Source organism: Aplidium turbinatum, chromosome 6, assembly GCF_918807975.1.
Source record: "Aplidium turbinatum chromosome 6, kaAplTurb1.1, whole genome shotgun sequence".
In the NCBI taxonomy this organism is placed as follows: Eukaryota; Metazoa; Chordata; class Ascidiacea; order Aplousobranchia; family Polyclinidae; genus Aplidium; species Aplidium turbinatum.
The window spans coordinates 25878208-25939787 of record NC_137477.1 but is presented as its reverse complement, the minus strand read 5'-3'; the positions used below and the strand labels follow the sequence as shown (position 1 = coordinate 25939787).

General features: G+C 37.5%; 3 protein-coding genes and 1 non-coding gene across 5 annotated transcripts; all 4 read right to left on the bottom strand.

Annotated features, from left to right (window-relative positions):
* Positions 1-3448: 3448 nt before the first annotated feature.
* On the bottom strand, positions 3449-14772 carry LOC145771948 (basigin-like). Of its 2 annotated transcripts, XM_082583721.1 has the most exons (7): positions 12294-12407; positions 11936-12116; positions 11423-11575; positions 7610-7791; positions 6163-6253; positions 5637-5750; positions 3449-4594 (listed from the first exon to the last, which is right to left on the bottom strand). In XM_082583721.1, the coding sequence occupies exons 3-7, from the start codon at positions 11531-11533 to the stop codon at positions 4487-4489; spliced, it is 606 nt and encodes a 201-aa protein (XP_082439847.1). In that variant the 5' UTR covers positions 11534-11575; positions 11936-12116; positions 12294-12407; the 3' UTR covers positions 3449-4486. The 2 variants fall into 2 exon arrangements, with proteins under 2 accessions (XP_082439847.1, XP_082439846.1); XM_082583720.1 differs by lacking the exons at positions 11423-11575; positions 11936-12116; positions 12294-12407 and adding an exon at positions 14434-14772.
* A 15979-nt stretch (positions 14773-30751) lies between these two features.
* On the bottom strand, positions 30752-30853 carry LOC145773081 (U6 spliceosomal RNA). Its single transcript, XR_014289492.1, has one exon. It is a non-coding gene; the product is annotated as a U6 spliceosomal RNA (small nuclear RNA).
* A 5605-nt stretch (positions 30854-36458) lies between these two features.
* On the bottom strand, positions 36459-41638 carry LOC145772670 (uncharacterized). The gene is made up of 5 exons (XM_082584540.1): positions 40796-41638; positions 40486-40618; positions 39979-40143; positions 38434-38646; positions 36459-37693 (listed from the first exon to the last, which is right to left on the bottom strand). The coding sequence occupies exons 1-5, from the start codon at positions 41595-41597 to the stop codon at positions 37477-37479; spliced, it is 1530 nt and encodes a 509-aa protein (XP_082440666.1). The 5' UTR covers positions 41598-41638; the 3' UTR covers positions 36459-37476.
* Positions 41639-53616: 11978 nt separating this feature from the next.
* Positions 53617-54297, bottom strand: LOC145772551 (uncharacterized). Its single transcript, XM_082584413.1, has one exon. It carries the CDS (start codon positions 54295-54297, stop codon positions 53617-53619), a length of 681 nt encoding a protein of 226 aa, XP_082440539.1.
* Positions 54298-61580: the final 7283 nt, after the last annotated feature.

Below are 61580 nucleotides of genomic sequence, written 5' to 3'. Positions count from 1 at the left end.
TTACAAGTAAATTAAACTTTTCTTTGCCATACATCACCAATAGATACGGTAACACCAAACATTCACTTATTACACTTACAGAACTTTAACAAACTAAATGCATTGTATGCAAGAAATACAATAAAGCTTCAATTGTTTTTGCTAGTTATTACAGTTAAAAAAAAGTGAGAGGATGCAATACATATTGAAGTTTATAAATGTTGGTTGCATTGCCGAGTGGTGAGAGCCCTGAAACAACGTTTGAAAGGGCGCCGGTTCGACAACGCTCAAGAGCATGCGACTGTGTCTTTGGCAAGATACTTAAGGGCATGCCTGAAGGTGGTCACGAAGATTGGCTTCCTTGCCTTCCCGTCCACTTAATCTAAATCTTATTTAGAGTGAAGTAACAAACCAAAATTATTATTATTCAAAGCGTTAAACAGAGATTGTAAGGTATGATATATATATTTAATTTATCTTACTATTCTCATTAAAAGATTTACGGCAATGGGTTTATTGTGTGGTCCATGGGCTATAAATTAGATATATAAGAGAGATAGCATTCTACTGCTATTTAATAACTATTTTAGTCTTGGGGAACGTTCAAATATTACGTAACGCCTTCGAGGGGGAGGGGGGGTTATGCAAAGCGTTACATTAGCGTCACATCGGGGGGGAGAGGGTTCAAGCAAAACGTTACGTAATGCTTTCGAGTATGGAATGGTAGTTTTTTGTGCTGAATTCGTAGTGAAAAAGCGTTACATGGGGGAGGGGGGGATTGAAAAAACCGTAACGTTGGCGTTACATGGGGGAGGGGGGGTCAAAAATTCGGAAAAAAAGCGTTACGTAATATTTGAACGTTCCCTTGAAGTAAAAAGTTATGCGGAATCAGTGTTAGTTTCATTATTTGTATAGATACCGTACATATCCTGCAAAGTGGTTGATTTTTTATTTTCACTGAACTTGAAATATATAAGTCAGCTTGTGTTGTATCCTACGTTAATCCTTTTCTCGTTTCCTGGGCCAGTCGATAGCAGTTAGTATCCAGGTTATGCACAACCTCTCTTTTTCTTATAATGACAGACATCTCTGTTTTAAATTGATTGAGAACACCACGAGGTAAAAAGATATCTTCTTATTCAGTCTCAGTTAATACATGTTAATTAGAACTACACAGGTAGTACAACAGATATTTAAACAGCTAATCTGTGCTCTGGTTATAAAAAAACACAAACTATCCACATTTTAGTCGATCCTGTAAACCTAAAGTTAGAAAATAATAAAAATGAGGCTCAACCATTAAACTGAAGTTTTATCTATATGATAGCTTTAAGATCATGATATATTATTTCATGGCAGTTGAAAACTAGAGTATCCTACCTCAGGTAGGATGCTTAAACTGCACCAATCCAGCCTGTGATATACAAAAAAAAAACAGTAAAAAAATGAAGTAAAGCTATGGCAAAATAGCTATAAAATAATTTAGGTTGTGATCCGGCTCTTTAATATTTGAAAATGTAGATCAAAAGTGGACGAGTAGTTGAAATAGCTTCTTAAATAAAACACAATGCATCAAAATTACAATATTTATCTATCCAACTGCAACTAATACCAGGTTAACATTTCCCTGGAAACCCGCGTTGTGTTTACTCGAAATAAAACTAAATGTAGCGGCGAAGAACTCAATGCTTTTATTTTTTACACACTTGTTTTTTTGTTTTTAAAGAGGAATCAGTTAAGTAGTTACTTATTTATTATTCTTTCTTTCATACTTTATTAATGCCATAGAAAGGAATAAAATATCCCCAAAACAGTAGGCCTATAGTATGCAACAGGTTTGAAATTATAAAAACATTAGAATGGTATTTTAAAACCGATTGTTTAAAGGTTTATCAGGTTTGGTGGCCATGCTATACTCAATACGCTGGCAGATTTCATTGATTTTAGGTGGTGGCTGACAAGATGACTGCTTATGTTTATTCGCTACCATCCTGATTGCGCCATAATCTAACCAACAGTTATACAATGCATTGTTTTGACCATTACATTTACTCTGCTTGTTTGTTTTCCAATTGTAACTTACGGGTGCGAAACATGGACAATGAACAAAACAAACAGAAGAAAGATTGACGCATTTGAATTGTGGTGTTGGAGAAGATTACTCCGTGTTCCTTGGACAGCCAAAGTAACAAATGAGAAAATTCTCGAACTAATTAAACCGGACATATCCCTAGAAGCTAGAACCGTCAGGCAGAAACTTTCATATTTTGGCCACATAATGAGAAGCAAATCAATGGAAAAAGACATTGTGGCACGAAGCAGCTAAATCCGTTTTCGGGATTTTGCTTTACTTCGTTACGTACCACAAACCTAAGTTGTTTCTGATAGAACACAAGGGTCGACTTGCCTTCGCTGAGCACCCCAACATCGGGAGCTCCCACTCTCGCATGTAAGGCAACGTCGACCAACGGGTGTGAGGAGTAGCGACCCTCCCCCGCAACATCATGCTTGGCTTGTTGGTCAGCGGAGGAAGAGGAAGAGGGCGCCCAAAAACAAGATGGCTTGACAAAATTGTAAATGACAGTGGTATGGGAGTGCATGAATTGAAGGAGGCTGCGTGGGATCGAGAGATGTGGAGAAAGATGACGCATAGAGTGACCGAGAGTCGTAAACGACTGAACGGATGAAGAAGCTTGTTTGTTACTATATGGCGCTGTTGAAACAAAATAAATTGACTTGACTATAAAATAAATTGACTTGACATGCTTAACTATATTATCGAGGCATATACCGTAGAATTAGATCTTTTCATGCACGTCTTAAACCATTAAGGTTTTGCCACCTTTTCCTTTTGTTACTGTATTTTTTTTTTCACAATATCATTTCTTCTGCATTCTGCAAAGAAAAATGAATTGAAAGATTCTGATGAAGTTGATGGTTGGAAAAAAACGTGATGATGACATTGATTTGTGAGAATCCAACCTTGAAGTCGGTGGCCAATAAGACATTGCTTACTTTTTCTAACAATGAAAGTTGCCTATGGTTTAACATCGCAAAAAGACGATGTTGCGACGTCAAACTTGTTTGTTTTAGAAAAGCTATACCTACTGATCGTCTGTAGGTTTAGAAGTTTTTTCACCCATTATTATTCATGTAAAGCCACACAGACCGCACGCACCCGGTGGTTGAACCACTGACTTGGTTCACAAAGAAACCGTAAGATCAAGCAGCGCTAGTTCGGCTCTAGGGGTGTGTGCTTGAGTAACGCACTTTAAGGACAGCTCTCCATTCAGCGGCATTTGATAAATGAAATAATTCATACACAACACCACCTTCAACAATCGGAAACTTCATTCAGCCAATCGCGGTAACCGCGCCTGCGTCGGTGGTTCAAAGCCTCTTCAACTAGAAGTCACGAATAACCTTTCAAAGGCTTTCTCAATCCGACGACAAAGATTAAAAACCAAAATAACCAGAGGCTGCTGATTTATTTCAAATAACAACAAAAACACATGTCATGGCGTACTGCAAGTTTCCACACAGGCTACTCAACATTAAAACAAAACACTGGTCATCGAACATGTTCACGTCACAGAATTACCATTAAATTGCCCATTTGCCCTGGACAGCAAGCACAGGCACATTCCAAAAATCACATCATTCATGCGACAGATTGACTGTACGGTAGGCCAATGTAGTTAGTAAAATCGAGAAAAAACTAAAATCAGCCGGCCACATTGAAACTTTGCATAAAATTTTTAAACTTTGAAAGGAATGTGCAGGCCATTGCTGTAGCCTACTTTTGGTTGAACGTTATAGATATAGGAGATCGAACAAAGCACGAGTTGGATGTGTACACAACAATAAAGGATACATAAAATCTTGAAGAATATGAACAAACGAGGGTACCAGTAACTGCTTCTTTCAAAATTCCTTTTATGCATGGTAGAGGTTTTAACGCCACACAGAACCCAATACGGAAGATTGCGGAATACTGAGATTGGAACGATAAACACTGCAATAACATTGTCGCATACAATTTCCAAACGTTCTACCCAGACAGCATATTGCTTCAACGTCCGCAGACGATAAATTAATGTAGAAAACAGGGTTGAAAAAAAAAGCCAGCACATATGTCAAATCATGCGACACTAATTGAAGATACAGAAAGATTGCACAGTTTCAGCTGAGATACTTGTCGAGTTGTTTCAGTTTTTGAATATTTGTTTATGATTTTCAACTACATTCTTTATTATGTTTAGTCTACATTTACACAACACTGGTTCTCATTTCTAAACTCACGAGAGAAAAACAGTAAGAACAGTCACCATGTGAAACTAAAACATCAACACATTTCTCAAAATCTAGAAAACATCTACCCACCTCTTAAAATACACATTACACAGTGGGTCTTGCAGCGGGGTTATTTAATTCTGTTTTTAAACTTACCCAACCTAGACGCTAGTAATGCAAATGCAGCACACAAAACACAAATTGAGCAAATATCTTATTTGTTATTGCTAGTCGAGCTTCTGTTGCGCAGTTCGCTTCCGGTGTCGCTTTTCAGCGGAGATTGGATGCCATCGTTGTTCTCGGTTGCTTTCACTTGGGCGGACTGCAACCAAAAAGGTTAAATGTTATTTTAAAATAAAATTTCATTAATGCTTACTGCTGTGTAGTCGAAACTAAATATGCAAAGCTGTAGTCAATATAATGTCTTGTGTCACAAAGCTAAGCTACGGTGAGTCGTTTCAATGTGCGCATTTTAAAAATTTCTTGACTTTTTAGTGTCGTAATGTCGCGTGAGCCTCTCACCACCCAAAATGCTTCCCAGAATAACACGGGGAAGCTAGTGGAAGGCAACTAGTCTTTGGTCCCGTTGTCCAAGGACGTAGACCTTGTGCTTCATTTGCTTGTTCCTTGTGGTGTGCTTTTGGGCTAATAGCCAAATGGGCTATGCTTCGCATACTCAGAGGCAGTCAAAAAAGTAAAATCAACGCTTGAAAGAAGTTTAAAAAATAAGTTGCATTCAGTCACAGCACACGACATTTAAACAGAAATAATAATGAGTCATTGCTAAAAATAGAATCGGTAACAAGCAAATTAACACGCGTGGTTAGATTTCTGCTGACAAGTGGAAGGCTCAATAGTCAATATGCTTCAATTGCAAAGCTTGCAATCTTTTTTGGTTCAACGAACCTTGCTCTATTGGTCCACACCCAATGTCTTTTCAAATGTCTATAGACGCTAAATCAATGTAAAAAATACATTTTGCTAAATGATGTTTCGTTTAGTTTACAGACGTTGTGCATGTTTAAATTAAAGTTGTTAAAGCAATAAATACTATTAATACTACAAAAAGTGTTCAATGCCAAACAAAACAGCCAAGTAGAGCAAATTACATCAAATATAGTTATTACTTTCTGCATTAATTTAAAACCTCTACAGCCAGTTTCACCTTAAAAGGGAGATGATCAGCACAAGGTCCTTACAGACTCTATTTAAATAAGGACCTTCGGATGATCCCCCTTTTAGGATGAAACAGGCTGCAGTAGAGGTTTGAGAAAGTAATAACTATATTTGATGTAAATTAAAGTTGTTATACGTTGATGCAACGTCAACAAACGAATGTAAATGGGACGGATTTTGTTGGTTACCTTTTTGCTGTGCTTTTCGAAGGCAAAGATTATTATGATCAAAACAATCACTTCCGCAACAATGCCAATGAAGGGCCACAGAGCTGCAAGCCTGTCTTTCACACGCACCAATACCTGTATTGAAAATAAAACATTTCCTTTGGCTTTAAAGCTGCAGCAAACCTGTAGTAAACGCAAAAAATAGAAAACTCATGTCCTAAGAAGAAACTTTTATTATATTGAACTCTGTAAAATTTTATTTCTGTTGTAAACATGCTTCAAGCCGTTAAGCCCAAAACAAACAAAATAAATTTGTCCAAGTTGCAACTGAGTGCTCCCACACCACATGTCGCTTGATCGAGAGTGAGAAAATATCCCTGGCTAGATTACCATTTTAACATGTTTTAACGTGGCCAGGCGCAACGATGCAAACATAGCAATTTCTGCCGAGTGCAACAACTACCTCAATCTAAATGCAAATCCCACAGCTGAAAACTTAGCACATTCAACCAATTCTACCCTATGCTCATAGAGTGCGCTTACTTACTTCCACCGTTTTGTTGCCAGCAGAATTGTTGACATGACATTGGTAGGTCCCAGCGATATTGAAAGTTAAATTGTGGAAGAGGAGTGAAGAGCTGTGTTGCAAAACATTAATCAAAGTTAGAGAGTTTCGAGAGAACAGAGTTAAGTGGCTTAACACATTTGGTTATCCTCCATTGGCTTGCAAGTAAGCCTTGAATGCATAGTAAGCTATAGTGGATACACGACTTTATGCTGCGGTGCGAATGGCGCAAACACGAATGATGCCATCCCTAGGTCGCAAAGCACGAATGCCGTAAGAACTACAGACAATATCGAAAACCCACAATGGCACGGTCCGTCTATTTAGATAATTATAATCTATGGATATTTAGGCGAGTGCAGTGGCGTAGCGTGACTCATTGAGGGGCACTCCAAAAGCACAAATATTTAACTTGAGATTAATATTTAAGTTATAGGCAATTTTTGGTCTATAACATTTGAAATTTTACCCATTTCCTAATAAACACATTTGTAACATATGATAATATAGCCATTTTCACTTTGTGTGCAACACGAAAAAAAAGTCATAACAGACAAAAGTAGAGACATAAGCGTAATTTGGCCAGAGACTCTTGATTTTCCTAAACTCAGTAAACAGGTTTTTAAAATATGCTACAGTGGCAAACAGTAAATTCGTATCAGAATGAAGCCTGTTTCTAGAAACTGGTAAGTTGAAGTCTAGGATAGTTGTATATCTAAACTCTGTCATGTGATTGAGTCAAAGTTGGTTGGTGCAAACCTCACTCATCCAACATAAACTAAACAAAGTCTAGATTTACTTCTTCCTGCACAAAACCAAGCTGTGTAAATGGTTTACTCAGTTTGTATTAATAGTCTCAATGCAGTCATTACAAAACAATTCAAAAATAACAATTAGTTTTAGTAAGAAATAACCAAGTCTGGCGTCATTCATGTATTGCAACATTCAGGCCTTGTGTCATTCAAGTCTTGCGGCCTGGGGATTGTGTCATTCGTGTTCACGTCATTCAGACCGCAGCATTAAGTCGTAGACCGGCCATAGTAGGCCTACGCCCTTGCAAGTAAGATACATAACTGCATTTGCAAAAATTAAAGTGGTTGTAATGAGATTCCTTATCCAGACACATTGCCATCGTTTGTTCCAATAATAACAAGACAGCATCAATGTCTTATCAATTCACTTTGGGAAGAAAAAAAATATCTGTTTCACTTTTATGCAAAAACCTATTCAAAAAGATCTAACAGGTTATTGTATTTGTTAACTTTACTGAGATACAATAAAACATTATATTTTTTATAGGTTAACAAGATATAGATATAGTCATTGGTCAAACTGGAAACTTCATTTTGTAGCACAAATGAGTTTTCACAAACAAAAGTCAACCAACATCATTAATAATTCACTTTTTCATTTAAATCGGGATGGTCACCTTTCTGTTGTTGTTGTTATGTTGATATTTTGATTGACATCAGGATCCAGAACAAGGAAAGTAAGCTCTTCATTCCTCATGAACCTCCATTCAAAATCAGCAGGGGGATATGAACCTTCTGATATGCACTTCAGCGTACGCTCTTGATCTCCATCATTGAATGTAACTGACTGCTTGGTGTTCTGCCACAATATATAAAATGAAGTAATGAACCATTGTGGCTACACTGCTATTAGGTTCTATTATATATAAGGATGTGCCGATTAATCGGAATCGGCAATTTTTGGAGAATCGGCATCGGAATCGGCATCGAAAAAAATTGCTGATTCTTTCCGATTCTTTATTAAAGTTTTCTAATCAAGAGTAGCGCTTAATGCGTTCAACAAACAATCGTGTGATTGCGCAAACGTAATCAAACCAGCTACCCGGTAATCTTTTTTCACGTGTTTGCTAAGCAACAAGATTGGCTGCAACTCTGCGTTTGAAAACAATACTAATTTCTTCACAAGATGTTTTTCTTTTTTCGCCTATTGATGCACTTTGAATGCAAGGCTGGTGTGTTACTTTGTTAAAGGTTTTTGTATATTCAATACCGCTGCGTTCATTTTCTTTTACACTCTAGTCTTTTTCTCTTCTTGTTTCTGGCACCTTCTTGAATTCTGCGAGAAAAATACTGCAAACCGCACAAGATAATATTTTGCACACTGCATTAAGCTACGTTGATTTTGCACTCTGGGAGCGATGGCGATTTTTCTCTTTTAACTGATTTCTGCGACAAATAAAACGCGTGTCTATCAACACTTTGTAGCGCGCAAGAAGTGAAGAACTACCTTAAAAAATCACGCTGTCTAAAGCAGGCGACAAAGTGAACGCTTTTAGACATTTCAAAGGCAGCAACTTGTAACAAAATTGCAACCACTTGCAGAGCGCCAACTAAAAGCAGCTTTAATCATTTAATCAAAGAATCGGCATTGGAATCAGTATTGGCATATATTTTAGAATCGGCATCGGAATCCGCATCGGCAAAAATTTTGTAATCGGCACATCCCTGCGCTTATATATAGTTTTTTTTTTGGTATCAAGGCTTTTATCGAAGATTTAGACAAAGTGGACGAGAGGGCAAGGAAGCCAAACAAAATAACTATGTTCAAAATTACTTGTATCATACAGCTGCATATATACAGTAGGCAATGGTATACAGCCTAAATAAAACTTTACAACAAATGCAATTACTATTCACTAATAACCTTCATAGGCTGTTTTAACAAGAAAATAAACATGAAAAAGACGAAAAACGATAATTATTGCGAAGAGATAATGTATATACCAAGTTTAAATGTATACTTCTATTGACCAATTGCTGGTCAAGCAAGTCAAGAGCTTTGCTTATCTGGAACACACAATAAATGAAAATAACAGATGTGATACGACAATATTGAGATGAATAGAAATAGCAACTAAACAACTTTGTAAAAATTATTACGACATTAACAACATGCAAAATTAACATCAACACTTGAAAGCGAATTATGAAATGCTATATCTGGACTACATTACTTCACAATGCAGAAACATGGACATTGTCACAGGGTTGGACCTTAACTTTTTTTCACACTGGCCAACTAGACCAGTGGCTCACCATTTTCACTGGTCCGCACGAGATCGCACTGGTCCGTCTCATTTACTGATAAAAACAAGATTGTTGTGGGAAGCACGAGGCCAACCCAGGGAAAACCACCTTAAAACGACAATAATGAATGGTGGCAATAACATGGAAATATACAACGGCAATAACAACAGTTTATCTAGGCAAGACATTCAATCTACGTTGAGTATTCAATCTAGTTGGGGCTCTTCTTCAATTTCTGAATCCGATGATGGGTCATAATCAGAATTTGATGACGGGGTCATAATCGGAATCCGATGTGTGTTTGTCTGGCCTTGTAAACACACAGCCAGTGTCGGGCCTTCTTGACCTCACAGATGAATCGTTTTCCATGGCAGGTTTGGGGTCGAAATCTTTTATTTCTGCTGACTGTAGCTGGATGGTGAGAAGATCTGTTACGTGGTCAGCCCGGATCCTTGACCTCAACTTCGTTTTTCTTACAATTTAACACCGTCACGTGATGTTGCGATTGCTTTTTTCTTACAATTTAACACGTGATGTTGCGATTGCCTTTTTCTTACGGTTTAACACGCACGGATCACGTGTTTTGTTGCTTGAAGAGAAGCGCAAACGAGAACCACTCACTCTTAACAATCAAACGACATAATACGATGATATTTTCGTACTGGACAGTCAGACCAGTGCTAAACGATTCGTACTGGTCCGCGGGGAACTCACACTAGACATTGGCCAGAGGACCAATGCTAAGATCGAACCCTGTTGTCATCATAAATGATAAAACAACTTAAAGGGGCAGTAAACCCCAAACCATATGCATACTTTTCGATTTTTTGTTTGTAAGTGCTCTAGACATGTATAATAAGTAGTTGTCGTTGAAATTTTCCCTTAATTTTATTGCGTTTCCTTTGTAGGGCCGTTTTAGTTAGCCCTTAGTTTCAGAGCGACGCGTGCTCACTGAACCGTGCGATAATCACGTGTGACGTCATGAGAGTACTAGCCGATCTTATGTTCGCGCAAGATGCATTGTAAGCAAGTGTTCGTAGCGTCGTTTCCAACAAATACAATGAACTACATGTATTTATGTCGATTGTAAGCGGCTTAGTAGTTGATAAAATGAACACTGAAAGTAACTACCTTTCGACAAGTACCATATTAGTTTGTAAAGAACTAGGTCAAGAAGATTCTTAAGACCTCTAGTATAGCTTACTGTACTGTCTGTACATGTACAAAATTCACTCTCTCTGTGCACACAAAAAAGCTTTTTTCAAAGCAGACTTTGAATTCTGACTTTTTATTTCAAATCAGGATATTTAAATCCAACATATTCGCCGCTATCTTGATTTGAAAATTTCGACCTAATTGCCGAAACGACGCATGACGGCAGAGGCACACGGATTGAACGTCCAAGGTAACCCCAGATCCAGCGAACAAACTGTCTATAGGCAATGTGCCTATAACGTCTGTAAAAACAACTTTTGGTTACATTTACTCTTGTTACGGTAACTCCTTCAAATTCAAAACAACTTTTTAAATGGCCGCGAGTGTTGTATGTGCCGATTCGATGGGAGACGGCCATGGCCGCAAATTTTTCTTGACTTGGCAATGGAAGCATGTACATTGTACACTGTACAGCCAAATACAACTTGTATTGTTTCAGTGAAATAGCTTAGCATCAATAAATCATCATCACGTTGTTGCTTTCTGGGCGAAGTTGGCCCGTTTACGAGCAGTTTTGAGAAAAGTACACATAATAGCAAATCAGTCGCTTTTTTACATTGATTCAACGTCTGCAGACGTTGAATCAATGTAAAAAGCGACTGATTTGTTATCTGGGTATGTTCACACTGAAACGACCATTTATTAGGTTTAAATGAAGTAAGAGACGAAGTACATCTGCAAAACACAAGCCAACAATATAAAACGAACCAATTAAATCAGTCTCACACGATCAGAACTTAAAGTAACAAAAGTCCCTTTTACTGAACACAGCAAGAAAAGCTCTTATGAAAATGGGCTTGCAGAGAAAACAATCAATGGAAAGCGCGCCGAGCAGAGAAACTATAACGTACAAACATACGTAAAATAAACGTAAATTTGTTACAAGACACACTGGCTTTTCAATGAGTCATGTAAAAGAAGCTGGATTTGCTAGATAAAGTATAAAATGTACTGGCTGAAGTCCATACCTGAAGAAGTTGCAAATCCACTATTTTATTCAATCTTGTGTCCATGATCGTGTATGTGCCGTGCTTCCCACAATGTCCAGGAGAATCTACCCTTCCATCTCCTGCTAACATGAGGTCAATACCATCACCTTCCAATTGTTGAAGTACAGTGTTCTGCTCAATGACATATTAAAAATTCTTATCAATGACACTATTTTAAAGAAAAGATTGAGCACTTCCGTTTACAGTATGTGTGTGTTTCCATACATCAGGAAGCATTCATAAAATATCTATAACAAATATATCATTGTTTACAAACTTCTATTTGAATAAGTTTGTACTGATGAAGCCACACTTGTGTGGCGAAAGCTCTGTATTTAAATAAACCGATTCTTCTGATTTGGTGTGATATTGTTTACTTTATTTAAAATGTTTTGTCACACCGTGCATCCCAGTGGATCATCAGTTAAATTATAGGAAAATTTGATGAAAAGTTTAGGAACGAAGTTTTGTTTTGGAATTTTACAAACTTACCCCGGCTTTTCACTACGTTCATTGGTAGACACCTCCGAAAATGTATTTATTGAGAAATTTGGATAGTGCATTTCATTATCTTCAAAAGATATGTCTTGCAAAGCCATTCTTGCTTTTTTGGAAGTGAAAGTAAGGTAATCTGGTGGAATTCATTTTCTTTCTTGCAAGTTGCAGGTCACACCTACAGATTGTGTTAATATCAGGGCATTAGCCTGAGTTGCTGCAATAAACATATTCCAAATCAAGCAAAGCAACTTTTACAGTATTATTTGGCATCACTTCTCTTTCCAAAGCTATTAAAATGTACACTAAACTGTTATTTCATAATATGTCATATTATAGAGTCAAAGTTTCTTACCTTTCGCCGTACTCATTGGCTTCAAGGCAGCTTGGCATCCTTTTGATGAACAAGCACGGAAATCTAACACGTTATATTGTGTTACAGCATCACAAGTAACCATTTCTGTTTGGCATGACTTCGGCTTTTTTAAAAAATTTTCTCTCGATCTTTTCAGGGTACGAATTGAGGGTAGAAATTGTTCAGGGTACGAATTTGGGTGCATCCCTAGCCAGTAACTGAAAAAGAAAACAACAATGTATATATGAAGGAACATTTTTTGTTAATGCACTTGGTGAATTATACATGGGATGTTCTAAAAGCGCATGTAGCTGGGAATCCCTATACCAGCAGGCAGCATACATATTGTAAACTTATAGAAAACAATTTCTCAAGGATGCTACTTCACTACTTATGTACGGTACTTTATAACAAACATGTAGTAATATAATTGTTAGCTTAAAATTACCTCAAGAACTTGCCGCTTCCTAGCAGCCGGTCGCATGGATAAAGTGGAATTTTGTTGTTGAGTTATCTCTCCACTGGACTTTGAATCCAATGGTTGCAAAGTTGTTGAAATGTTTTTGTTGGGAAAAATTGAAGGGTATGCATTAAGGTTTAAATTGAGACGTGTGGCATGACCCATGTCAAATTGAAAAAGATTTTGAAAATCTGTTTCCTTGAAATGGAGTCGCCATATTGTGCTGAACTCTGTTGATCCTGGCCACACTCTTGTGGTGTTTACAGACTTGTTCCATTTCTTTTTTATGGTACGATTTTTTGGAAAATGGAACAAAGAAATTTTATCAGTAGCCTAGAAGAACTGCCAGATGAACAGTTATAAACGGCACAACACACCGATTTGGCATGATGAGTACCAAATTGTAACAGGTTTAGCTTAGTTTACTCACACAGCACTGGGAAAGAATGCATATTGAGATATAGGCCTACTTGTCTAGACAATACACAATCACAAATTGAAATACATGAGTAAATACTGAGACTGGTAGGTAGGCCTATCGTGCACACAGCACAGGAAACAGCACTGACTAATCATGAAGTAAAAAATAAATGCAAATCTCTGCAAACCTTGACTGTCTAAATCTCCTGCTGTTAAATACCATCAAAACTATGCAAACACTGCAAGGTCTAGCCCAAAATGTTTAGGTTAAACGTCCAATAAAACGTTTAGTGTAGTCTGTAAAATGATGTAAGCTAGCACCAAGGCTACAATAAACTAAATCTGAACTTCAATTGTAACTTGGAATAATCTTATCCACTGCTGCAAACGCATGCCACACCTAAAGCAAGCAAAATATTTCTCCAGTAGTACTCGCATGACGTCACCCGAGAAAAATTTTTATTTCGACAACAGTTCGCGCGGTGTGTGTTTGAATTACAAAACCAAAACTTTGTTTTAAGATTGCGTGAGAACAAATTATGAGTATTTTTTCATAAAAACAAGTGCAACGTGTTTTTGAATATCCCCTTTATGTATTTCAACTCTCAATTTGCATTTGAAAATGGGGTTGTCTGCCCCTTTAAGCATTTGAAATGTAGATTTACAAAAGAATGCTTAGTAGTTCATGGAAGACTAAAAGCACAAACATAGATGTACTAGGCCTATTTAGAATGCAAACCAACACGGAAATTCTATAAACAATCAAAATGAGAAAATTGAAATATTTTGGCCATTTTATTCGCAATAATTCTATTCAAAGACAAATACTAAAAAAAATGAATGAAAAATGAAATAGGGCAGACCACCAAAATTTAGACATGATATTAAAGACTGGTCAGGACTTGATTACAAAAAAGGAATAGAAACATCTCATAACAGAGAAACTTGGCGCTTCATTTTTTGCAACCCTCAACAGACGAAAGAATTTAATGATAATTATGAACTGTATTTAATGTAATTCTATCTGCTTGCCTTTTTTGCTTGGCATTGAGCCTTTTTATGAAGTATTAAAAGTACAATAGTTATTGTTTAAATAACAATTTAAATATAATACATAAACCCATAGTATTTTTTAACTTTAAACTTTTACACTTTAAATTTAAGTGAAAAAGCGTATAAAAATAAAAAAGGTCTTGTAATGAAAAAAGATACTGAAAAGGATGATCCCTTTTCATTTATTTAAACAAGAAATATACAAACCTGAATAATGGGGACAGCTAAATATGCCGCAATAGTGGTGGATGCAGTTGTACCATTTACACTGCATATATAAATACCAGCTTCTGTGATACTGGTTAAATTGAGAGCCATTGTATTGGCAGCCAAGTTTGATGTTGAGCCACCAGCATTGACATATTGCCAAGATATAACATCACCAGCATTGAGCCCATTTAAACCACATATAATGACAGAGGGTAGAGAAGCACTTGTTTTTGATGTCAAAGATACTGTGAGTTGAGAAGTTGTATGAGAAGCTGCAGACACAACTAAACCTATTATTACTATGTTCTTTGCTAAATTCATTTTATTCTATCAGTAATTCCTGGGAAATAATTGTAGAAATATATTATATCCATTCCTATCTTTTTCATTTTTAAATCAAAAATAAAAACAGGGAAAAACTAAAGATGACTGTGCATATACCGGTAAACCAGTGGTTCTTAACCTTTTTCGACACTTTAACACTAAAAGCATTTTTGTTTTGCGTATTTATTGATTATGTCCTGGCTCCATTTCTTTTTAACATCTACATTTTACACCCATGACCTGCCAACCACAGTCTCTGCAAAATACACTTATGCGGACAACCTGGCAATTCTCCACTCCACAAAGTCATGGGAAAGCCTAGAAGACATCTTGAACCAAGACATGAAAACCCTCTTATTAACTTATCTCCAGAACTGGCGACTGAAACTCAGCGAAACCAAAACTGTGGCAGCAGCTTTCCATCTACATGACCGGAAAGCTGATTGTGAGCTATATGATCAGAATCATTGATCGAAATCACCTTGCTCTTTTCTAAGCCTAATTTAGAATTAAACAGTAAAATTGATTGAGTACTGTATTGAGTAAGGTGATCAGTATATGGTGTAACTTTTGTGGCCTTGTGCATGACTAGCGTTGCGTTTTTTTGCATGACGTCACTGACCAAGGCGGCCGATGCTAAACCAGCACCAAAAATTCATCATGTAGAAGAAAATTTTGCCTGTAACGCCGTAAAATGTACGATAAATTCACCACTTTCAATTAAAGACCATGAAGCCATACGTAATTTAAAAAGTAGACCAAAACCCCCAACCTGCGACTGCTGAATTTTTTTTCTCGCAACTCCGAAGCAAAATTAGCCCAATTCCATTGGAAAATCGCGGACCTGACAACTCTCTGAACTCTGTCTCTGTAAGCCATTAGCCATTCAACCTGAACATTCATAACAAGAATAATAGTGTTGCCTGGTGAAAAAAGAGTAGGCTACCATACAAGAATAGACAGACAATCGATAACAACTTAATAACATTGAATTGCATAATTCAAAATTAATACAGAAATGAGATAGATACATAATTTCGAACGTTTTCGGCAAAACTTTCTGCCCTCTTCAGGAAAATATCTTAATTCATCTAAACAAAACAATTATTCGTGAAATGTTAATAATAAATGACTGAAATTCAATAAAACTGCACTGACCTGCGTACAAGCAACAACTGACGAACAAACGCAAAAGGTGGTAGCAATCTGTCATAATTATGCGGGAGTGTGGTCATGAGACGAGATAGTGAGCGGACAACATAACATAAAATAAACGTAAGCTAATACAAATTCAACAAAAAAGATGCCCCTCCAGCGAATAATTGTTTGTTGAGCCTGGGGTTGTGCTGCTTTATTTGGAGTGCCTCATGAATTTTAGTTTCAAACTTCGATTGACAGTTGCGAATTATTTTGAATGAATCTAATGTAAATTTGATGTTGGAACAAATACTGCAGTCATAAATGTGGTCTTTGATTGCACTGTGCTTATTGATGTCTGTTAAATTTAGGTGTTCCGTTGCTCTTGTTACCAAGTGTCTTGTGGACATACCTATGTATGTCATGTTCGTGTCGCACGAACAAGTGAATTTGTAGACAATGTTGGAACGAAGAGACTGCGGAACGGGAGATTTCAGCGAAAAATATCTACTGATTTTAAAGGTTTTGTACAGAGGAACAATGTCGATATCAAATTTACACTTAAAGAGTTTAGATAGTTTTTTAGCATATACCGGTACGAGAGATTCCTTTCCTAGGAAAGGTATGGATATAGAGTTTTGGAAATTTATGACGTCAGTATTCGGTGAAGATACTGAATTGAAACGTTGTAGAACCTTATCAAAAAACTGCCCGGGATATCCATTCGCACATAACATAGATTTAATTTTGGCGATTTCATTCATGTAGTGGTATTTGTCTGAGCAGATAGAACGAGCACGATTAAGCAAACCTAACACCAACCCAAATTTCCATTTCATAGGACACACTGCGTTGAAATTTAATAATAATCCAGTGTTACTAGGTTTAATCATCGAGTCCAAAAATTTTGCTAATCGGTATTCAGGTGTACCAATCATTGACACTACTGGCCTAACTGGGTTTCCATCTTTATGGACTTTTATAAGACCATACAGTTTTCCTGGGTTGCTACCGGATGGGATAAGTTTTTTACACAAGTCTTTATCAAATTGTTTCAAATACGTGCGGATATAATACGCGATCGACTTTTCTTTTTTGATGATAGGATGCGTCCTAACGGTATCGTCAATCTTAATGAACTTAGAGTGATCATCAACAATAGAGTCAAGTTTTGAATGGTAATCCTCTGTATGCAGAATCGCAGTTCCCTTTCCTTTGTCAAATCGACAAACTTTAATGTTAGGATCTTTGGAGAGACTTAATAGGGTTTTATGTATAGCTTGATTTCTCCTAGACGAACATACACATTTAGCATCCGACATGAATTGCCTAACGATAAACTTGATGTCATCTTTTGTGTCATCATCCAAACAAATGTCGTTGGTTCGTTTGATTGAAGAAACGAGCTGTTCAATATTGGCCTTAACATTGTCATAACGTACTTTTTTTGGGAGGATGTGGTGGTCCAAACCTTGTCGTAGAGCATCTTCCTCCAATAGGCTTAATTTCTTTTTGCTAAGGTTAATTATACACTTAGGACTACGTTTTCTTTGTCTGATCCAAAGATTAGTCAATTTTTTATAATGTACTGTATAAGTTTCTTTAGCTATCTGTTTAAATAATTTTCCGAGCAACAGTATCAAACAGTTCTTTTCTAAAAAGGAAAGTTGTGCCAGTGTTTGTTTTTTGATCTCTTCATATTTCCGCTCTGCTATGCGAAGCGCTGTACATACCTCTTTCAATTTCTTGTTGAGAACAAAACGATAATACAATTTTGGTAAAGAGGTTACTTTCTTCAGCCACAGACATATACGTCTGTGACAAAACGATAAATGTCATCCGAGTGTTTATAGACGCTTAAATTTGGAGGTTTGAATTTAAGGAACTCTGGACAGATTCCAAGTTCGATGCAAGATTCGAAAAAACGAACATCTAGACGTAACTTTGTGACCTTTCTTCCAGCATTTTCAAAATTTCTGAAATCCTTGACCGATAATCCTCTCTTGTTAGAGATAGAATAGTATAGCTTTGGTAGAGAGGTAGTTTTTAAAAACCATAGACAGACAATCGATAACAACTTAATAACATTGAATTGCATAATTCAAAATTAATACAGAAATGAGATAGATACATAATTTCGAACGTTTTCGGCAAAACTTTCTGCCCTCTTCAGGAAAATATCTTAATTCATCTAAACAAAACAATTATTCGTGAAATGTTAATAATAAATGACTGAAATTCAATAAAACTGCACTGACCTGCGTACAAGCAACAACTGACGAACAAACACAAAAGGTGGTAGCAATCTGTCATAATTATGCGGGAGTGTGGTCATGAGACGAGATAGTGAGCGGACAACATAACATAAAATAAACGTAAGCTAATACAAATTCAACAAAAAAGATGCCCCTCCAGCGAATAATTGTTTGTTGAGCCTGGGGTTGTGCTGCTTTATTTGGAGTGCCTCATGAATTTTAGTTTCAAACTCCGATTGACAGTTGCGAATTATTTTGAATGAATCTAATGTAAATTTGATGTTGGAACAAATACTGCAGTCATAAATGTGGTCTTTGATTGCACTGTGCTTATTGATGTCTGTTAAATTTAGGTGTTCCGTTGCTCTTGTTACCAAGTGTCTTGTGGACATACCTATGTATGTCATGTTCGTGTCGCACGAACAAGTGAATTTGTAGACAATGTTGGAACGAAGAGACTGCGGAACGGGAGATTTCAGCGAAAAATATCTACTGATTTTAAAGGTTTTGTACAGAGGAACAATGTCGATATCAAATTTACACTTAAAGAGTTTAGATAGTTTTTTAGCATATACCGGTACGAGAGATTCCTTTCCTAGGAAAGGTATGGATATAGAGTTTTGGAAATTTATGACGTCAGTATTCGGTGAAGATACTGAATTGAAACGTTGTAGAACCTTATCAAAAAACTGCCCGGGATATCCATTCGCACATAACATAGATTTAATTTTGGCGATTTCATTCATGTAGTGGTATTTGTCTGAGCAGATAGAACGAGCACGATTAAGCAAACCTAACACCAACCCAAATTTCCATTTCATAGGACACACTGCGTTGAAATTTAATACTAATCCAGTGTCACTAGGTTTTCGCCAAACCCATGTGTCAAAAGTACTTTCGTTAATCTTTAGTTCAACATCCAAGAATGGTATAGTTTCTCTAGCTTTTTCCACTGTGAATTTTATGTTTTTATGTTGGGAATTTAGCACATTTAGAAAAGTTGAGCACGAATCTTCATCATCAAAAACAGCAAAAATATCATCTACATACCTAAGATAAAGTTTCGGATGGAAATCTTTAGACTCTTCAAGAACTTTTGTTTCAATATGTGCGAGGAAAAAATTAGCAATGGTAGGGCCTAATGGAGACCCCATTGCTACGCCATCGATTTGTTTGTATAAATTATTTTTGTACAAAAACATGCCTTGTGTGGCTAACGTGAGGAGTTTAATGAAAATTTCTTTCTTGATAGGTGGGTGATTAGGTTGGGAATCCGAAAAAATGTAATCAGCAATGATATTTATGGTTTCAACCAACGGTACATTTGTAAACAAAGAAGACACATCAAAACTCACCATCAATTGATTTTTGTGGCACGGAAAGTTATTTACATTTTCTAAGAGTTTGTTGGTAGAGTCGAGCATATATTTATTAGGAATATAAGGTTTAATCATCGAGTCCAAAAATTTTGCTAATCGGTATTCAGGTGTATCAATCATTGACACTACTGGCCTAACTGGGTTTCCATCTTTATGGACTTTTATAAGACCATACAGTTTTCCTGGGTTGCTACCGGATGGGATAAGTTTTTTACACAAGTCTTTATCAAATTGTTTCAAATACGTGCGGATATAATACGCGATCGACTTTTCTTTTTTGATGATAGGATGCGTCCTAACGGTATCGTCAATCTTAATGAACTTAAAGTGATCATCAACAATAGAGTCAAGTTTTGAATGGTAATCCTCTGTATTCAGAATCGCAGTTCCCTTTCCTTTGTCAAATCGACAAACTTTAATGTTAGGATCTTTGGAGAGACTTAATAGGGTTTTATGTATAGCTTGATTTCTCCTAGACGAACATACACGTTTAGCATCCGACATGAATTGCCTAACGATAAACTTGATGTCATCTTTTGTGTCATCATCCAAACAAATGTCGTTGGTTGGTTCTGTATTAATTTTGAATTATGCAATTCAATGTTATTAAGTTGTTATCGATTGTCTGTCTATGGTTTTTAAAAAGTACCTCTCTACCAAAGCCATACAAGAATAGAATACAAAAACACTGGTCAACAGCAAATTTTAATCAGAGATTGGTTTATGTGTCCCTAAACGTATTTGTGATGCTGATTTCGATTTTTTTCTAGTGCATCACGTGTTCGAGATATTTACATGTTTTGTTTTTGAAGCTTAATGTATAAAAGCTTGGATTAAAGTTAAATTAAATCTTCTTCTCGGACTCTTTTAAAAGCCAAACAAAACAAAGTAATTTTAGCGGGTTTAACATGTTTTATTACAAAGAGATAGGGCAAAGTGGGGCGTGTTGTCACAATTTTTACAAATCAGCATATATCTCGTTCTGTGCCAATGGTATCGAGATCGATGCTAGATAGTGCAATTGAAAGAGGTAGCCTATCATTCGACTTCTTTTAGCTACAGCCAAAGTTTTTCTAGATTATTTCGTTTTTACATAAATTAGGGCTACCATATGTCCTCTTTTTAGAGGATTTGTCCTCTTTTTTCAAGAAAAGTGAATAGTCCTCCGAAGACACTCAGAAATGCTCAAATGTCCTCTTTTTTTGGTATTTTGAGTTTTCTTGCTTAAATTTTCAACAGGATTTTATTGTTGTGCGAATTTTCGGCGATGGCTTGTATGTGCTTTCCAAAATAATTTTCTGCACCAATGTAATATTCAAAGATAATTCAAAAATTTGACGTAGCCTATTTTGATGATCCGTTGTTGTAAACAATCAGACGTCTATAGCCTACTGTATTGAAACATATCAAACACCATTGTTTCGCGGTTATCGGAAATTTGTGACTTTGAATTTGGAATTTCATAAGGAAATTTGTGACGAAATAAGAAATTTGAGAAATCAAAAAAATGAGTTGGCTATGTAGGCTAAATCACGAGAAAATACATTAAAAACTGTGACCTAGAAACAGAAAAATGCAAAAGAGTTTATCTTATTTATAATTTACGGCCCTCTGCATACTTTTACAAAAAATGATCTTTTTACTCAGATTTTATTAAATTGATTCAACGCTTGTAGATGTTATGATTACCAACTTAAGAGTTTGGCTCGTTGGTCAAGTGGAGCAAGCAGGAACGAATTTACAAAAGTGCACCATGAATAACATAGCTTACGGTATAGGCTACTGCAAAAAGAAATCGTGGTATAGATACTTTCAGTTTATACAGATGCAAATAGAACGCATTTTATGTAGGCTACGATTCTTGTTTTAACCTCAATGGTGCATGGGAATAAACAGCCTTTTAGTTATCTCAGTCCGTTTTCAGAATCTTAACGATTGAGTAGCATACAATTTCAATCATATTTCATGCCAACAATTTTGTAATTTCAGAGCTGATCCTTTCTCACTGAAAAAGTTAAGGCGTTGCTACCTGGAGGTGGTGCCTGATTTGTCACATTTTGTAAATTTTTGCGATCGTTGCTGTCTGATTTAAATTTTCTAAAAATCAGCTGACTCGTAATAATATGACAGCTTTTTGTTGCCTTGAGGAAGCGGTCAAACATGAGAAAAACTATATTAAAAAGCGTTCAAGCAGACTGTTAAAAAGTCTTTGTACGCAAGTCCTGTTCTCAGTCTGAATGAAATCTTATAGGTTAAATTGTCTTCGTTTTTCCAACCCTTGTGATGTTGAAACTCATTGTGTCACCTGGGAAAGAGAGCAAAAGATGTTAAAATGTGATTTTTAAAAATTTCACTAAGACAGTAACCAAAAGTTGGAAAAATCTAGAAACGTGTTGCAGAATGTAGGCTAACAAATCAGGCCGTTTAAGGGGGCTGCAAAATATTCACAAGTCAAATCCGGCCTACAAATTTATCTTGTTTTTTGCTGTAACTTTTGTTGCATAGCCTAAGTTTAAAATTATCCAAAAGATGTAAAAGATTGTCCAAACGTAAAATTTTACTTGCTGGCGAAACGTGTCCTCTTTTTGGGCTATGAAAATATGGTAGGCCTACATAAATGCATGTTTAATGCAAGTAAATGGGCTGTGACAACACGCCCCACCCCGGAGCGTGTTGTCACAGAGCACGGGATGTGTTGTCACAAAATTTTTGCACATGCTTTATGATTAAAATATGACAGAAACCAATAAAAAATGGTTTTAATACAGGCTAAACGAATAAACAAATATGCGAAATGCAAAGAAATTGATTTACAACAATGCCCATTTTCAAAAGCAATAAAAATGTCATCTTGAGAATTATGTGTCACTATCGAATATATGTGTGTATCATTTATCCATTATTAATATTTTTCTAAAAAAGCGTTGTATTTTAACAAATACGCATATTATCTTGTTGTATAAGCAAAAATATTTTTTTATGTTTCTTAACATCAAAAATGCACACCATGGGGCGTGTAGTCACAGCTGTGACAACACGCCCCGTGATATGAAATCACGTGGTTTCAACAACCATGTGCCTACATCTCTACTTGCATGTCTTATCTGTTTGGTATTGAGCAACGCATTTCAGGACTGCTCTCCATTCAGTGGCACTTAGTGAATGGAATAATTTCCTGGCAACAACACTTCAACAATCGGAAAACTTCACTCTGTCAATCTCGGTAACCTGCCCAGCGTCAAGAGCCTCTACAAGTATGCGAAACTACCAGGAACAAGCATTAACCAATCAAGGCTTTGTCAGTCCAAGGATAAAGATTCACAACCAACCAATCCTTTGTTTTTTCTTTACTGCGTAGGCTTACACTTGAAACTCGCTTTGCATGAGCTAATTCCAATCTCTTAACTCAATTGTAGGCTACTTATTTGTATGAGCTAATTCTAAGCAACCTTGCAAAAAAATTAACCGAACAGTAGACTACAACTCCACATAAAGCAAAAGCATATTCCAAGTTGGTGCAAACGAGAATATACAAAACAAATAACCTGTCTGCCAGGTTTTTGATTTTATGGGCTAAGTTATAAGCACCAAGACAGCCGTTGATTTTAGCCAGCTAACAGTTTTTGCACATATCTGAGTTCATTCAACGTGGGAAGCTTAGAGTGCTTAACATGAGTATCCACAGCCGCTCGATGAGTCCGCAACCACTTCTGTGTTGCCGCAGTGCCATTCCATATATGAGAACAGGGCTTCCGAGAGAAATCCTGACTGGTAGGGAAACAATACTAAAAGTGGGCCCCAAAAAAACATTTTTTAGCAAAAAGACAAGTAGCAATTTGTATCATGCGTTGCATCATGTGTCTTAAGACGAACTTGGCTACTTTCCTCATCGTAAAATTGAATTCCTTTAAAGTTTCGATTTTAAACAACGTACCGTAGCCTATATAAATCTATGTGAAAAAACTCCTTTCAATAATTATGAAAATCAACAAAAATCACTCGACTACACTTGCAGCAAAATTGCCATTGTTGCTCAATATTTTCTCTTGAAAGAATTGCAGTAAAGTTATATGATGTGCACATGCACACCTCATACATGGTGCCTTTGACCACGGCCGTTGAGAGGAGAATTTAGGTATCGTACCAAAACGATTTTCTGGCCCCAAATAAAGACACTTCCAAGAAAAATGCACCCTATCTAAAGAATGCAGTCGTTAAGGCAGTGCGGGCGTGTTTGCTGATGAATTCTTGTCTGTTCGTTGTGTGGAGTCCTGCAAGAACCGCTTTTAGGTCGGTGATAACGTTTCCTCCCTTGACATGTCTGCGTCTGCGTTGGTTCCAGTCATGTCATGAATCGAAATTGCTATAGGTGGTAATTTTAGTATAACCTACTGTAGATAAAGGAAAAATTGTAAACACACAATGCGGGCAATGAAAATATCTCAACAAAGCATTCAATCCATTCCGAACCTTTTGCCATGCAAAGTTACGGATCACAGCATCAAATAATAAAGATTTTGCCAGGTCTAATTTGATGCACAACATGCATAAACTGTTCACTCGGTTTTGAGTCGTGGTGGTGCGTAAGAAAATCTTACAAATTTTGTGTGCTAAAACCACGTTTTCAACTCGCAACCGTTGGAGGTACTGGTTTAGGTAACAAATTTTCAGATCAACAAAAATATTTGGAAAAATGTTTCGAAAGTTGCAATCAATGATCTCCTTGAGTATATATCATGGGGTGATGCGTTCCGGTTTGCAGCTCAAGTTTGATGGGTAGCTTTCTTTCAAAAGTAGTCTACCAGCTTATCCAAAATGTCATTGTTGTACAACTTGTTTAAATTTGGTCCACATGCCTACAACTACGCATCAGACATACAATGATATTTCCATAGGACATCAAACTCATCGATGATATCTGAGTTTGTTGATACATTTGTGAATAAACTACCAACAGCTCGCGAATCCTTTGCAACATAGCGTACAGTAGAATAAATTTCGTTTGTAAGATTGAGCCGGTAAAGCGGAGTTGTTGGAGCGTTCCGATTTCAGTCCCCAGAAAAATATATTTTTTAATTCATAGTTTCTATAACAACTTTAGCTTGCGAGTAGCCTACTTTCCAGCTTTCTGTAACTTTGATTACATCTTCCTTTAACTTCATTAAATTCATCAGCTTACCGTCCATTCGTCGTCGTCGTGTGAGCCTCCTCTGGGGCCGAAAAACATTAAACAGTTCATTATCGCTGCATAAATAGGTTAGTAGAGTGAATCTCGCTTAGGACTGTGATCTACATAATGCAGAAAAGCACAGATTTGAAACTGCTCAAGTAGGCTGCTTGGAAATGGGATAGCTTTCTTTAGAATTTCCTATCTGGCTTGGCTGCAATTGAAAATGACATAAGCTTAGTCGATCAATTGAACTACCTAAAAATGATATAATAGTTGGACAACACTGCACACTGATCTCCAACTCTAGTGCATTTAAGCGATGACATCCATAAGCAGAAAATAGGCAAGAAGGGTTTACTTTCTTCAATCTTGTTAGGACACTTTTCCAAATATGTTGGATCCATTATCATATGCCTGGCAAACGCAGTTTTTCATGTCAAGGTACAGTTGGTCAAGCAAACATAATACACGCTTAGCCAAAGCAGCACTAGTTTTCAAGTTAGAACAATATAGGCCTACCATATTTTCATCGCTTAAAAAGAGGACACGTTTCGCCAGCAAGTAGAATTTTATGCTTGAAGAATCTTTTACATGTTTTTAGGTCATTACTGTATAGGCCTATAACGGATGCAACCTAGTTCGTACCATGAACAGTTCGGACCGTCAGTTCGTACCTTGAAAAGATCGAGAAAACAAATTCAAAAAAGCCGAAGTCGCTGATCGCAGTTTCTGCAATCATTTTAAAATTTTCGCCCTGAAAAGATCGAGAGAAAAAATAGCTCAAAACCGAAGTACGCTGATCGCAGTTTCCGCAAACATTATTCCGCAGTTTCTGCTAACTCTAACCATAGAGTAATCTATGCTCTAACCTAAACCCTCGCTGATCGCAGTCTCCGTAAATTTTTTCCGCAGTTTTCGCTAACCCTTACCCTAATTATAACCATAGAGTAATCTATGCTCTAACCCTAACCCTCGCTGATCGCAGTTTCCACAAATATTTTTCCGCAGTTTCCGCTAACCTTTACCCTAACCATAGAGTAATCTATGCTCTAACCCTCGCTGATCGCAGTTTCCGCAAACATTTTTCCGCAGTTTCCGCTACCCGCAGTTTCCGCTTACCTTAACTCTAACCATAGAGTAATATATGCTCTAACCCTAACCCTCGCTGATCGCAGTTTCCGCAAACATTTTTCCGCAGTTTTGCAGTCTCCGCAAACCGCAATTTCCTCTAACCCTAACCCTCGAGTTTGTTTCAAATTGTTTGGGGAAACTCCAATCAGCGACTTCGGCTTTGTGTCATTAAACTGCGATCAGCCACTTCGGCTTTTTTTAATATTTTTTCTCGATCTTTTCAGGGTACGAACTGACTGTACGAATGGTTCAAGGTACGAACTAGGTTGCACCCGCCTATAACCTACGCAGCAAAAGTTACCAAAAAAACAAACAACAAAACAGACTGAATGAACGTTTAACTTATTTTTTCACATCTTTAGTGCTTCCTTAAGACAACAAATGCTTTTATATTTTTAAGAGTCAGTAAAAAGTGAAAAAATACCTAATTTTTAGACAGTTTCAGTCAGATAGCAATGATCACAAAAATCTGCAAAATGTGACAAATCAGGCACGACCTCCAGGTCAAGCCTTAACGTTTTTCAACAAGGAATGGTGAACCTTAACGAAATTGTTAAATTATTTGCAAGAAATATGACTAAAACAGTAGGCTGCATATTACCGCTAAAATGCTAAAAACGGCATGAACTAAAAAGCTGTTCCTTTCCTTGCAAAGCTGTAGGCCTATCCATGCCACGATTTCCTTTGCTGCAGGTTAGGTGTTATATTATACACATTGCACTTTTAGACATTCGTTTCGATTTGTTCAAGTACCAAACTGAGTTGGTAATAATCAACAAAATCTACCAGCGTTGTATCAATATGTAAAACGTATGTAGGTAAAAGAATAATTTTTTGTGAAAGTGTGAGCATGGCCTTTGAAATGTCATTTAATATCTTACAGTGAACCAGGCAATGAAAGTTCAACAACAGTTCCATAAAATGCGCCAATTTCTTGTAGAATTTATAAATCAAAATGCTATTGCTACATTGGTACCAGGCCTATAAAAAATGTTTAGAAAACAAATAGCCTACAAGCTGTCGCTGAAACGTCATCAAGCAATATAATCCCGTTGAAAATATAAGCATGAAACCCCAAACTGTCAAAAAAAAGGACATTTGAGCATTTTTTAGTGTCCTTGGAGGACAATTCATTTTTCTTGAAAAAAGAGGACAAATCCTCTTAAAAGAGGACATATGGTAGCCCTAATATAACAATAATAGAAAAATACTTGTAAAGTTGTAACTACGCATTTCATTCAAAAATTTGTTTACTTTTAGGTTGATAAATTTTTATTTTAGTAGTAAAAATGGGCCCCCTTAAAAGTGACAAAACGAAAAACTACTAGTTTTTCCTTTACAATGTTATGCTAGGGGGGAAAGTAGCCCGACTTCCCCCTCTCGGAGCCCCTGTATGAGAAGGTGGTCCATTGATGCTGATGAACAACATTACTGAAACAAGTAATTTGGTCAGCCGTGATTGTAGCGGTGTGATGACTAACTTCATTTGCCAAAATCCACGTTCGGCTTCAGCAGAACTTATAGCAATCATGTTTAGTAGACTACTTGAGCAACTTTATCGCAACCGTATTCTTGAGCAACTTTATCGCACCGTTATCTGGTGTATGGCAAGGATTGTCAACGTACAATCAGAAATAAGAGTGGTGACATGAAATCTCTCCTCTGTTTCCAGTAATATCTGCTCCCCTTCTTGCCTTGGAACTTCGAATACGGCAGGCCATAACTCTGATACAATAATTTTCAAGCTCTTCACAGAATTTTCATTGGTAGTGTCCACCATCCTGCTTCCAATGTTATCAACTGAAGTTTGAATAACTGAACATGGCCGGATCTGTTTTTCTAATATTATTCCTTTCTGCGAGGGCCGTAAAGTGTTTATACAATGCTGGGAAGCTATTCCACAGACCATTGGATACCACGATGTGAGGACGCAACACAACGCACACTGATAATTTTATCCACATTCCTAAATTTTAAGGCACATGGGTGGGAAAGGCTATTCAATGAAAGAGTCACATCTCACGCAGACATCTAGAGCAGGGTTACCCAACTAATGTTAACAAAGGTCCAGTTTAACAAGTTGAATATTTTTAGCGGTCCGGTGAATAGGTTAGGTTATTTCACTCGCAACCACGAAATTTACACTATCTGTACCAAACAAGTTTTTTAGGTAAAATGTAACTCGACTTGGATTTCTGAGAAAGTGTTGGGGAATCTGGGGGGCGAAGCCCCCCAGCAACTAGGATAATCACAGTAAAAATTGCTTTCTCCCAATAGAAATCTGTTTAAAGAAGCCCTGAAACGTGACAATGAGGTTATTCTTCCAAAAGCTCAAGGTCCACCATCAACACCCAGAAGGTTCGGATTGGGACCGCGGTCCGCCAGTTGAGTAGCCCTGATCTAGAGTGTCAAAAGAGCCACAAAATATGGTATGTCATTCTTTATTGCCCTATTTGCAAAAAGCTTGATTTACTAAACATGTAGATTGCGTGATAAAATTAAGCTAACTATACGGGCCCAATCACAGAAAACGGCGATTGCTACCAACTATGTTACCAACCAACTTATTCGTGTATTTTTGCAGTTCTGTTGTAAGAAAGCTGTTAAATTGTTATCGGTACTTGTTCAGTCGATAAGCTGTTGTTCAGCCAGAAGAGCTGAAAAGAGGAACCTTAAAAGAGCCGCCCCTGAGCCCCCCCCCCCCCCCCCCCCCTACATCAAGCTTTTTTATATTTTGGGAGTCTTAGCTCTCAAAATATCTTAGTCAAAGTTTGATAATTTAACTTTGTTTTGGTGGCTTTTTCTGTATTTTTAGGCTCAATTATGTTTTTTTGATGAAGATTCAGCCTACACTTTTATTTATAGCCTACTGCCTACGTATCTATTCATAAAATTTAGATTTCTGTAAAAGTTTGAGTTAGACTACAAACTTAGAGTGAAATTAAGTTTTAAATAATTATCTTTCACCACCTTAGAAAGATTACAATAATTTATTTGTCGAAGAAAAGTTTATAAAAATTTGCCGAAGTGGCCCCCATTTTCCTTTAATTTCTTATGGGCTAATGTAGGCTATAAGGCACAGTTTACCTCACAGATCATACACTAAAATAGGTTAATTGAATTACTTAATCTTTGAAAGGCACGTAAGTAGCCTAATATTTCTTCTTCTAGGATTAAATCCATCATTGTTGAAACCTTGCATGCTGATACTGCCGCCGACTTGGTGAATGCATTGGGATGAAGCAAACGTGGTAATTTTTAAAAAAGAGCGAGAAATTACATTTTCTCCCGGTTTTGATGAGCACGTGACCATTGATCAAGCGTCCCAACTAGATCAGCTACAGGTAAAACCTTTACGTTATCAATTTGTTGTTAACAATTTCACAAGACATGCAGTAACGGATTGATAAAACCTAAATTAGATAACATCACTTGATAAAAACGTAATTCAAAAATTGAAAACAATTGCAATGCATGATAATAAAAATGAGCTAAAAATAATTTGTATTTAAAATAATTCTTCGAGTGGCCTATAATATAGGTGCAATGTAGTAGCTAGGCTGGAAAGGTTCTCTTATTGGTGGGTGTAACATTTTAAAACTACATAACTGAAATAACATTCAAGTAATTCCTCTTAATAAAACAGGATGTCCTCCTTTTTATTGCCTATTACTTTACGTTACAGTTTTAAATGGTCAGTAACAATGACGCAACAGCAAAAATCTATTGATTTGACTTCCAGTAAACTATAATAGGCTACAGCAGAAATCGAACGACTAATGTAGTCGATTAGTTTACAACACTGACGATGGTAACAGGACTTGCCAGTGAAACACGAATAAAATTATTGTTGTTTAATTAACATGCAATTGCTGCATGCAGTCTCACTCTTAGTTATTTATCTTTTAACTATTGTGGCTTCAGTGACTTCTGGAAACGCTAATCTTTGTCACAGCTTGGACGAACAATCAGTGCATGATTTTCCTCAATGCAACGGGCCAACTATAATTTTGGAAAGGTGTGGTGAATCACAACGATACAAAGAAGAGTTAAAGAAAATTATTGCTGAAGCAGTGGACGGTAAGATATCAAGGGGATTTTTAAGTTTTCTCTTAAACAGTTAATCATTAGACAACATAGACTAGGCTACTAAGTAGAAGTTTTAAAATCTGCAGTGGTTATTCGTTGCTTTACTGTCCGAATAAAGAATTACCACAGAGATTAAAGATCTCAAAAGCTTTCTCATTTTTCAACAGCCTTTAGCTAGTAGGTTATTCTATTTTTTGTTTTTGTTTTTTGTTCGTGTTGTAGCCTAAGCTTTTGCAGCCGAAAGTAGCTTATACTGTTTCCTCTCAAAATCAATGCTGTAAGTCAGGGGTCACCAAATGGCGGCCCGCGGGCCGCATGCGGCCCGCCACGCTGTATCGCTGCGGCCCGCGGAAGGTATCAGCGTACAAGTATAACCAAAAATACTTTTCTTGAGGGAGTTAAAGAGCACGAAGGCAAAAAATACTTTCCTGGAAGCATATTTTCGCATTGCATACGATTCCACCGACCGACCAATCAGATTATAGTTCAAGGTGGGGGTTGCTTAAAGTTATTCGAATGCGATGTCCAGCCACACTGTCCCAGTGGTTGATTAAAACGTCTGTTTTCGAATTTTGAAATTGTCTGTGAGCATAGGGTTGCTTATTTTAAGTTTGCAAATGTCATGTAAACACTAGTGCGAGTTTCACCGTTATTGTGTTTCACGAGCAGTGTTCTCTTTATACAAGTTTTTGTTGGCAAAATGGGTCGGTGTGCCAACTCAATTTATAATAAATTGGCAATATATTACATATAAATTTAGAGACTTTTTCTGATTGCATTATGAAAATATTTAGCTTAGTAGGCCTACTGCAAAACGTTTTTTTTTTTAAAGAAATATGGAACGTTTCACGATTTTGCGTGTCATCCTTGCGCAGGAGCCATGCTAATCTGTATCGTTCCAATTATAGTATATGTACTGCCGAAGCAAGTACTGCAAAATGTTGTTAATCAACAAATTCTTGCCACGCTGATGAGCACCGCAAGTGACAGTTGTCTATAATAAAAGAAAGACGGTTTTATAGATTCTCCCAAAAAGGATGAAAAACCAACTCATTGCTTTTTTAGAGGGAAGACTGTTCATAAATTACGATTTTTCGGTGATTTCCACAAGCGTTTGTTTCATGGTACCTGGTGTGATGATGTCTAGTTTAGCGTTGGTGGTGCCTTCAACATTTAGTTGCAGAATGGTCACTCCTTGACCTACAACAGCTGGTGCTGTTCGCCCTGACAAGGACGCTGTGCTTGGTCTGGGGGTGCCATTCTGATGATTGTTCTTCCGCATAACTTTATAGCGACAGTTATAGCAAGTTTAGTATCCCAAAGTCGGTACTTGCGGGGGCGGCCACGTGGAGGTACTTGCTTTCGTCGGCAGAGAGTGCTGCTTGTGAGTGTGGTGAAACGCAGATGGCAGCACACATTATCAAGGATTGCCGGCTATACAGACCTCCTCATGGTATGGAAGGCCTAGTTTCCATCGATGACGACACCAGGCAGTGGTTAACCAACGGATGCCCTGACATATAGCGACAACACGAGAGAAGAGAAGATGGTACCTGGTTCCTTTTTCCCTGTTATTGGAGCCTATCTTTTGTTGATATGTTTGCAGGTCACTATTGTTGCCTGTATTGCGATGTGTCAAACATTTCCTTGTTTACTGAAACTGTTAATTGCAAGATATCTTTTGCGAAACAAAGTAACAACACCACTCTTGCTTGGCGATGAATATTCTGATGAAACCGCTCGCCTCGCTATAAGTGCACAAAACAAGTGGCCTCTATTTATTAGGCATTGTCAAAAAAGTCAAAAGTGTTGTAAAAGGAGCTTGGCCTGGCAGTAGCGTTGTTCGATTAATTTTGTTGCTACGGTATTCTAACATATATATGAACAACATGCAACGCTGGATACTGGGTACGTAATGCGTTCTTTTCTAGCATAAGAGTCAACCTACCTAACATTTTATTAGTGCGGCCCACCACAGCTCTCCTTAGTGCCAAAGTGGCCCGCATGCAAAAAAGGTTGGTGACCCCTGCTGTAAGTTAACTCAGCGTAGCCTACTGTGTTATTATTCCTAAATTCAATTTAATTCAATTTTGCCTTGTAGGCCTACCATAGTGTTGCTTAATCTTGTTTCGTTTTTTTTTTGATTCAGAGCCTTTTGACTCTATCAAACTTGTAGAGAAGGACATAACCAATGCTGTCAACGAAATTACAAACTTGACTATGAACCTACCAGGTAATTCATAACGTATTAATATATTCAAGCAAGCTACATAAAATTAGATTGAATAGTTTATTGATCAGATTATTTTATTTTTAATTTTTATAGCGATTTTCAAATAAAAAATGCTACTTTGTTGTTATTGTACGCTGTACTGTACACTCTATCGTACCCTGGCCAGCCTGCCGCAACTGGTGGGGATCCCTACAAGCGGTCAAAACAACAAAAGCAAATTCTATATTCTCAAAATTGCTTCATGGAATGCCATAACATTGCTCTAATGCTCTATAACGTCACCTCACACTGTTCTTACGTTTTCCCACGTTATATTGTTTAAACCACTAAATGAAAACTTACATACAGCAGGGACGTGGTCATGAGGGGGAGAACTGCTCTCACAAAAATTTACCTTATCTCCCAAAAAATATGTTTTAATACTATTACAAAGTTTTATTGACTTGTTAAATGACATTTCTTAAATTTTTGGCAGCATTCAGTAGCTAAATTTTAAAATAAATCTTTTATTTTGAACATCAAAATATTTTCTCCCCCCAAACAATTGTTTTTGCCCCCCTAAAATTTTCTTTCTAGCTCACTGACATACGCTGTATATAGGCTGTCTTAATTTTGTTAGTTTATAAAACTTTCTAAAGTAATAAGCGTGTTGCAAACATCTATCGGCTTCGGCCTATAATTAATTTCAAGGCAGTAAAAAAATAGAAAGCAAACAAGCTACCGTACCATGTTTTTTAAGTTCTTTATTTCTGTGGGGCAAAGTTACTAAATTAGTGCTAAGTGATACTGAATTACTCAGCAATCAGTTGTAAACCTAGCTCTCTCTCCCTTTTATCTACTAACTGTATTGTCAAATATAATATAACTGTTGAATAAATTTTAATCTTTTTGTTTAAGTTTTTAAAACCTTTAATACCAGGTAGGCTACGGTAGTTTAATCGTTTACGTATATGATGCTTTTTCAATGCTGCATTTTTGTCTGCAGGAGAGCATTGATGCGAAGTTGGAGTGAATAGGCAGCTGTGGCTGTGTGAAAAAGAATAGAAGCGCAAATTCGTAAACAAATGTTTAAATTTTATCGTTTACTTTCATATGTGTCACCTCACCAGCCTTGGTAAAAATCACGTAGCGATGTATAAATGAAACTTGTTCAATTGTTTGTTGATTGTGTTAGCTGAGTAGGGTCATGTATATTGTTTTCTGCTACTTGTGATGATCACAAAATAAACATGTGTTTAAACCGAAGCATTTTGCTTGAACTGCTTAGCAACAAGTCTTTTTGAATCTTCAAATACAAAACCCAGTTTTCCACAGTAAATTATAAGAATACAAAAAAATAATACAATTTATACACAAACAAAGCTTTTCTAGTAGCCTATAAAAAAAGGTGTTTCTATGCAAAACTATAACAAGTAGGCCTACTGTAGTACGGATTAAGAAATGCTTTTTATAATGTGCTCACTGGTCATGTGTCTCTTTTCATCAATTTCACCCGGATAATTTTATCATTTTATTTTTTTATGTTATCAACAACCGTTTTCAACTATCATTTGTTCCAAAACTTATGAATACTTCATTTAAAGTACCGTACAAAGTTCCTTTGTGACGTTTTTAAGTGTAATACAAAAGGCTTGTTTTATTTTCAATCATGCAAAACGCCAAAACTAAAACTAGACGATTAGATATCTTAAAGTTCACCTTAGGGAAGAGTGGTGCTAGTCGGAAAGTTTTTTTTTTAAAGTGAAATTTAAAACAATTGGTGCATAACCTGACAACTTGAAGCGACTTAAATTATCATCTATGGAGTTCTCTATAATACAACCAAAAATAATCATTGAGTCAATTCAGCTTTTAATAAAAATTTAAAATAAACAAACATACAATTGATTTTTCAACTAACCCCATGCCTGGGGTAAGTTGAAAAACGTCAGTTTAATGCCCACTAATGAACTGGATACTCTTTTTTCAACCAACAAACATTTACATGAGGTTGTAAGCAAATATGTTTACTTGCTTTAAAATCAAAATGCAATGAATTCTACATCAAATCATCTTAAAAACATTTCTTAATAAACGCATTGTTAAAACTTGTGATGCCGTATATATAGCACTTTCCAAGTTATTCAAATTAAAATTTTACAATGCATGTCTGCTTAAAACAAGTACATTGGATTGGAGCTTATACTACTTATTATCATACCACGACGATATACTCATATCATACTACATAGTCATACCGTTATCAAAACATTTTCCAACTAACCCCACCCACTATTTTCCAACTAGCCCCATTAGCATATGACAAACTATTTTCCTAAAATATTCAAGCATGGTGCATTGGACTAAAGTTTGTTTATTTCTTGGTGTTGTAGAACACCTACGGCTGACACCCACCAAAAAAATTCTGCCTATCTTTAACGATATCGACGCATAAGATGTTTTTCAATACGCCAAAAATTTTACTTCGAAAGTAAGAAAATACAAAATTGTCAGCCAAACAGGTATATCTTGACTCAACAAATCGAAACTAACATGGATTATGTGTTTTGATAAACTACTTCACATGTTGGCAGTAAATATTTAAAAAAGTTATCGAGAGTTACAAAATGATCATTTTTCAACTAACCCCGCCTTCCAACTAACCCCACTCTCCCCTATTTCTAATTCATGTAAATACGTTGGTATAGAGTAGCCCACACTGATTTGCATGTCACGTGATAAAAATGCATCCCAGTGTCAGTAGCCTACTTAATAAAACCAGTAATGTTGTTTCTTTTTTCACTCAAACAATAATGAGTAGGGCGATTTCTTGTTACTTAAGTTACTTTTTTTTGGTTGTACCAATCAACAAAAGAAATGTAGAACCAAAATTTCATGGTTATGGGAATGTGGGGTCAATATTTAAGAAGTTATAAAGTTACCAAAAGTCACTTTTTGTGTTTTTAGGTTACTTTTCATTTATTAGGTCACTTTATCTTGAATACTTTATTGCCTAATTCCCTTGTTTATTTATCTTTCATCGCTACTGTAGAGATGAATTTGAAATCTATGTAGGCCTAATGCCAAAACTTTTAATACATGTTCTACCATGGTACGGATTTTAGGTTTGCATGAGCCCATGCTTGTTCATATCGCGTGTATTCTCGAAAATTCGTAAAGTAATTTTTTCGATGAAACAAATTGCGTTAACTGTATTTAACTACTTGTTTTCCCTGCAACAGCTAAAGTGTTTGATTGACAGAAACTTTCTGCCAGAGAATGTAAAACATTACATTATGTTTAATTTGAATGTGCAACTATAATTTAAGCACAAATTGGAGCTAATTTAAATGTTTTTTATGTTGAATTGCTGCTTTTTCTTTCGCTTTCTTGTTTTCGTTGAATAAAGTTACTTTTTTGTTACTTTTTCGCAAAAATAAAGTCACTTTTTTGAATTTTTTTAGGTTACAAAAAATCGCCCTAATAATGAGACGTTTTCACCTAACATTGTCATGCTGAATTAAGGTGTATAGGTTCTTTTATAAACAAACTGATTACAACTGTACAATGTACATGTAACCATTGCGAAGGCTTTGTTCGCTCTATTCTTATGCAATTTCTCTGATGCGAAAAGTAGGTTAGTGATTGCAATTTCCTGTTTCACCATCAAAGTGAGATCAGGGTCATTTGCCTGAAGTTTTCTATGAAAAAGTTGCTGCATATTTGCAGTTGTTACGAAATTAACATTTTCTTGACGTCAATTAAATAAAAGTATTTTAAAAGTTACTTAGAAAATCACCAACAGGCCTACACCAAGCGAATGTATAGGCTATTTGTTTATACAAAAAAAAAAAAAAAACTTAGGCTACTCACTGAGAACAATACGAACTCTCCAAAACAGTGTATTTTAAGAATTGAATCCATTCTTGAAATGTTATGTTAGTTTTAGTATAAAAGGAAACTTGTGCAACGGTTGGAATTAAAGTTAGGTTACTAAAGCAATAAGCTAAGTTATGTCATGCCAACGTTTCAAATAAACACACATTTTAAGATATGGTCAAATGTTTTGATTTTTTTTCATGTATTTAATTAAAAGGCAAACAATTAGCCATAACGACCGTTCACTGCACGTCTAGATTAAAACAAACTTTTATTGATCACTTGGTGCAGCATGTGGTGGATAATGACCCAGACAACCACTTCATCTGGTCCAGATCTTTACCAGATCGGGTACGGATCTGACCAGATCTAAACCAGATAAAGTGGCTGTCTGGACTGGAGACATATCAAAACTTGGAAGATCTGCAAATAGGCCTACAATGCTTATCTGTGATGAGACTTATTCAAATAAAGACATGCGAAATTGAAAATCTCAAAGCGACACTTATACATTCATTTAAATAAAAATGAGGCAGGCAAAAGTGGTTGAAAGTAGGCTTTAGTATTTGCTGTAAAACAGTGAAACTGTCAAGCTTTTCGGCCTACAACTTAAAGCTTTGGAATTGGGAGAAGTCCATGCTCAACTTTCCCTTTCTTTTTACGATTTTGTTTTGTTACAACCTTGAAAAAAGTAAGAAAACTTACGAGTTTCTTATGATGCAAAAAAAGAGGCAATTACACAAGCCCGCTGCGTGACCTTTTAGCCCAGCGTATTCTTCGAAAAGATAAACATGGTCAGAGGCCTATTTATTTATTAAGTCTTGGTGTTGTGTTGGGCTTGTTGGAAGCAAAAGCAGGCTGCATCAATAGCCTACCTCTGTTTTAATTTGGTTGCAGGTTAATTTATTGGTGAGCGATTTTGTTTCGAAGAAATAAAATTCATTTTGAAGACCATTCATAACTCAACTCATTACAGCCCACTCGTTCTCCCTCTTGGTAAGGTAACATTTCATAGACTTCTAGTGTCCGTTGTATATACGCTAGCTCAGACAAAACGGAAGCACAGTGAATAATTATATCGTGAACTTAAACAATTGTGCAAAATTCAACACAACATGTTTACACAAGTGTAAGTTTACACAATGTCTACACATTTCAAATCGAAATACACTGTTTAAAATATGAAATACACAAGTGTATTCAGTATAAATGCACAAGATTTTACAGTACGCTTACTGGTTCAGTCTGAAATCTAAAATTCTTCTATGAGAGAAAATTTAATTTTCTCATGGATTACCAAGGAGGCCATCAGTCCGTGGTGTGGAACCTCCCCATCAGGATGGAAATGATAAAAATGACTTAAAAAGAAATGGCGTAATCGTTAAAAGCTTAAACCTTTGCGATAAAAAACAATTTATAAAATCACATGGTCTTTCCGTTATCAGTGTCTTGTCATTCAAATGGTCACCTATTTGGTGTAGTCGGTCGGGAAAGGGTAAACGATCCAGTTCTGGCGCTGGATATGGATTGGGTTTCCGAAGCTGTTCTCGGTTTAAAGATTTGAGTGAAGCTGGTTTCTGCATTTCCTCTTTGTAAGGTTCCACTTCTACTACTTGCAGAAGCAATGCTTGTCTGTGAAGTAGCTGATTCAGTTCTTCTTTTTCTTAAAACGTTGTTGCATCTAATAATTGAATAAAGAGTTACAAAAACAAAATGGGAAATGCGCAGTTCTTGTACCAACATAGTGTGTTATTTCAATGAACTAGCATCTAACGGATTATGACTTAGTAGCAGGCTATTTCTTATTTATTCGTTTTTTGTAATAGTTCAAGCATAAGAAAGACAACAAAAGTGATGGAGAGTGCTGATGTGGCCACTGTTCGAGTGACAAATATTAAACAATCAAAACTTTATTTCTAAATACTTATCTTATGTGAGATGCTTTAGCCTAATCAGTATGTTAAATAAATGATCTTTACTTGATAAAAAAAGCCCAAAATGTAGATACTAAACTCATGTTCAGCAAACGTTTCAAAAATTATACTGTCTTCATCTTCAGTGCTACCTTTAATATCAGCATTTTGAAAAGCCTAATGGAATTTGTGTTCAATCAAATGCAGTAGTTTAAATTGTGAAACAGCACGACATTTTTTTATTTGTGTAAAATGAGTCAAATTAACTTCGTGCTCACTAACGTACATTCTTAGTTTTAAAATATCTAAAGCAATAAGCAAGTCGGTCTACCTATTTTTAGAGATCTTTTTGTAGGCCTGACAAAACAATTGCAATTTTTATGAGAGCTTAAAGAATATTTTGGTTTATAGAATACAAGAATTGTTTTACAACAATTCTTTGAGTCAAGAGAGGAAGTAGCATCAGTTTTATGACGTTGCAAAGTGTTACGACATAAAGTCAACTTACTTTTTCGTCCAAGGTATTAATATTTGCTCCCACTTGTCAAAAGACAATATCACGCACGTGATGTTCAGTATCATATTGACGTCATAAATTGCAAGGTAGGCGAGTTCTGGGGTCACCAGCAACAACTGAAGCACTGTTGCAACCACATCCGTAAAAACACACACCAAGGCGAGTAAAAATACTTTTTTAATTAACCTGTTCATATGTTGGTCTCTGTAAAATAAAAATAAAACATAAAGTTAAGCTTTTCGATGCAGGGAGATGGGTTGGGTTTTGTGTAATAAATGTGCAGAAACATATTTAGAACAATAATAGTAGGCTAAGCAATATGATGAATTGCTCAATTGATTTGTGCTTTTGTCACTTTTAATCAATAAAAATAAAGCTGACACGACAGCAAAACTTCGAGAAAGAGTTGTTTTTTGTTGCAAAGTCAAGCAAGGCAAAGCAACACAATCGCTTAAACAATTCCATCGTAACAGTTGTTCCGATTTATTGCTTTGTCTTGCCAGCCTTTTCTATAAGTAGTTCCGCAATTGTTGTTACTATTAAAATTAAAATAACATTACTGCAGAATGCTAAATCACAGTTTTGCTTAATTTAAGCTTCTTGCCGACTAAGAATTCTATTGAAAAAATAAGATTAAACTGTAGCCTATTTGTCGCCATTTTGATTAATTTGATCTTTATTCTCAGATGAGGAAAGCTCTTTGTGAGCTTAATTCTGGCAGTTCTGCATACTTTGCAGAGACTTGGAACCACTGATTTGGTCACCAAATTTGACTGAGTGAAGCTTTCGATTGTTGAAGTGTTGTTGTCTGTGAATTATTTCATCTACCTCAGAGGTGACGGACCTGCGGCCTGTCAAAGAACTTTGTGCGGCCCACAAAACAATTTGACAATCGCTCATGCATTAAAGACATCTCAAAGCTGTTTTATGCCTTCACTGGTACACCCTTCCTTTGCTATTTTCTTTCCCTAAACACTAACTGTTAGAAAATAGGAAAGTTATAAGGTAAAGTTGTGAAAACACAATTCACCAATTTCACCTTGTATTTTTGGTTGATTCCAATATATGACGTCATGGAATTTTGACAAGCGCTAAGCTGTGTGACCCGATAACTCATGTGTAATTGACAAAGTGGCCCGCGACCGCAAAAAGGTTCGTCACCCCTGATCTACCTGGTGCCGTTGAATGGAGAGCTGTCCTTGAAATGCGTTGCTCAAGCGGACAGCCCGAGGGTCGAACCAACGCCGTTTGATCTTGCTCTTTCTTCTTTCGTAAAGTCGGGCGCCAACTGAGCTATCGGATGGATAATCGGGAAACCCGCTATTTTTTAGGATTTCGTACATTGCACGTAGGCTATATAGCCTACTCGTATAGGCAAGTGACTCAATTGCCATTCTGTAACTGTCTGTAGTTCTGTTTGATCATATTTTGCTTGCTTTTTACAATGATTTTGGACGATAGGTTTCTTTTAATGTAAAATAGTAATTTGCAAAAATGTTTTAAATCACAACAGAGATGAATCACAACTAAATTTACCTCTTTTTTTCAGAGCGACTTCGTCTTTGTCTTGTTGGAACCGATCGTTTTAATGATCGTTGTTTTTTAGTGATCATGTTGTGGACTGAACTGCTGGAGTCGGTGCGCTTATGGTTGAGATCTAATCGTTTGTTACGTGGCTTTGTTGATACGGTATCTGCTTTTCTGCAAAAAAAAAAAAACGTCACTAAACAACAAGACATGTCTGAAGCACAGAAACCATGCGTAAATTTGTGTGGGCCATCCAGAAAATAAGCCTACATGTAGTGGGCTACTGAACAAAGTAAAAAAAACACCAATCGTTAAATCGTAGTAAGGTTTAGGAAAATCATGTAAACCAGCATACATCCAGTCATGAATTTAGTCTACCAGGAATAAAAATTACACAGCAACGATTCCATCTACAAACCACCATAAAACAGCAAAAAGTCATGTTCTCCTTATCGTGACAAGATTTTACACAATGAAAATAAATTTTAGTGACGAACCAGACCATTCACGATTTACCTTGTTGGTCGGTATATTTTCTTTCTAGGAGAATAACCCGGTTGGTTCAAATGTGATCTTGGTTTGAACTCATAATCACTATCAACTTCCGAATGGAATCCATAATCCTCGGTTGTGTAGCCCAATTCGTTTTCTGGGATAAAAATCTTTATTGGTTAATGGAGGCCATGAATTCATACAAATGCAGAGTTAACGTTTCGTGGTAAAACTATAATTGAATCATTTTTAATCTTGTTAGCACAGTGATGAAATTATTTAACTTTAAGAAAAACAACAGCCTGCAAAGCAAATGAACTATTGCAGACCTAACCTGAGTGATTCCTGGACTCAATTTCACCGCCAGCAGCATACCAATTGTTAGATTCGGCAACGTCTTGATTAGCTATTTCGTCTTGGTTCACGTGTTCTGTGAGAACTCTTCTTTCCCTTGATGTTCCCGGATGTTCTTCTGCTGTTTTGACTGCTTTTGATTTTGTTCTACACTTCACTAGTGGATACAACAACAATCCTAATAAAGCGATTTGTCCCAACGATGCTATGATATTTACGAACAAAGGAAGAAGCTCAAGGTCTTGCTCATCATTTGCGTCGCGACATCCAGTTTCCGTGGCTTGGTAAAGCCAGCCTGTAACGCTTGGGATTTGATATATGACAGTGACAGCTAACCAACCAACGACCAACCAGATAATGGTAAAGTAACTTATATAAAGAATTTTCTTATTGTATAAATGCTTCAGTTTGCCACTGGAATAAAACTTGTGCTGTCGCTTCCAAAGAAAGACATATACCGGACAAGCGCTTGCTGAGTACAGGACAAAGCTAAATGACGTAGATACTCGGCAGAAGTGGTCAGTCTCCCAACCAAGAAACGCTACTACGTGATCCGATATACATCTTCCAAGAGCAAGTACCGTTCCAGCTGTCACGATACATATAAGTTGAATCTGCTCACTGTTCTTATGAGATTTCTTTCTTAACCTCAATGCATGAACAAACAAAGCTTTCAGGTAGTACATGGATAACACGGTAACTAAACTTATCAAAACTTCAGAAACGATCCAATAAACTTCGTCATATGGTTGAGTCGGCCTTGTTGAGTTCGAAATATTCATCTCTCTCTTTTTCTTGACAGCAGTTTATTATCAGCAATCGACCAAACTTCTGCAACTGGTAACTAACTGATGGCCAGGAAGTTTGCAATGCTTTTATATCACCTACGCGTTCATGCAAGCCAAAATCATCACATGTTGCACTTCGATTACAACTACTGTACAGTAGCCCATTGTAAAAAAGGAAACAAATACTTTTTGCAACAAGTATCAAGCCCACAACAATATAATTCATACGTGTTGCAATCAGGGAGTCGAACCGAACCCGAACCGGATTTTTGTAAACCGGTTTTGGTGCGATTTTGTCTGAACCTTAACCGGAACTGAACCGAAAATTTGAGTTAGCTTAAACCCTAACCGAACCCGAACCGGTTGAAAAAAGCGGTTCACTCCAGCATTACGTCATTGTTCGCATTGTGGTAAGTGAAGTTGTACGTAGCATGTTGTTATCTTGGAGGCCACATTGTACGGATGAATTATAGTCTATTCCGTAACACACGATCCACTATCATCGATGCCTTGGAGAGGAATTTTTTGAGGTAAACAACTTCTGTTCTGTGACATCATAGACAATATAGTTTGATTGTAACTTGTGCAACAATCAACAAAGGCAAGTTAATTGAGCAAAGCAGTGTTGAGATCAGTGTTGCCAACCTTGTGGTTTTCACGCCCAATTGGGCTAGTTAGTAGTTGGGCAATAGTAGGCCTAGGCATAATTTTATCGGACCCGAACCGGAACTTATAAAACCGGTTTTAAGTTTCTTCGAACCTGAACCGGAACTGAACCAAATTTTGAAACAATCTTTGAACCGGACCCGAACCGGAAAAATCAAACGGTTCGACTCCCTGGTTGCAATACGATTGTAACCTATATATAGGCCTACTGCGATCTTTTGACTTTTCTTGCACGATAGACTAGACCAGAATTGAAGTAAGCGGTCTAAACTCAAAAGAGCGTGGGATAGGCTTTAAATTTAAACAATAGGCCTAGCTACTGCACGTATATGAAAACTTGACAGCTAGGCCTACCTATTTTTAGTGCGTGTTCGTACGGTAGGCTTAATGTATGTCCGTTCATGGTCCGTTGCAACATAACTACGAGAAAAACAAGAGTTTAAACTTGAGTTAAATAAGTGAAACTGAATTTTATGACAAACCGACTATTCATGGTTAATTTAATTAATTTTGAAAAGTAACTTGTGGTTGTGAAATTATGATCTTTTTAATTTATGTTCGGTTGTTTACATTTAGATCAGTGGTTCTTAACGGGGCGGTACCGCCCCCCGGGGGGCGTTTTGGTTTTTCAGGGAGGCGGTATGGTTACTTTGGATTAAGGGGGGCGTTTTGATTATTAGGGTGCATTCTGGTTTAACCCATCTACCACCCAGCGTAACGATTTCGTCAGAGCTCGTATCGTCGTGGTAGCATTTCTTACCTCATACCTGGTGGAAAAGGGATTCAGCCAGTGGCGCGGGAACTATTTTTCTCTAGGGGGGGCTGAAGCTGCCGTAGTGTTGTCAGCTTCTGGGGGGCTTCGCCCCCCAGACCCCCTTATGTGGGAAAACATTTCAAACTGATAGTGGGCATTCGTCACCTCCTGTGTAAAAACAAAAATGGTGCCAAATCACACACATTGTAAATTGTAACAAATGAAGAATGAAAACGAACAAATTAGAAAGTGATATTAAAACGACAGTTTGTGAAAATGTGTTCTCACACGCTTCCGAAGATTGATTTTCACTCAGGTGTTTTCTCTAAGAACTGTGTCATGAGTTTTTTGACATCGACAGTGTCCAAAATGTTTTGGTGGACATGCATCAACGCAAGATAAGTGGGCCACCATACGTTTTTTCTTTGTCATTGAGTTTCTCAACCACGTTTTCAGGCGTCTTAGAGCAGAAAAGGAACGTTGTGATGATGCAGCTGAAACCGAGAGGCAAGGCAGAGCTCCACGAATTTTCGCGTTTTTTTGAAAAGATCTAGTGTTTGAGGGTTTAGTTGCGAAATAGCTCAGCAACCTTTAACGGAGTTTGCGGTTTTTCCAGTTACAACATCGCTGAGCAAAGTAAGTTCCGTTTTTAGGCGATGGCATCGGGTAAGCTGATCTCCGTATCAGATCTTTCCTTACCGTTTGCACACCTCAAAAGGGCCTTCTCTCTGTTGTCTGCTGTAAGAAGATCCGCCTGGTCGAATCTTCGATCAAGCTCAGCTTGAACCAAATCAAGGGCTTCGATGTATTGCCATTTCCAAGCTCCTTCTCCCGCAAACGACAAAGCATCCGATTCCTCTGTGTTTCGAAATCTTGCTGGAGTTTTGCTCACTCGGGGATCCTTTGGCGTCTTTAGGTTATTGACAGACGCAAAGACGTTCGCTGCTTCCATAAGCTTGGAAACAAATTCATCTTTTCTGAGACTTTTGATCCGTTCGCGGCAAATGGAGATTGATTCCAAAGCTGAAGAAGTAAAGATCTTGCTTTGGAGCTGTCTTGCGACGGCTTCTGTAGGCTGATAAACTTCACCGCTGCAGGTAATCGCAAAATAAAGCCGCATCGTGCGTGCTTGTTTTAGCAAGCCGAATAGGCTATGTTTGCATGTGCGTCTCCTCTCATTGCAATATCTTCTGTCATGTCAGTCAGACATGACAAAGCAATATCATGTATTATTGTAATGTTCAGAAGTATGGATGAAATGTAAATATTGCAGAATGGTGTCCAATAAACGATGGACCGCCGTGTTAGGAGGGAGGGTGGCTAGTACCGCTACTGCGAGGTATAGCTCCCTGTGATTGACGACTCTTTAGGCTATTGCAAATGATGAACGCGACCACACGTAACAGGAAGTCGATTCATCGTAGCAACTATTGTTCGAAAACGTTTTTCTGAAAATATGTTATGTAGGCCTACCTTAAATTGTCAGAATTTTCTAGGGGGGGCTGAAGCAATTATTGAAAATTCCAGGGAGGGCTGAATTTGTGCTAGGGGGGCTGCAGCTCCTTGAGCACCTCTACTTCCCGCGCCCTGCAGGGCATAATGCTTTAAGTTTGGCCCGCACTCCGTTATAACAACCAGATCTCTTGCTGTTTTATGCTGCAAAGTGGATATTGCAGAAATGCAGAATGATGTCCAATAGACGATGGACCGCCGTGTTAGTAAGGAGGGTGGCTGGTATAGCTACTGCGAGGTATTATAGCTCCCTGTGATTGACGACTCTTATTGCGAATGATGAGCGCGAGCACATGTAACAGGAACTCGATTCATCGTAGCAATTATTGCTCGAATAATTTTCTGAAAATGTGTTATGTACCTTAAATTTTCAGAATTTTCTAGGGGGGGCTGAAGCAGTTTTAGAAAATTCCAGGGGGGGCTGAATTAGCTCCAGGGGGGGCTGAAGCCCCTTGAGCACCCCTACTTCCCGCGCCCTTGGATTCAGCTGTGTTTTTCTGCTACATACCAACCCACTTGACATATCCATAAGAGGTGATCTTCCAATGTTTCTCACTGGCTTTACACCGGATGTGGAGAAACTGGCACTTTCTCACCAAACCCAAGGTTCACACTGACTACCAGTAGGCCTAGTCCTACTGTTGTCATACTCGCAAATATATATTTGCTTTTTATCAAATATAGTTACTAGTCTAAGACCCTTACAGCCTGTTTCACTCTAAAAGGGAATCATCAAAAGGCCCTTATTCTATCTGAATAAGAACCTTCTGATGGTCCCCTTTTTAGGGTAAAACAGGCTGTAAGGGTTTCAGAGACTGGTAACTAGCCTATATTTGATGTAATTCGCTCTGCTTGGCTTTTTGCTTGGCATAGAGCACTTTTTGTAGTATTAATAGCATTTTTTGTTTTATATTCGCTTTTCATAATTAATCGTTTTTGTTGGGGGGCGGTAAAATTTTGCCAATTCATGAAGGGGGCGTTGGGCCAAAAAATGTTGAGAAACACTGATTTAGATCAAAGTAATTGTTGTGCGACAAGTTAAAATTAAAAAGATCTGAAACAGCTGATGTAATTTTTTCTGTGTTGCTATAAAAACATCTTTTTCTCTTTATTGCTTGTCTGCTGCCACCCAGTTTAAGGATTTTAAACATTCTGTAGGCTTACAAAAATTCTTTTAGAACTCAACATGCTACTAGCACTGTGGCTAGGCGTAGAATATTAAGGGAAGACATAAAAAAAAGGGTCTGAAACTTGTTTCAGGAAAATAGAACATCAACAGCATTCTGATTGAGAAATCTTTTAATCTGTGCTATGAAAAATTCCAGAAAAGCACATTTATTCTTGCTGTAGCCCTCCCCGATAGCTCAGTTGGTTAGCGCGTGACTTCTGGAACGAAGAAACTTCAAGATCAAGCGGCGCTGGTTCGATTAACGCACGTTAAGGATTGCTCTCCATTCAGCGGCATCTAATGGATGGAATAATTCCTCGGCAACAAGACTTCAACAGTCGGAAACTTCACTCTGTTAATCTCGGTGACCGGGCCTGCGTCAGTGATTCAAAGCCTCTACAAGCATGCGAAACTGTCAGGATTAAGCTCTGCAAGAAGCTTTCCCAGTCCGAGGATAAGATTCAATCAATCAATCAATAGTAGGCGACGATTTAAAGTTGCACACGGAAGATTTGTTTTCTCTATCTGGTGAAGATAGGAGAAGACAAGTTACGAAACAAATTTGTTTTCAGCTCTACTTGCTTCATCTACTAAAAAAGCTCTCAAACTTATTGCCATGATTCTTTTTTCGATTTTGAATGAGGTTTGTGGCCCAGCACAAATTATTATTGGGGTCAACACTGAAAGCAGAAGATTGGACTCTTGTCAGTTGGAATACTGAACTAAACAAACAAAAATCACTTTACAATTCATAGCAAGTTTCAAAACCAACAGCTACGGTACTTTCAGGGATATCTAGAACAACGGGATTGCTGATTCTGTTTTGAAGCGGACAATAGGAGGGTTACTGCATCAGACTATGTTGCAGTGCATTTAAGGAAGAATAAATGTTCCTCAACATGCATTTAGTGACTGGCTGGTTTAACGCTTGCTTTTCAAGATCATGATTGAATGGCACTGGTTCAAGTCTCACACCAGATAAAACAAAATTAATAAAGCAGTATACAACATTAAATTCAGCAATTTAAACATCAGAGAAATGAATGTTAAGTACGGTATTCACAATTTAGATGAATATTCCTACAATTTATTACATCGATAGGAGTTAAACACATTGCTACAAATGCAAAAGTGCATAAATATAAAAGAATATTAATTTAAACAGCAAATAGATAAACAGCGTTGAATTGAAACACAAAATGGGGTAATTTTCATTTAGTTTATTTAGCACTTTTGGAGTTCAGTTTGCGAATAATACGAGACATTTTTGCTGGTGGTTCAATTTCCACACGATTCAACCGTGTCAGTTCATTTTTCGCAAAGCAATTAAATGAGACTCTTAAAATTAAATCGAAATTGTTATGGCCTGAAGTAGCCTACATGTTTGCAAAAATAAAACATTGTAAGACTCTGAGTCCTTCGCAAATTTGGCAGCAGCTGCAACAAATGAACCGCGCTGATTGCTGGTAGCAAGCAGCTTTTTCCGAATGAGCTCATCTGTTTGTTTGTTTATCTTTATCCTGCATTGCGGGAAAGCGGACTTGAGCGCTATGCATCGGTGTACGCCTTCCGACGTACACCTGACCCACGCTGCAGCCGACGGCAATGTCTGTTTCCGGTTGTCTACTCTACTTATGACGTAAATTTGGTACTACCCATTACTCGAAATCGATCACTAGGTAGAGGCAATTATCGTAAAGTTTCTTGCCCAGAGAAACAACAGCAAGTGTGGGTGGCTGGAGTCGAACATGCAGGCTCTCGACTGCGAGCCCAACGCGCTAACCACTCGGCCACGGCTGCCGACATCTGCTATTACTGCGGCATACAGCTGGTTCGCAAAGCTACAGAGAGTAAAACAGTATTCTGTTGGTACCGATAATCCGCCACGATTTGCCATCGCAAGTAGTTCATTTGGATTACTTTTTAAGCATTCGTCGGTTATGGATGGATCAGTGTTTTCAAGAACTAACATATCTTTGCACGGGGTGCATTTCCTTGTCCGTGATACACTTCTGGCAATGTATCCACTCACGTAGTATGTGATGGAAGAATCTATTTCGGAAATTTCGTCTATGGTTGCAGTTTTAAAAAATTCCAAAAGCCAATTGTCTTCCGTAAATTCAACATAGTCCTCATGTAACGGTGTATTTTCACTTTGAAGAGCAAGGTTACATTTCTTGAAAATGGACTCTTTTTCGATTAGGCTTAAGCAACGGATTTTTTTCTCAGCTTGAAAAAGTTGATTTATGGACATGAAAAAATTGCCACCATTAACTTGGCGGTACCACCCAAATCTTCCCTCAATCGGATCGGAGCAAAACTTTCCAGGGAGAACGTAGAGAAAGTCGTGGTGGAATATTAAATGCTCAGCCAGAGACACCATTGCTTGAATACTTTGAATGCATGCTAAGAAAGTTTCTTTAGTTAGTCCTGCTTTGCCTGATTGCTTCCAAGATATCAAAATATTGGCAGCTGTGTTCAGAAAAGTGAACCTGCTGTCCGACTCGCTTTGCGTCAGTTGAAAAGGCTCGCAAGCGGCATCCCTTTTTCTGTAGCCTGCATACAAAAACAGCAACATAATATTGTTTACACAATATATAAATATAAAAGTCTTGAAACTCAACTTATAATACGTATTAACAAAAATCAACCACTCCTGATATTTTTCACGTAAACAGACAAGTCAAAAGAGGACAAAGAGACAAATGATTGAGGCTTTGAGTTTGCAATAAATTAATAGTTTTCAGTTAAACTTTATCATTTTGAAATAATTCTTCAAAATTAAGCTAAATTTAGTGGAAGCGGTGGTGCTTAACATTGTGCAGGTCATTACATGAAACAATAACTGCAGAGGTCAAACAAACAGACACACAACATAATGTAAAATCATAACACAGATACGTTTTCTGTCATGCCAGAGCTTTTAGTCTGAGAATTGAACTTTGGGCAGTCCATACATGAGGTGGACGTTTTAACTACGGTAATCAACCATTTCTACTGCTAGCAGATTGAACTTTGCAAGCGTAAGATATATGTACTAGCAAAAACTAAAACCGTACTGTCACTTTCAAACTCACATTTGCTCGGCGTTCTCAAGGACATTATTTTCCAAATCTCTACTACAAATTTTAAAAATCGAGCAGTCCCCAAAAAGTCTGGATTGTCTTTCGCATAATACTCCAAGGCAGTGATTGTTGGCTCACTGAATACACCTGAAAAGTAATAATTTTTAAATTAAAACAAGACTAAACATAAAATTTACAGTCAGTAAAAGTTGCACAAATTCTAGTTCTGCGATCAGCAGCAGGTGTCATCGTATACAAACGCATACAGGTACTTCTTACATGTGACTTGTAGTTGTAACCGATAAGAGTTAGGCTAATCAATAGAAAATTAGCATATGTTTTACTGTTTCATGAAACACATGCACCATCTTCTCCACGGAAAACAAATAGTTAAACGGAATTGAATGCTGTACGTTAGGTATTCTATTGCAAATTAAAACTGTTTTAAAAGCGACTTACACAAAGCATGTTGCGGAGATGTTCGTGACACATTGCTGGGATTTAGCGAAACTTTCTTCAAGGTGTGGGCAACTTTTAAACATTTGTGTTCTTCAATTGCGTAAAGACGTTTAATGTGGTTGAAGTTGGCATGGCACGACTCCCCAAGTACACTTTCAAAACCTGCATTTGGTATCGTCATTTAGCATTTAGACATAAAATTATTGAAAATGTTCTTGAAGTTGTGCGTGAAATCAAACAGAAGAAAAAGTTTTTCGCCAGATCTTGTAGGATGATCGATAAATGGTTTGAGTTCCCCTCCACACAAATCAACCATCATCTTTCTATAACAACAAAGAAAATACATAAGAATAAGTACTTCCAAAAGATCCTGCTTGGCTCTTTCCCACAATAACTACATGATTAATTGTTAAAACTCTCGTATTTGTGCACGGTAATGTTGTAGGCTATTAACTTCGTGCAAACTACTAAAAATAAAAACAAAGATACTAGAAATAAACCTTGATACACAGAGTGGAACTTGCTGTAGGTGAAGTAGAACAACCTAACATAAAACAAGATTTGAGTCTTACAAGATGTAGACCGAAAGAGCAAGAACACAACTGTGATAACACATATTCATACAGAGCGCCAGATCTGGAATTCAGATCTGATAAAAATTGCTAACAATTTATCAACGCTACGACATTGCACTATGCGTGCAAGCAGCGGCGCTTGTAAAATCCGAGGAAAAGGACTGTAAACAAGTATTAATTTTACAAACGTTATTTTGTTTAAAACAAACCACATGCGAATGCCAAAATACAGCCTATTGCTACTAAGCAATTTTAGTTTACAATAAATCACGAATGCTGAAAATGATGAAACACAGTCTTGCAACCAGTAACTTAATAGAAAAAACATAGCCTACCTGTTGCAAACATGATTGTCTGTAGAAACTGCAACCACAAATACTAAATCATTAAGGGCCGCCATCACTTTGTTAAACCAAAAGTGCAGTAGTTTTGTGTCCAGTTTGTTTACAGGAATCAGACATACAACATCACGAAATTTTGAGCATGAAAATTGAATCATAAATGTAAGAACCGTTTTAGCAGGAGCTCCATTTTCAGTGATTCCTACAAAAGCTCCATTGCTGTATTCGACTCTGCGTGCTGTGTAGACTTCATCAATTAAGAGAGTGACAAACTTTTCGTGCTCTGTCAAATCAGAAACCCGTTGCTTCAAGTATGGAAGGTCTAGTTGGCCAGACTCAACGGTACGTCCACTGGAATATGAGCGAAGCGTGCTCAAGGATGGCAAAAGAAAAACAGTTTTCAATTTTTTATATAGCGATGTACTGGTCAATTGCCACAAAAAGGCCATTGTTATTATTGTAGCAGAATATCGCCGACCTTCTTTTGGTTTAAACAGCAGTTGCAATTGTTCAATTATGAAATACAATAGTGCAGCATTTGCTACATTTTCACCTCTTTCAGCCACGACGCTGATGTAGTCTTGTAATGCGCAAACAGCTACATCAATAAAAGCAGCACTAGTGGAAGTGCTCTTATCAGCCACAGCTTTGCAGTGCGCTAATAGATTGCTCAAACCAGAAAAGCTTTTGACAGTAGCGCACCCAGAATTTTTTTTAGGGGGGGGCTAATTCAGAAATGTCGGCCGAGTGATTTGCGACAATGGTACCGTAACAGTGACAATAGGGCAATGCCTATCCCTTTGATTACCATTTAAAGGCACTCACGGCTCACAACCCACCGGCTGCCGATACATCAAGATTCGTTCTCTCAATCAGATTAGAAGTTGGCCTAGTGAACCCCATGCTACTAGCACCATCAGCATCCTCATCCCTACATCCACTTTCGCAACCTTCTATAGATCTCGACTTTTTCGTCATGTATGACAAAATAGAATTAGCTTTCCGTTTGCCAACACAAATAAGTGCGAAAACAACAACTAGCACGAAAACAGTTTGAAACAAAACACTAATTTTGTAAACAGTAAATTTAATGTGGACATTTTTCCTACTTAAAAAACATTCAAAATTAGTTCGTATTTTCAATTAAAGTCCCAGACGCTTTCGTTTCTCTGCTCAAATGTCGTATAGGCCTACAGTTTTACACCATTACGGGAGCATCTGAATTTTAGAGAATTAACCCTATTGTAGCGACACGGGGTTTAATGAGGACGCCCCACTTTAGTAGTGAAATATTTCTCAAAAGGAAATATGCTGGAATTTCTTAACTTTTAGTTTTTGTTCTTTTCGAATTTTTTAAACCTACACTGGTCATGTTTTTACCTTCCTGCTCTTCACAATAAAGCATTTCGTCTCAGGTGGCTAGACATTTTCGTGCAATGCTAGGTATATATAATTTAATGTAAAACAATGAAAACTGTTAATACTACAAAAAGTGCTCAATGCCAAGCAAAGCAGACCGAATTAATCAAATATAGTAATAACTAGGGCCATTTAAAGTCATTAAAGTCATATTTTTTTCTATGCATTAGTAAGTCGTGAAATCAATTTTAACGCAAAAACCGCATCCCTATGAGGTATATTAAGAAAGTTATGAAGTCATATAAAGTCATATTTTCCTGGTTAGGTCATAAATCAGCTTTTTAAGTTATATAGTCATATTTTTGAATTATAAAGTCATACCGTTGTATACTTTAAATAAAAAGTACCAATTTTGATTCATGTGGCATACCACCACAGCCCATAGTTACTCGTTGTGGGTTGAATGGTTGAGTGCTGGTTGAATGCTGCTCAATATTATGCCAAGAGACTTCCACAAGTAAAAGAAATAGTCAATGCATGGGAAGGTGAAGGAGTTATTGTAAAGAGCGTCAAAAATTCAGTCAACGATCCAAAGTTGACTAGTCAGTTAACACAAATATGCCTCCACTACAACAATATTTCAAACTTAATACTCAAAATGGAAAGTTGTAGCCTACGTACACCATCAAAAAGGCCCATGCTGATCTAAATGCCCTTGATTTCTGAAAAGATCCGCTTGAGCTCAAAAATTACATTAAGAAGCGATTGGACAAAAACGATGTGAAACAAATTATGGAGCTACAAAGACAAAACATTTCACCAGCGCTTTATGCAAAACTGCAGAAGTGTCAACCCACATCAGCGTCTGTGGAGCGCTCATTTTCCTTGCTAAAGTCATTTTTACGTCCAAATCGTAACTTCAAAGACTCTAACATTCCACACTACATGAAACTGTACTACAACAGTGGTTTAAAATAAAAATGGATGTGTATTACTGTTATGTTGCGTATGTTTTACTCTTTAGTTCCGTGAGTGACGTTGTTCGCATGTAAAAATAAACGATTTTCACATAAAGTCATATAAAGTCATATTTTCCAAAAAATAAAGTCATATTATTGATTTTTTAAGGTCATATAAAATGGCCCTAGTAATAACTATGTTTAATTTAATGTAAATGCAATATAAATGTTACTGTAATTACTTTGAAATGTAAAAACGCCCAAAAATGCCTTATATTTATGAGCAAAAGTAATTTTTTGTTTAGTTTAGCATTACTTTATGCTATAATTCAAAACTTTCAATTTTGAAGCTATTTTTGGGAAAGCAGAATAAAAACCGACTTTCTGACGTCTTTTCATCTCAAACACTTTATTTCAATAAATTTGTTAGGTAAAAATTTAATTTCTATACGCACAATACACATTGCTATTATCTTGTAAAATATTTTGGCTCTCTGATTTTCATAGCTCCCGTTATTAGCGATTAATTAGCCCGGGGGCTAAAATAGCCCGTGACGTGCTTTCCGCGTACGAAAACAGCTCGTATTAAGATAGGGTTGAAAAAAGGTAGGCTACCATCAAAGACCATGCCATGGAGTGTCCTTTTTGCATAAATCAAAAATTCTCTGCTGACTCATTTAAAATTTTACGCAAAGGCAAATCCCAATTTGACACCAAAATTCAAGAAGCACTGTTAACGCTACAACCCAAATTCAAACAAACAATTATTTGCTGGAGGCGCGTCCATTCTGCTTAACATTTGCTTGATATATCACGTTCCCTGCGGTGCATATTTTTTTGTAGTTATTTAGCCTACAGTATGTTGTTGCCTTTTCCTAATGTAAATTTACCTTCAAGAAGTTGAAATTTATTGCATTTTTTAATTAACTTATTTTCAGATTCCTGATGAAGGCTTAAAGTTAAGCCGTAAACGTTCGACTGTTAAAACTATTTGTGAATATGTAAAATATATTGTTATAATGCTCGGGCCTGTTGTATTGTTGTGTCTTATTCATATCTAACCTGTAAGCAAATGGTATAGCTTAAATGGGGAACATAGAAAAACTTCATTGGGTTTGGGGGGGCTTGAGCCCCCTTAGCCCCATGCTGGGTGCGCTACTGGCTTTTGATGTTTTTGCCTTGCAACAAGTGTTGATAAGTACTTTGAGGCAAGCGGGAAGATGACGAAAAGGCCGAAACAGTCAGGTTGTCAAATACAAGCACTAAAGCAAGCAATTTTGGGGCTTCTTTCAACTTAGCATTGTCAATCAGGTGAAAAGAAGTTTGGTTTTCTTCAGTTTTGAAAACATATCCAAAAGGCAGTGTTACATTTTGAAGTTCATTCTTAAGTGCAAAAAAGTCTTTGATTTCATCGACTGCTAAAAACTCCATATTTTCTTTTTCTATTTTTGCGTTTTGTTTCTCGGCTCTTTCGGCTGCAGTGGACGCAGACGATCGTTTGATAGTTTGAGCTGATGATAAATATTTAGGAAGTCCTGGAAACACTTTTGGAATTACAGTAGGTTTTAGCCGTTTTCGAACTAATTCGGTGGTTTCTCGTTTTACTTTTCGTCTTTTCTTTTTATCAAAGAAAACTGTTTGAAAGTCATTAGCATGAAAATGCTTATCGCAAACTCTATGATTTTTACTTAAAGTCCAGTTTTTGCGTGAAATAACTGCAACCCATTTTCTTCGAATATCAGGATCTGCAGAGAATTTAAATAAAGCGGGCTTGTCTTCTTTGCTCGACTTGTAGCCACTGCTACATCCCGGTACACAGCAGCACGTGTTCACCATCGCGACAAGATTTTAAAAATGAGCGATGAACGGAATAAATTGGCAGATAACTTAATTAACTTGAAATCAACTTACACTGTGACAGATTATAGAAACTTTTAGCATTCCTAAATTATAAAATCCGACAATATTTACAGACTAGTAGGTACGACGTACGAGAACCTATAGCCTAATAGTCCCATGCAGTTGTTGTAGCTATTTTAGATTTAAGCGTTAAAATCTTACACCTCTTTTAACAACGCTTTTTTACAGTTTAAAATGTTGACTCCAAGCTTGCCTCTTGTTTATTCAATTCAAACTGTGACCTACCAGAACCGATGCCGTACTAAAATGTATCAACATACTGACAGTAGTCCAGCAATCGTGTAAAGTACAAAATGTACATTTAAAGTGACGCCAACTACTGATATTCTTCGAAGTCTGTAACAATACTAAACTTAACTGACTATGTTCTATATAACTAGCCAATTGAATCTTAACTGCTAGTGTACTGGTACTAAAACGCTGAAACTATCACACTATCCTACATCGTTAGATTCTCTACTTTACACAGCTGCAAAGCAACGACTGGATTTCTTTTTCTGTCGTACAGTCACGAGACTTGCTTCACAGCAAGGATATTGCATAGGGCTACCATATGTCCTCTTTTAAGAAGATTTGTCCTCTTTTTTGAAGAAAAATAAATTGTCCTCCGAGGACACCCAAAAATGCTCAAATGTCCTCTTTTTTTTACATTTTCTGTTTTCTTGCTAATATTTTCTACATGATTTCATTGTTATGTGACTTTTTCGCAATTTCCAACCATTTCTGTACCAATGCAACATGCTGATTTTCAAAATAGATTTTCAAGAAAACATTGACGTACGGTATTACTGTATTTGATCTGCCGTTCTGAACAATCTTAGACGTTCATTGAAACATACTACATTGCTTTGCGATTGTCTTTGGCAAAGTAGCCAAATAGTGATCAGCGATGAGTGCAAGTGGAACTGCAAATCCAATGCAACAATTGTGAGGAAATTTCCTCATTTGAGGAGATCTGATCAACAAATTTATGAAAATGAAAAATTGGGACAAAATAAAAAAAATAGAGTAGGCTAAATCACAAAGAAATAAATCTTTAAAAAAATTGCAAAAGATTTGACATATTTACATTTTAAGCTTCTCACACTTTTACAATAAATTATTGTTTTACCCAGATCTATTTTGTATTGATTCAGCGCTTGTAGACGTTGCTGATTACCGACATAGGCTAATAGTTTGGTTAATTTGTCAAGTGAAGCAAATCGAAAAAATATCCAATGAGCATAACATAAATATTTATTTTAAAAATAAATCGTGGCGTGGATGCTTACAACTTATGTGGGTGCAAATGTAGAATGAATTTAATCTATGATGCAGTCACAATAGTACAAGGAAGGTAACAGCCTTTTAGTTGAGTCTGTCCTTAGCATCTCATTAACAGCTGTAGGTTTATAGCCTACAACTTCAATTATACTTCAAGCAAGTACTTTTATGATTTCGTTAAAGCTGATACCTTTTTTCTGAAAAAAGTTAAGGCATGGCTACCTGCAGATACTGCTTGATTTGTCACATTTTTATTACATTATCACATCACATTTTTATTTTGTCGCAACAAATCGGCTTGCGAAAAACAAATTTGTCTGGGTATTTTTTGTTTGTTTTTTTTGCTGTAACTTTTCCTGCATAGGCTACGCCTATAATTATCCAAATAGATGTAAAAAATTCTTCATAGGCTACGTAACATTCTACTTGTAGGCTATTTTACCCGCTGGTGAAACGTGTCCTCTTTTTAGGCGATGAAAATATGGTAGGCCTAATATTGCAGTGTTTCGTCATAGAAACCATTGTTATATTTCACTATCGTTTTGTAATACGTGTACAATAAAGTGGTCTGTGTGTAATCTATTAAAGTGTGGTGTATCTAAGTTAATCAAACAGAAATACAACAGATATCTAGAAAAGGCGACTTCTCAACAGTGTAATTGACACGCGCTTTCGCCTTTTTCATTTTTGGGCGTTAACAGCGCTGACCCTTCTAGTGTCCATCGCTTTATCGAAATTTGCAAAGTCAGCAATCCAGGTGTTCTAATATCCCTGGGTACTTTTAAAGAAATTGGCAGGTGTCTCGCGATTCCTTTGACCTTTCTGCTCCAGAACCTCAAAATCGACATAAAAAATTAGCAAACCAAGGAAGTATTTCGTGACCATCGTTGCTATCGAGACTCATAAAAGTTTCATGCAACCATGCAACCTCATAAGTTAGGATCTACTGCTTTATTTATCAAGACTTAAAACATTCAGAAACTTTTTAACACAAGCTACAGCTATGTTAATACAAAACATGAAACTGATCAGGGGCGTAGTCAGCACAAAACTTCGGGAAGGGAAACAAATAAGTATTTTTGTACATGTGAGTTGTTGTTTCGTATGACGTCATAAGTCCAAGCAGTTTTCATTCAGCCCACCATGAGCACGTTGTTGCATTGGTGGGCTATTAGGTATCTTTCTTGAAGCTTGGTTACTGGCCACTCCAATATGGTTTGTTGTCACGATTTCTTTCTATTTCTTACCAGGAAAAAGACTTGGAAAGGTTCAATGACGTAGTTTAATGGGTCAAACCGAAAAGCAGTCAATTAAATGCGAATGGTTCCACTAGTGAAATGATAATCTGACTTCATGAAGGACTTTAACGAACGGCTTCTCAAATAACTCTAATTTCGAACACAATTTATATCAGCACCAATTCTCATCTACTTGTATTCGATTACTTCAACTCTCAATCAACAGTAATTTCTGTACCAACTACCAATCCACAACTCATAACACAACTCTCATAATCAACTCATAATCATCATAATAATCATTACACAAACTACACCACTATTTATAGTTGGTTGTTCAGTCCAGTAACTTCGAGAAGGTTACGTAAGGTTACATCATAAAGAACCATTGTTCTATCAAGCAGCATTTAAATGTAAACAACAGAAGTCTCTAGAATGTCACGTAGGGAAAATGATTCCAGAAAACACATTTTACATAATACAGATTTCGTAATCAGAGGTTACTTCAGATCATAACCGATAATAACACACCGCACCAGAATTCCATAATGAAAACAGCACATTCTGTCAAGACGCAAAGCAGCCCGACGCGAGGCCTTGCACATTGATTGTGACACTTTTTGTGAGTTTTCAGTGTGACAGTTGACACAGTGTGACAGTTGACACTTTTTGTGACATTGATTGTGACAGTTTTCATTTAGTCAATCCATGAGGACGTTGTTGCATTGGTGGGCTATTAGGTATTGTTCCCGACAATTTTCACCAAATCAAACGTCATATAAAAACCGTTATGGTCTACTTAACCTAGCTGGCATCTTACGTCATGGAAATTGCTAGAAAATGTCCAAATATTGCACCATCGGTCGTAAGACCTGATGAAATATTGCATTAGCCGCTTGAACACCTGTTTGAATGACTTCATAATTGTCTTTCATTATTGCGTCACAGTTACTGTCTACGTGCATTTGAGATATCGCAAATTATTCTAGTCATTCGTAAAATTGTTTGTTGGAAGTCAGTCGCAAGTTTAACTGTTTGCTTGGTGCTTGCTAGCTGGACAAATTTTCCGTCTTTTATCCAAGTAATCTGTTCTGTAGTGACAGTTTTAGAGGCGTACGGTGTTGCGTCCCATTTTCGATAGCCGCGGGCTAATTTTACAGGAATACACTTTTGAATAGACGTTTCAAAAGAGTGTTTATTTTTCGGTCATTACATGCAGACGAACGGATCCGGGAACTTTATCTTACAATTTTCCCACGAAGAGATTATGGTTTACCGCTGTGACCATAAAAAATAAAAGACGTTTTTGTTAGCTGGTAGGCCAAGAAGCACTTGAAGCAAGAAAAAATAAAAGACGTTTTTGTTAGCTGGTAGGCCAAGAAGCACTTGAAGCAAGAAAAAATAAAAGACGTGGCTCTGTCTAGTGTTTGGTACTGAAGCAAAGAAATAATAAAAGAAGATCTTGTTGGTTGGTAGTCTACAGAAGCAAAAGAAAATTAAAGACATTTCTTCTCAGTTGGTACTGAAGAACTTTAAGTTAAAAATTAAAGGCGTTTCTTTGTTGGTTCTGAAGAAAAAACAACATTGACATTCATTTGAAGAAAAAAGATTAAAGACAATCGATCTGTGCTTGAAGATTCAAGTGAACGAATCCAAGCAAGTTTTGTGGAACTCTAGGACTTCATATACCCGTACAACTACGGTATTGTGCATTTAAATTCTTTTTGTATTTTTACGATCTTTGCAGTTAAGTTTCTTATAACTTAATTTTGTGTGTTTGTGTAACGTAATTTTTTTAATTGTTAAATTTAGCCCCAACATTTAATATGTCTACACTCGGTGGCGACAGGGACTCGACCGCCGTCGACTCGACTGAGTTTAAGCCTGATGATGTTCTTTGCGGTCGGGCAGGCCATTCTGGGGAGGGACCCAGTAACGATGAGGCTAAGTCAGTTCGAGAGGCTCGGCATCTTAGAAGGGATATTTTGACTCAAATTGGGGAACTTTTTGTAGCCCTAGGTTCTTTGAGTGATAAGCAGGAACTGTTAAATTTTAGATCTAAGTTCTCTACTTTAGAAGAGGAATTACGGCATTTCCATGCTTTTTTGACTAAAATTTTTAACTCTGCAATCTTGGCAGAACTTCGTGATAGGGTAGATCCCGAATTTAACTTGTTGAAAAATAACTTCGAACAAAAAGAAAGTGACTTCTCAGATATGTTAGATGCTGACATACATCCTGAGGATAGCGCCTCAAATGTAAGCACTAGGATGTCAAGGAGCTCGTCACGAATAATTGCACAAATTAACCTACAGCTAAGACGAGAGGAGCTCCAGATACAAGCCGAGGCCGAAGCGAGAGCTGCTGAGGCCGCCGCGAGAGCTGAGGCCGAAGCGAGAGCTGCTGAGGCCGCCGCCAGAGCTGAGGCCATACGAGCTGAGGCCGCCGCGAGAGCTGAGGCCGAAGCGAGAACTGCTGAGGCCGCCACGAGAGCTGAGTCCATACGAGCTGAGGCTGCCGCGAGAGCTGAGGCCGAAGCTAGAGCTGCTGAGTTCGTACTCAAAGACGCTCAGTTGAGGGCTGAACAACGTAAAGAGGTAGTTTTAGCTGAATATCGTTCAGAGTTGGGCTCCCGGCGTAGCTCTAAGAAGGGATCTTCTAGGCATTCCAGAAGTGAACATCAATCACAGTTTAATTTACATAACCTTTTCCAGACGCCTGTTCAATCTGTAAGTGGACCAGTGCAATCCACACGTTTTCAAGCTGTTTCAGGAGGTCTCGGGGTCGCAGCTAAGGGTGTTCCGAAGGCTGTAGAGCTAAGGCCTGTGAATTATAACCGAACTCCTCCCCCAGAGCGTGCAGGTCACCGGGCCGCCATTAGCAGTAATGCTTTGCCCCCTTCACAGTTTTCTGCGCCGCTAGTTTTTAATCGCCCAGCTACACGTAATCTGGGTGGTTGTGAGAGGCGTGTCGCGTCTACTCGTCGTCGTCGTCTGAGCTTCTGGGGCCGAGGGTCTATCCTTTTACCACCCCAGATTCACGATGTTCCCGGACTACACTGGAAGGCTGCTAGAGAGCAGCCAGTCTTTAGTTTCATCATCCATGACGCGCAGACCTTCCACTCCGTTAGGTGGCTTGAAGATGGTACAGTCATTGATGATGTGGTCTGCGGTCTGTTCCTCGGCACCACATTCACAGGAGGAGGAAGAAGCCATTCCCCATTGGTGCATGGTTGAACGGAAAAGCCCGACGCCCGTACGGAGACGGTTGAGGCGCACCCATGCCTGTCTCTGTAGTGTCAGGCCGATGGGGCGTGTGTCGGCGTCGGGGATGAATGAATGGAGTCTGGTGGTGCTTGACCTCCATTCAGAATGCCATTTATGGTCCGCCCAAGTAGCCGCAGAGATGTCTTGTTCGTCAGCTTCGTTGATCAGAAGCCGAGCGGCTGGCGACTAATGATTTTAACGGTCGCGTCTACTGATTTTAACGTTTGTGAGGATCTTGATCGTGCTGTGCACGTGACTGAGCCCACTCAGCCCCTTAAGGGATATAGCTTGTCTTCTCCCGCTAAATCGAGTTCTCAACAACAGGATTGCTTTTTTGAATACCAAAATAGTAGGACGTTTTTCGATAAGGCGGCCTTGATTGGTTACGATGGTAATAATATGCCATTTATCTTCTTTAAAAATCGTGTTACGGCCTTAATGGCAGCTTCACCGTTTAAAGGAACTCGTTTAACTTTGTTACAAGCAGCTTGTGTTAGAACAGCTGCGCAAACGATTGCTAATTTGGATTCTGACACTCCTGGCTTGTCAGAGGAAGACAGGATAGAAATGTCGTTAGCTCGCTTGTCCCAGCGTTTTGGGGTTCGTGGAGGTCTTTTTGCCGAACCGGAAATTAGAAAGTATCGCTATGGTAGCAAATTGACTTCGACCTCTTCCAGTGATCTGAAAGAGTTTAAAGATGAATTGTCGCAGTGTCTGCTTTACGCGCAAGCTTATGGTCAGCGTGACAAATTGGAAGGACGTTTTGTTTTGGATTTGGCTAAGCGACTCCCGTTTGACGCTAAGCAGCGTTATCTTGACTTTTTAGGTGATCAGTATGGTGGTACTGATGAGCCTACTTTTCAGAGCTTGTTTGAATTTGTAGTACGGGAGGAAACGCGCAAGTCGACTGATTTTAGCATTATGCTAATGGGCGATTCTGGTGAGTCGCAGCATTTTAAAAAGTTTGGCAAAGGAAAATTGCCTTCTTGTCCGGTTAGGCAGACGTCGGTAAAACCCCATGATAATGTGATGTTAGGGAGTTCGCAGTACTCGACTGCTGTTGGCGCACCGCGCGGTGGTGTGGCCAGACGTAGAGACATACCGGCATGTTCTTGTTGTTCGTCACGTGGTCAAGTTGAATATCATTTTTTGTCTAATTGTAAAGAATTTTTGCGCTTGACACCTAAAGATCGGAGAGATGTTATTGTGAAAGCTGGCAAATGCTTGAATTGTTTGCGCCAGCATATGGTTAGGGATTGCGTTCATGTAAACAACTGTCGTAAATGTGGCCCTAACAACGATAGGAAGCACTATTTTCTTCTGCATGATTTTTATGTGACGTCACGTGATTCTCTGGATTCGGTTGGCAAAGATGATGCTGGTGCCAGAGTTCCAGTGCGTAATGTTAAGATTGGAAATGTTAAAGCAGCTT

Excerpts from the sequence above, each read along its gene's own strand:
- LOC145771948 (XM_082583720.1), bottom strand. The coding sequence starts at position 14,757 with ATGAATTTAGCAAAGAACATAGTAATAATAGGTTTAGTTGTGTCTGCA. Across the intron at positions 6,254-7,609 it reads ATAACAACAACAACAGAAAG|CTCTTCACTCCTCTTCCACA; the intron begins GTGACCATCCCG and ends TTTGCAACACAG. Across the intron at positions 5,751-6,162 it reads CTGGCAACAAAACGGTGGAA|GTATTGGTGCGTGTGAAAGA; the intron begins GTAAGTAAGCGC and ends TTTTCAATACAG.
- LOC145772670 (XM_082584540.1), bottom strand. The coding sequence starts at position 41,597 with ATGAATATTTCGAACTCAACAAGGCCGACTCAACCATATGACGAAGTT. Across the intron at positions 40,144-40,485 it reads AAAATATACCGACCAACAAG|AAAAGCAGATACCGTATCAA; the intron begins GTAAATCGTGAA and ends TTTTTTTTGCAG. Across the intron at positions 37,694-38,433 it reads TTAATACCTTGGACGAAAAA|ATGCAACAACGTTTTAAGAA; the intron begins GTAAGTTGACTT and ends TTCAATTATTAG.
- LOC145772551 (XM_082584413.1), bottom strand. The coding sequence starts at position 54,297 with ATGGTGAACACGTGCTGCTGTGTACCGGGATGTAGCAGTGGCTACAAG.